The sequence below is a fragment of the Heteronotia binoei genome, chromosome 4, assembly GCF_032191835.1.
Source record: "Heteronotia binoei isolate CCM8104 ecotype False Entrance Well chromosome 4, APGP_CSIRO_Hbin_v1, whole genome shotgun sequence".
Lineage (NCBI taxonomy): Eukaryota > Metazoa > Chordata > Lepidosauria > Squamata > Gekkonidae > Heteronotia > Heteronotia binoei.
In genome coordinates, this window is record NC_083226.1 from 89,007,428 (window position 1) to 89,079,516 (window position 72,089).

Consider the following 72,089-nt stretch of genomic DNA (forward strand, 5'->3'; position numbering starts at 1 on the left):
ATTTCCCTTTTGCTGCTTCTCTTTTCTGTATCCCATACTCCATTTCATCTTTTTGTTCTCTCCATCTGGCTGCCTTTCAGGGATCCTACTGGTTTTATCCTTCTCTGGGGTGGACAGGCTGTGGGCCATCCCTATTACTATTGTTTCTGTTTCAACTAACACCAATAAAATCTTAATAAAAGAAAGCAAAATCCAACTGTAAGAAAGCAGAGAAAATAAATACTCCTGTTAAGTTAGCATGTAGGAACCCATTTCACTAACAGCATCTGACAATTTCAACATAAGTTTTGTTTTCAAAGTGACACACAGGTCTTTTAAAGATGTTATTTATTTGTTAATTTTTACATGGAAAAATTATGCGAGTTACACTAGAATTTAAAAACACATCCAACACATTAAACAGAAGTCCCTTTTCCTGGTTAAGAATCTAAGTGAAGTAAAACTAGCAAACTAATTTTGTTGCATCCTTCATCCTCTATGATGAGACTGGTATACAATGCTTCAGTAAAATTTGTGTAACTTCATTGCTAAAAATACAAAAATTTTCAGTACAAAAAGGTTTTGTTGAATATGTATGTACTTCCCACTCCAAAAAGCACCTAAAACGGTAAAGGGACGAGAATAGATAGCTAGACTAACAACCAAACCCCAACATAATAGGTTGATTCCTTGAATTAGGATATTAAAAAAGGACCAGCATAAAAGCACGAGAGCCATTTTGAAAAACAGTATATTATTCAGTGTCAATATTTCACATTCCAAAAGCTATATATATGGGTTCACTTATAAAAGCCTCCCTCTCTGTGACAAAGGAAATTAAGGCCAGACACAGCTTAAAATTCACCAAGGGGAATACAAAAATATGTTGTGCTTCCAAGAAGGTTCTCCTCCACAGGAAAGGATTAATGTAACTGAAGAATATAGATGACTGGAGTTCACATGATTGCACAGCTTCTGTTGGCTGCTCGTGGGTCTCCCTGTTTTAAATAGAGGAAAGGTAGTTTCATTACATTAATGTGTTCTTACTATAGGATTTGCGTTCATCTAAGCAAATTAAAAAATTTGATATGCTGAACAGTATTATACAAAGTGTCTGTGGAAGAATTTCCCCTATTACCTATTAACAGGACTTTCATTGTGGGAATAAGATGTGAAAATTCATATGCATACAGCAAATATTTGGAGCCTTTTATAAAACAGCAGATGTTCCCAACCTTATACTGGTCTACCCAGGTAACAGGTTTGTAAAAGAGTCCTCTAAAACTAAAATATTATGTAGACTAGGAGACACTGCACTAATGTACATACTACAGATGACAACATTAGTTAATTACAAGCCAGAATCTTACTGAAACTGTTGAGCGTGTCTTCATGGGCCCAGCAGAGCCATCTTAAAAGTGTAATAAGTTGCTCTGAGGCCCATCTACACAGGTTAAATTAGTTCAAGGCTGTAAAGTTAAGGCAAGGCAAAAATTCTGACTGTTCTTTAAGAATCAACAAGTAGACTAGCACTGTAACCACTTTCATTTTTTTCAAACAAACAAGTATGGTTGATTGCATAAGGTAAAGTAGGACTCAGAATTAATATTTAATTCCACAGCCTTTTCCACAAATATGTGTTCAGTCCTTGCAATGATTGCCTAGCACTCACAATGCCTCCACATAAGTTTAAGAGACAATACTACAGTTGAAATTGTGCATAAAATCTGAGCTTTTAAAAAAATGGCAGTTAAGTACACAATAGTTTCTGGTACCTTTAAAACTATCTATTCATTTATTTACCTTAGATGTATATGCCACCCATTCTGCAAGCAGACTCAGGGTGGCTACAGTCATGTTAAAATAACAATTTCAGTTACAATTTTAAAACCATAAAACTTAATAATAACAATTTAAAACTCAATATTTGCTGCTATACAAGAATTTTGACATAGGTAGATCAAATTATTTTTGATATCACTGTTCTTCTGATTATCTGTTAATGATTCTTCTGATGGTATTGCTCAGCAGCATAAAAGAGGCAGCCGTCTCCCATTTAGTTTTTACAGGCCTGTTGAAAAAGTTCAGTTTTACAGGCCCTGCAGAACTAAAAGAGCCAGTGTGGTATAGCAGTTAAAAGTGGCGGCTCTAATCTGGAGAACTGGGTTTGATTCCTCACTCCTCCACTTTAAGTCTGGTGGGAGACCTTGGGCCATTCACAGTTCTCCCAGAACTCTCTCAACCCCACCTACCTTCACAAGGTTCTTGTTGTGGGGAGAGGAAGGGAATGCAATTATAAGCTACTTTATATTACATCTGTCCCACTTTTCTGCTGAAAATCACTACAAGGAAAATGTATGTTACATGATGTATCATTCCTTGTTCATCAAGATACCTGCTGGTGAAACAGATCTTCCTCCTCTACAGCTTCAGCTGGTTCTTCTTCTACCTCCTCTCCCTCTTCAGCTTCAAGTAAAGTTGTTTTGAAGACGGTGCTTCTCTGAGCAACTTCCTGTAATGGACACAGCTGTTCTATCATCTGAATTTGGCAATGTTAACACAGTCAAGTGCATGTCAAAGCCATTTTTGTAGTCATGTGTTGACTATACTATACAACCCATTCACACTTCAAAAAATGTAGGCTAGCTAGAAAACCATATGCTCATGAAAACAACAGCAACTGGTTCATAATGAGTTAAGAATAGTCAAGAGAAGTTTTCCCATGTTACCTCTCCCTGAGAGTTTTTCAGTACAACTTTCACATCTTTGCCAGTGCCCCAAGAATTCTGGTTCTTCCAGATGAGGTTAGAAGGAGGACTGGCTGTTACTCCAGCATTAGCAGCCCAGACCTCGGAAAGAAAGAACAAATCCGTTATTATTAGACTGCATCTTCCATAGAAGACATAATGCAAGCACACCCTACACATACTAATTGCTAGGAAGCAAATAGTTTGTGTGAAAACAAAACATAAAAATGCCTGGTCCACAACCATATCTATTTGTAGCAGGTTTAATTTTTTAAACAACTACAAGAGGTTAACAGTGATTTATGGAGTAACTTGAATCACAACTGCTACACAGGTACTTCTCAAATGAGATAGAGCAGAGATCCACCCCACAGGATTCCTGTGATTCTGACCTAAATACAAACTGGGGAGAAAAGTCCTTCCAGAAAAAACTTTGTACCTATTGTTTAGGAATGTGCATTCAGCATAAACCGAGACAAAAATACCCTAAAAATATCTTACTGATATCTTTCAGGTATTCCAAATATAGATCAGAGGATCTGATTGGTTACCAGTCTAACTAAACCCAAATAAAAGCCAGTGGTATATTCAGCTATACCATCAGCTGTGGTGGCAGGAGCTGAGAGCTAAAAGTTGCCTCAGATGCCTGGTTCCTCTTGCAGCTCGGTTTAAACTAAGGTGCAAAAGGAGCCAGCCCCAAACAAGGTGGCTTGGAGCTCTCAATTCCCATGGCCCCAACTGATCCTCTTGGGGGCAGCTTCTGGTTTAAACAACAGTGTAGTATAAGCCCTCCCAGCCAGGTCTGCCTGCAGTGGGAAAAGACCTCCTACTGCATACAGATCCTGGGGACAGCTTCTCCAGCAATGTGGTTTAAGCCACACCACAGGAGAAATGCTCCCAAGTCAGATTTTCATGCCAGCAGGGAGACCTCCCTGCCACATGTCAATCCTGGGGACAGTTTCTCCTATAGCACGGTTCAAATCACACTGCAGGAGAAGCCAAGGGTCATGCTAGCTTTTAAAAAATAATAATAAAATCCAGTATTCTTCTCAGGTCTACTGGACCTGGGGGGGAAAGCAGCATTTTGGAAAAATTCTGGATCCATACTGGTATTGGGATCTGGAATTTTTCAGAAAAATAAGGGGAGGGGATGCTGTCCAATAGACCTGAACCAAAAATACAATGGGGGAGGGGGGTTTGCACACCTCAGCTATCATTCTTTGTTAGTTGGAGAGTAAACATGAGAAGCAAGAGGGGTCTAAGCAGCAGAGATTGTCTTAGAGAATTACATTTCTTTACTAACTCCTCCCAATGGGAAAACTGGAAATTCTGGAGACAAAAAAGAACTACCGTAAAATTCTACAAAATGTGTTGTATGTGGTAAGTGCTGCATATATCCTCACCCCAACCCCCATTCCTTTCTAGGGGAAAAGATCTGAAAGCACCCCCATGACCTCAAAGTTTCTGGAAATTTTACATCTCTGTTCCCATACTATGTCCGCTATCAGTGTTTGGGAGACCTGCAAGACAATACTTGTCAGCTCCCTCTCACCAGATGCCAGCCTCACCCTGAGGCCTCAGACATAGCAATGGCCATTGCACTGGCAACATCAAGGCTTGGAAAGCAAACCAGAAAGAAATAAATCTGAAAAGGAAACAGTGACCAGAAAGGGAGGAATAGACACCTGTAGGGTTCTCAGCAAGCACAAGACAGGCTCAACGCCTCTCTCTCTCTCTTTCCAGATAATCATGCTACATACGTAAGTGCCCTCTGGCTCCCATATTTGTTCTCAGAAAAGAACAGGTTTGGGAATATGCACTTAAGGTAAAATTTAGTTTTACCCACAAATGCTTAACACTCCAGTTAAAGTTCTTTTAAACAGCAACTGAAGCGCACACAGAGCTACTGTAGCAGAACTAGTGAAGCATCCACTGTATTAGCAATCCCTATATTTGCTCAGCCCACTAATAATATTGCATTAGCTAAGTATATTTTACTTACTGTAACAGTCTGGCCTGCCTTCAGCACATATCTTGAGGTATATTTATAAGTAGCAGAACTGTCTCCTATTTTTCTAACCATTTCCCAGCCTCCCAATGGTTGGTCCTAAACAAAAGCAAAAGACAAAGAAGCCTTACAGTTGCAGCCATAAACAAGTATGGAGCACCATTCTGAAACAAGGTTTTTCATTTATTACACATAAGTGACCACCTTCAAAAGAAGGTTACTACATTGTATTCATTTTCTTCTTCAGCCACCCAGAATAATCACCTATTCCATTTTCACACAGTTCAGAGAAGTGCCCATGACCATTCCCACCCTTTCATATCCTTACAACTACTCTGAAAGATGGGACATAACCCGGGTAGCAAGGTCATGATCATGACCACATACCTGATCAGAAGTGTTCTTCAAACGGATAAACTTTCCATCGACATCTATTTCATCAATGCACACATTTCCAGTAGCAGAAGCTGAATGAGAGATGCTAACACTACTACTGGCCTCTGATTCTTCAACATCAACTCTCTTCCGCTTTCCCCTGGTTGTACGCACACTGCGGCTCGATGATGCCCGAGAGACTGTCACACGAGAAGATGGGCTGGGAGTAAGCTTCAACCTGATGAACATGATATTCAGATACAAACAATACTTGAAATGTACTTCTATCCAGCTCCACAACTTACATTTTGTGAATGAACATTTCTCACTACCTAAAATCACAGATCATTGTGCTTATTAGTTTTCTCTAATGTGGCATCTATAATTCCCTTACATTTATCAGTTTTAAGACATTGCAACATTCCAAGAAAAATCCTCTTATACCTGTTTTATATACCAATACCATTTTCAAAAAACGAAGTTCACATTCGAGTGATTTACCTTATATATTATTCAAGCACACTCACAAGCTGTATTTTTTTTTTTTGAGAAATACCTCATGAGCCTCTCTATTTGGTGTATTGTACGGTGTTAACCTTTAAACAAACAGTTTAAAATTCTGGCTAGGAAATAAAACATATTACAAAACTTATGCATAAGGAAACTGCATAGACCAGAAATTCGAAATGAAGGCCACATGGCAATTTTATGCAACCCCTTCTCCACCGCTTGCAATGGCTTGAAGGCCAACTATTGTATTTTACTGCTCGCTCCACACATCAAATAGACTAAGGTTGTGACAAATGCCTAATAGCTAAGTACAGTCCCGTCAAGCAGATGAAAAACATAGGTTTGCAGGAAAATATTATAAGGTTTTTTTAAAAAAATGGGGGCTAGAAAACACACACAATTTTTAAAAACTGGCCTTTTTGCAGCATTGGTTGCCAAGTAAATTGTTTTACAGCAATGGAAATCTTTTATTCCTTCTTCTGAGGATGACTGGATCAACAATGCATTAGATCTTTGCATCAAGGAAGAAAGCTACATACAACTGATGAGAAAGCTCGAGAGATCTTCACTGGGAATGAGTATGAATTGAAATTTGTCATAAACTGGGCCCAGTTTGTGGTTCACGATCCTCAGTTCATGTCATTCCAGCCCCACAACCAGATACCTTTGGGAGGTTCATGTGGTCCATGTGGGGAGACATGCTGGTGGTGCTGGCAGCAGGGCCTGGAGAAGGCGTTTAAAGAAACTGGTCTTTTTAAATGCTTTCTCCAAGCTGCACTGCCACCACAGCACAACTCAGCGAGTGAACTCAGAAGGCATTTAAATGCCTAGAGTTCACTCATTGAGTTGCGCAATTTAAAGAGATCCCCTTTAAATGGCTTTTGCAAGCTGTGCCTCCACTGCCACGGCAGCAGGATTCACAAGAACTTGGAAATGCCTTCTGAGTTCACTCACTGAGTCACACCACTTAAAAAGAACCCTTTAAATGGCTTTTTCAAGTCACAGAGTCACGAACCACAAACCGGTTCATAAAATGGAAAGGTTCATGGAGGTTTGTGAAATCCCATGAGCCTTCACAAACTTCCATTTTCCTGGTTCATGCCAATCCCACATTTTCACCTCCACCTGGTGTATCTGAGCAGCGATGCCTCACCTCCCCACTCCTTGTTTAGCCAGATCAGTACTGCTACCTTTCATCTCTCCCATTCCTCCCTTCCTTTCCTGCTTTTTAAAAAAAATTCTACTCTCAACTGCCTATGTGAGCAGCTTTTTCTTTTACTTTCTTGCTGATATGCTATGAAGTGGAAGAATGCAGGGATTTGTTTGTTGGTAAATGTACTATTTTATGTAAAAAGCAAGAAAACTTTTAATAGGAAAATTGCTCTAGTAACCAAAATGGTACCGGACAACAAAAGTGGTGGGAGATAAGGGGGGAAACAGAGAGGGAGTCTGTGCAGAGCTAGAAAAGCCAAATAGGGAAAATAGGGGAAGACATGGGATTTATCCTCCCTTATTTGACCTTTCTCTTATACTTTCCTATTTGGAAAAAGATCTTGACTATACACACACACACAAGCTCAGATTCTTCCAATGGCTGCTGGAATATTTGCAAGGCACATTTTATAATGCATACTCAGCATCACTTAATGAAGACTAGTTACGCCAAACTGCAAAGATATCCTTAGCATGCACTCTTACTTTGTAAATTCAGCACATAAGTGAGACACAGCAACTAAACACAGAACAATTTATCCTTAATAGTTTATTTATATATTCAAGTATTTATGTATTTAAATATTTATTTATTGGCGAACTGGACTTCATTTTATATGCTATATAAAATGTTCTACAAGGTGATATATACTATAGTATTTTATGCATAGTAGATTTTTGTTATGTGTGGAATCAATCTATTTGACACTACTTCATTTTACAAGGTTCTGTACAACTTGGAATTTTCAATAAGCTTATCATATGTTAAAAAAGAATATCACACAAACAGCAGACAACAGAAGAGAGATGTCAGCCCATTAGGGAGGTGCCATGGCTCAATGGAAAGTCCTCTGCCTTGCATGTACAAGATCTCAGGTTCAATCCCTGGAAACTGTCATTAAAATGATCAGGACATGTGAAAAACTTCTGCCTGAGACCCTAGAAAGCCGCAGCTTCATGCATGTTCATGTGATATCCTATTAAGGTCACTGTCTTTACTGTGACTATGTAAGGTATCATCTGTGCTTTTCAGGAAGGGTCCGTGATAGTTTCCAGTGCTGTTCTTAGAGTCCTTAAACTAGCCTGGCTTGTTCCCCACCCAGCTCATCTAGTGATATCAGAAGCAGCAAAAAACACACTTAAGAAAAGGGAGGAGATGGCAGTTGGAGTGTGGAATGGGAGACATAAACAAGGAAGCAAAACATACTATTGAAGGTACCATCAATACCTAGTAGGTATGTCAAACCCATGAGTAAGCCAGGGCTAAATGGCTTCAAGAAACTAGCTCAGATCTCTCAGGCAGTGAGGTGGGGAGACAGACCCTTGTACTTCCCACTTTAAGGTGATGAGACCTTTTGGACAAAGAGAAGTAGGGAGAACAATTACTTTGCTAAGCCAAGGAGTACCATGGATTTTTAGTGGTTAATTTCCTTGTGTAGACTAAATGCTATATGGAGGGTCATTCTCCTTGTCTCACCCAATGGATTAGATCACTTTACAAAAAGCTGGGCAGATGGCCTAACTACATGATCTTCAATATCATTTCCAACATTCCTCACTTCAAAGCCTCAACAACTAACCTTACCTTTCTTCTTCACCTTCCAAAAGCTTCCTGTATGCATTGATTTCCATATCCAGAGCCAATTTTACATCGAGCAGTTGTTCATAGTCACTCAACTGCTGTTGCATCTGATCTCTTATTTCAGCCATTTCTCTCTCTTTGTCAGACAGCATTCTGCGGAAGTTATCCCTTTCTTTAGCCAGAGTATCCTCCAGTTCTTGAACCCTCTCTAGCCACCCTCTAGACTAAAATTACAAGAGAAAAAAGTCTCAGAAATTAGTTCTGAAAAATAACACAAGATTACATTTAAAATGCATTTTAAAGACAGCAAAGCAGTTCCCTACAGATATAAAGAAGTTTGAGACACTGAAGTGGAAGAAACACATTTCCTATGTTGAGCAAGAATAAATCAAGCAAGTCGTTGAACAACTGCAGAACAGGCTCAACAGAAAGGGTTTTTTTTTTTTTTGTAATTTCAGATATTCTCTTGCACTATACTGCATTAAGACGAATCTAAACATAGCTGTTTATGAGTAATACTGTGTCCTCAGCAATACAAGCATACAGATTACAGTGCTCTACTGTTACGCAAATGAAGTAAATGTACATAATTCTGTTAGTTATGTGGAAGGGCTAGTGATTCTGTGAAAACTTGAAACCCTACCCTGGACCACCGCAAATCATATCCAATCACATCTTTCTGACATATCACTAGTGCCTGCTTATTTTAAAGTATATATTCAAAGCATTAAGGGCTAGAAAATAATTTTCAAAACAGATTAAAAGCTGGAATTGATTCACAAAATGTCAGGTTTTTTTCCACAGGTCAACTGTCATGGTCTGGACTGTATATCAAAGAGGGGGGGGAACCACATTTAGTGATGAAAAATCAAGAATATATGCATTTTAAAAAAAAAATAATTATATGGCATGTCTGTATAGTCTAGTGTAGGTGGGACACAGCTCATTAATAGTTTCATCTTCACTTTCCCTCGTTTGCAGACAGAATTGTTATAACTCTCAACAATAAAAGGCAAAGTTTGACAGTATGTATGTATGTATGTATGTGCGTGTGTGTGTGTATATACATATAAATAAATTAAAAGTACACAAAAAGAAAAACTTTTATACATTTTGTGTAATGAGCAACTCAGAATCACAGCTGTCTTACCTCTTTCTGCAGATTAGCCAGCTGGGAAGAGAGGCTATCAATACGCATGCGACTTTCCATGAGTTCTTCTTTAATAGCATTGGCTGCAGAACAACTTGTTTCAGAGGCTAGTCTCGCATTTTCAAGCTACAGGTTGTAGACACACAAACCAAAAAACTGAAGTTTACTTTCCCAACAAATATATAAGAATGCACGTCTACTTCAGAGCTCTGCACTGCCATTGAGTAATGCACAAAATTCATGTAATACAGCAGGGCTGGCCAACGGTAGCTCTCCAGATGTTTTTTGTCTACAACTCCCATCAGCCCCAGCCAGCATGGCCAATGGCTGGGGCTGATGGGAGTTGTAGGCAAAAAACATCTGGAGAGCTACCGTTGGCCACCCTTGTAATACAGGAAGTGTGTCATACAGGCTTTTACAGTAAATTGAAAGCTAAAAAACAAGTGATTAACTTAAAGAAAACACTTCAGTCTCAGAAAATATATTTAATTTTTTTCAAATCCAACAAATTTATGAGGTACACTAGAAGCTTCTTTATAACTTTATCTATAAATCAAGCCAATATGGTAACTTCATAAGCAAATAAAACCATCAAACATCACCTTGAGCACTAGCTGGAAATTAATCAAAACCTGCACCCTAATACATTTGTATGAAATTATCAGTGACCTTAGTAAGAATGTATATCTACAGTGTACACCAATTTAACACAATCAAGTGCAGACCCACAAGGCAGCACAAACTGAGTTCTTAAGTTATTACTTTTTAAAAAAGACTTGGCCCTCAATACCCAGGGAAAATACAGTAAGCAGGAAATTGCTTTGACTATTGAATGACTGGTTCTTGGCAAGACAGATATTCACAATGTTAAGAATTTCAAGACCCACATAACAATGACATATTATTTTTGGAACAGCCTACCAAACATGAAACGGACTGCTACTATAACCTCTTCTGTAAAAGAGGCTCAGCAGAATTGCTGCAATGAGCCTTTGATGGAAGCAGCTCTGATCAGCGAATAGTGGTGACATGTCACATAAGCTGCAGTTTTAACTTGATGCGTGTTAATCTGTATTTTAACTATATTTACATTCCACCTTTCCACAATACCCAAGGTAGTGTATAACATATTTATACCTATCATCCATCCATCATCCATCCTCCCTCCATCATCATATGACTATCTAGTATTCACATGAAGAGCTTTTATGGCCCAAGAAACCCATGCTACTTGGCAGCATGCTACATCCAGAACTACAAGATATCTCCTTCAATCTGTCACTCAGATGTAACATGCCCAACATTTCCTGAATTTTCAAGTACATTTTTTTCATTAGTTACTCTGTTCTTATTACCACTATGCAATCTTTTTCTTTGGGCTATGTTTTGATGGTCAAAGTTAAACAATTTATTAATTTAAAATATGCATTTTCTGACTAAGAATAGCAGAATATGTGAAATTCTGAGCAGCTACAGAATTTTATAGGTGGATCAAAAACTCAAGGTCTAGTCCAGGGGTGGCCAAACTGTGGCTCGGTAGTCACATGTGGCTCTTTCATACAATGTGTGGCTCTTGAAGCCTCCACCACCCAGTCAGCAGGCTTTGAGAAGGCATTTCTCTCTTTAATCACTTCTCCAAGCCAAACCAGCCAGTGGCTTGGGAAATGCATTTAAAGTTGCTTTCTTCCCACTTTTCTCTCCCCCCCCCATCTTATAGCACCTAAATTGTTTATATGCGTTTTATTCTTTTATAATTGTATTTACATTGTTTTTATCATGACTGTTAGCTGCCCAGAGTCCGCTCGTGGAGTGGGTGGCATATAAATTTAAAGTAAATAAAATAAAATAAATAAATAAAATTTGCCTTCCTTCCTGCTCTCAGACATCTTGCATTCATGTCTTGTGGCTCTCAAACATCTGATGTTTATTCTATGTAGCTCTTACATTAAGCAAGTTTGGCCACTCCTTGTCTAGTCACATTACAATGAAAGTTTTCCAGCCAAGGCTTTTTTTGTAGCAGGAACTCATTTGCATATTAGGCCACACACCCCAGATGTAGCCAATTCTCCAGGAGCTTACAGGGCTCTTAATACAGGGCCTACTGTAAGTTCCAGGAAGATTGGCCACATCATTAACTAGAATATAGCGTCAGTGATAATGTTATGGTTTGTTTTAATTAATGCACTACCTGGTTTTTAAGGTTAAATTAATGCTCAATTTAATGTTCTTAATGTAATTGTTTTTTAATGTACCATTGGTCATTGTGTTGTTTATTACTGTTCTATTTATTAATGTACCATTGGTTATTGTGTTGTTAGCCGCCCTGAGCCTGCTTCGGCGGGGGAGGGCAGGATACAAATAAAATTTTACTTACTTACACATCAGGGGTGTATGGCCTAATGTGCAAAGGAGTTCCGGCTACAAAAAAAGCCCTGTTTCCAACATAGCTACTAGAATTTTAAGATACTTGAGAGCAAGTATAAATACCTTGGCATGATAAGTCTCTTCAAGTTCATCTTTGTACAGTTTCACTTGTGCATCATGCAGCTCTCTCATTTCCTGAAGGGCTTGGGCCAGTTTGTATTCATATTCTATCTGACGGCCAGAATCCACCTCTACCAGACGGGTCTCATGCTTTCTTCTAGTCTCATTGATTTCCTACAAATAATGCATATTGTAGTAAAACGATTTCACTAAAAAATATAAGACAGTGCTAACAAAGCTTGTCAGATTTTTGCTATTTTTTAGTCAGGGCATGATCCACTGACTTTCTAACTGGATTCTGAGATTACTTTATGTTCTGCCAAATAGGAGAAAACGTCTCTTAAATATATTTACTGCAGCAGTTCAGAATTAGAAAGCATCCCTTCTTTAAAACAATGAGACAAACATTTAGTAACCAATTTAAGCTATATCACCCAGGTGGTTGTTACCTCACCACAAGTTTGTTCTGAGACATTACTTTGGAACCCCAACAGTTACCTCTTCATACATATTTTTCCGAAACTCCAGGTCTTCAATCAAACTCTGACAGCGATTTTCAAGATCCACCTTCAGCAATGTTTCATCTACAAGTTGTTTTTTAGCAGCTGCTAAAGCAGCTTCAAGCTTTAAAGAAATAGTATGACAAAGTATAAATGTGGTATACTATCACAAGCAGAAACTAAGTATTCATACAGCACTTCAAACATTTGAAACTCTCATTTCTTCCAGACTGTGCATATAAAGGGACAAATATGATGCTATTCCTTTCCCATCCAGTCAATATCTTATGATTTATTATGTAATACTACTCCATGCCCATAAAAACTGCTCATGCCTTACCTGAGCAATCTGATCTTTCAGATCCTCAAGATCCCCTTCTAGACTTTTCTTATCACCAAGTGCTGTGGCAAGTGCTGCTTCTTTAGCATTTAGAGCTGCTTCAAACTCCCGAAGCTTAGCCAGGGCTCCATTCAAATCAGATTCCTTTTTTGCATAACTAAGAAACCAGAGAAGTTCAATTAAGTGCCTGATCACAAATAAACACTTAATACTGCAATAGGAAGCCATAAGTAGGTTCTACTGTGAGTTGCTTTTTTTGGAAGAAAAAAATTCAGCCCTGGATATGTCTATCACAGGACTATAACTTGAGCAATTTACAGATATAATGCATTCACAGATACTGCTATATATTTTAGTAAGCAAAGAATACAAAGAATGCTGCAACTACTGTGCTGGTTTACGTGTGGAATTCTACATCATAAAACAAGCTTCTGAAGTGATAAAAGACTATGTATTGTATTCAGCTCCTTACAAATAGAAACCTGTTTCCAACCACCACCACCCCCGCACCCCTGCCCAAGCCACAGCAAGAGACCAGAAGATCATAAGGGACAAAATAGAATGGAACAAAGAGTGGCAAAAATCTCCCCCACCCCATAGTTGTGCAAACTGAGTTCCAGCTTCCACTGATTTCCTAAAGGGCTCTCAAGCTTCAGGACAAGTTTTTGTGTAACACAAGGGACTGAACGAAAAGGAAGCCATTCCCTTCACGAGCTTCATTCACAGAAGTCTGAATCCAACCCACTAATGACTATTCCATTTCAGCACATGAACCATCAATGATATTATTACAATACAGACACTTTCTGTCCAAACAGGATCCAACTGCTAATTAAGATCAGAGAGAAGCTAAGATTAAGTATAGCCTTGATTTTAAAAGAAAAACCCAAACAGTGAATTGCTGATTAAGGATTTTTGGTGAAGATGGATCCTAAACAGCACAGCATTCCATGTGCTCAACTACTTTTATTAGCCTAAGTCACTCCAAAGTACTGATACTAGTACCTAAGCATTAACCATATACTACCAACAAATTGTAAAGAATTTTTTCCCTCCCATCTCAAATGACTAGCTACAAAGAAAGGAGTAAGGATGACTCAAAGAGTGGGGTGTAGAATGTTTCAAGCAAAGCTGTGTCAAAGCCGTAAGTAAGAATTTTATATCTAGGCTATCCAAATTCTGTACCACCCCACATTATTTGACTTGTAGAAATACAGTGGGTTGAATTAATATGTGTAATCTAGTCTGGTTTTGCTAGCCATGGATCAGATCTAGGAATAAAAGTCAAGTAAGTTATACATCCAACCTCTAAAAATCTCAGTCCATCACTCCCTCTGGCCCCTTATATTTCCACTGATATATTCCATGCATTTCAGTTACACTGCAACTTTCTAAGGCATTTGATAGCTTTTTTTAAATAAATGCCAAATTTCCCTTCTAATGACATTCTGTTCCTTCCACATGAACCTGCCATGTACTGGCCGTGCTGAGTTAGATTAATATAGCCACAAACACTGAACAAGCTGGAGCTCTGTAAGATCTGGTAATTCTGTATCTGGTACTTTAATTAATGTACACATATTACTGTTTAATACTGGACCTACTGGCCCCTTCACCTGAGACAGTAAACACTAACTCTTCCTGATGGGATCACCAAGGTAGACTTTACTATAATCCAAATGAACACTGATATTGTCTTCTTGTCATATAAGTGACTAGGGGTTTTCCATCCAGACTTACTACTTTTGCAAGTACATAAGCCAACGTTTCCCATTTGCAGGGTCGCAACCCAGTACCAGGCCCCGCAAGCCTCAATGCTGGGTCGCCCGGGGCAGCCTGACAGCCCCTTCCCCTCTCTATTTATCTTCGGTGCTGCATGTAGCGCCGCGCTCCAGCCCCTGCCCCCCATGCCGCCGCCTGTAGCATTCAGAGACTGCACGCTGGCCTAAAGTCCTGCCCCGTCCCTCTCTGATGTTCGGAAACATCAGAGAAGGACGGGGAAAGCTCCTGGCCAGCATGCAATCTCAGTATCGCTCCCCAATCGTCCACTGGGCAGAAGACAATTAGAGAGCAATACTGAGACTGCACACTGGCCAGAAGCCCTCCCCCGTCCCTCTCTGATGTTCAGAAACATCAGAGAAGGACGGGGAAAGCTCCTGGCCAGTGCGCTGTCTCAGTATCACTCACTGATCATCCTCTGGGTGGAGGACAAGTAGGGAGCAATACTGAGACTGCACACTGGCCAGAAGCCCTCCCCCGTCCCTCTCTGATGTTCGGAAACATCAGAGAAGAACAGAGAAAAGCTCCTGGCCAGCACGCAATCTCTGTATTGCTCCCTGAGTGTCCTCCACCTGGACCACAGGGGGAAAGCCAGGCCACAGTGTGTGTGTGTGTGGGGGGGGGAGTTTGGGAGACCCTGACATAAGCAATAAGTTTGTGTTCACATCTGACAAGTGGCAACCAGTCCTTTCTGTGAGTTGTACCCTGTTTCTACTGCCACACTGCCAGCTGGTGATGCAATTGCTCGTGATTTTGTTTCCCAAGACCAGATCCTGCTTGAGAAAGGAAAGCAGGACCATGAACAAAAAATTCACTCATCACTAGAAAAAACAAGCCCTGAGATCGTATGATCAGTTCAAGTCTTATTCCGGGACATAGAGTAGAAAGAGCAAAATAACCAATGCTGATGTTAAAAATCAAAAACTTGGAACTAAATCTTCGGAGAAGCAAATGCACGGAAATAGAAACTGTACAAAAAGGAAGAACTATGAAACTCCAGGAAGCTTCAGTGAGGTTAGCAGTTTATCAAAGCAAGAGAACAATTAACTGAATTGAGGAACGGAATAATGTATTTTCTTCCTTTAAAGCTGCTCCTAAAAATTGTTATTTGATAAACTTCTAGGTTATTATCCTATGTCAAGGAAGCAAGAGCTGAGACTGCTTTCAGATCATATGCAGATAAAACAGACAAAAACTATAATGTACACGCTTACAGTAATTCAATAGCTATAGGTAAAAACTGACATTTCTTTAAAAGATTCAAATGTTTTCTAAAAGCTGGATCCAGCACAAAATTTTCACATGCACTAGAATTCTTGTGCAAGAGAAACAAAAGAAAAAATGATTTACAGTAGCTGTCTGCACAACACTAAGTTTATTGTATCCCTGTTTGTATTTCCACAGGATGTGTACCACCAGGATGTTTTACAACCATTTTCTGGATGCTATAACACACAAGAAGAAATGCACTACATGTTATACAAGTAGAACTGTGTGTGAATTTCATTGTGTTTCAGTTTGGTTATCACAGGATCCAAGCCAAAGGTTTTTTAATATATAGAACTATTAAAGAAATATACAGAGATTTAGGGTTTGCTATGATAGTGCCATTCACACCACATTTTTGTACACTTAAAAAACATATGTTTAGAAACAAGGAACCCATGAAAGTGAAAGGAGTCCCATGCTCTCCTCCTCTGCTTATTTGTCCATCTGCCCAATGGCTCCTGTTCACCACCCCCTTTGCAGGGACCTCCCCAGACTCTGTCTATCTGGCCACCATTTGCTTACTGCCTTGCCTGTTCCACTTCTCTGATAACTCTTCCTACCCACTGTTCTCTATGGAGAAGCAATAGGGAGGAAAGGTGGTGGCTCCCACTAATCCCCTTCCCCTACCCACATTCAGCACTGCCATTGCCCTTCCTCTCCTCTGTCTCCCATTGGCAGACAACAGTTTAAAAAAAAACTTCATATTTTTCTACAAACCTGGACAGTTCCCCAAGTTTATAGGCATATCTTCTCTCCATGGCTTTACATCACTGCAACCAATGATGGGACCATGATAAAATTAGTTCTCAATTAATAATTAGTTATCAATTAATAATTAGTTATCAATCATAAATCAGGAAAAAACAGGTTGCCTACCTATAACTGATGATCTTCGAGTGGTCATCTGTGCATTCACACCCTCCGGATTACAGGCGCCTGCACTGGCTCTAACCGGTACTGAAAAGCTCTAAAAAAGATCTTATGTCCCGGCTACTGTGCATGCCCACGGCCCCAACCAGGCATACTCAGTAGGTGGGACAGTTTCCTTCTGACCGCTGAAGCAACCCCAAACAATCTCTGAAGAACTGCCAGCAGAGAGGAGGAAGGGTGGGTGGTGTGAATCCACAGATGACCACTCGAAGATCATCAGTTACAGGTAGGCAACCTATTTATCTTCTTCATGGTCTCTGTGCATCACACCCTTGGGAGAATAGAAAGCTAATGCTTACCTGGAGGAGGGAGCTGACACTAGATGACTGCAGCTTGAAGCACCGCGCTCCCCACACACATGCGGTCCGCCATACCCACATCCAAGGCATAATGCTTCACAAAGGTATCCGGAGTTGCCCAAGAAGCCACTCTGCAGATGTTGGTAAAAGGCACCCCTTTGAGGAAAGCAGTGGACATAGTTATAGCACGTTTAGAATGGGCCCTAGGAGGACCTGGCAAAGGTCGTTTGGCTTGAAGATACAGCAACTTAATAGTCTCTACAATCCATTTAGACAGTCTCTGGGAGGAGACTCACTTTCCTTTAGACGAACCAGAGTAGCATACAAATAGGCTGGGCATCAAACGAAACTCCTTTGTTCTATGTAGATAGAACAACGAGGCATGCTTAACATCAAACGTATGCAAGGCCCTTTGTTCTGGACTCTGCAGAGAAGGAAAAAAGGCTGGTAACAGAGTTTCTGAATGTAAGTGGAACTCTGACACCACCTTGGGCAAAAAACGAATGTCTGGAGCAATGACAACCCCTTGATCATGAAACCTCACGTATGGAGGGTCTGATCTAAAGGCTGAGAACTCCCCAACTCTTTTAGCAGACGTGACTGCCACCAAGAATGCAACTTTCCAGGAAAGGAGGTGAAGGGAACAGGAAGCCATTGGTTCGAAAGGGTGATGCATGAGGCCTCTGAGAACTACAGAAAGATCCCAAGCAGGGACAACATGACGGCCCGGAAGATGCAAATGAAAAAGTCCTTTCAGAAAACGCTTAGTTTCAGGGTGGGAGAACACAGTATAGCCTTCAACTTGAGCGTGATATGCAGAGATTGATGCCAGGTAAACCTTGATGGAGGAGTATGACAGACCAGAGTCCAGCAAATGTAACAGAAACGAGAAAACGGTATGAAGACTAGGCTGGTCCAGAGAAAGCCGAGAAGAAACAACAAACACAATGAAAAGTTTCCATTTTAGGCTGTAAGACTTCCTAGTGGAGGGCTTTCTGCTATTTAACAAAACAAAGTCAATTGTCAGAAACTGAATCTAAACTATGAACCAAGCCGACAGTTTCAGGTGCGGGACGTCGTGGTGATACGTCTGTCCTTGTTGATGAAGAGGAGATCCAGCTCCTTTGGGAGATGGTAAACCCATCGTCTGGAAAGGTGAAGGAGAACTGGAAACCAAAGCTGTCGGGGCCACCAAGGAGCTATTAAAATACACCTGGACTGTTCCCTCTTTATCTTGACCAGCACCCTGGACAACAGAGGGATGGGTGGGAACATGTAGAGGAAGCTGTGAGATCAATCAAGAAGGAGACCATCGCCCTCCGATAGAGGGTCCAGACCCCCCACCCCCCGAGCACAGAAGCGATGACATTTGCAGTTGTGGCGTGTGGCAAAAACGTCCACCTCTGGGTGTCCCCGTTTCTGGAATACAGTCTGGAGATAAACTGGGTTCAGTTCCCATTTGTGTAACTGCGCTCCCCCTTCTTAGACAGTCTGCCTGGACATTCAAGATTCCTGGGATGTGAACCGCAAGCAAGGATATCCCCTGATCCAGACACCAGAGCCAAATGTCTATGGCAAGGCAACACAGTTTCTTCGACACTGTGCCTCCCTGACGATTGAGGTATGCCATAGCAGTGGTATTGTCTGTCAGTATCGAGATGGATTTTCCTTTAATAGAGGGAGGAAGGACTGAAGAGCAAACCAAACTGCCGTCAGTTCTAAGTAATTGATGTGATTGGCCTGTTGTAGCGAGTCCCAAGTGGCTCCCACAGTCAGGCCTCTGAAATGGGCTCCCCAACCCAGGAGGAACGCATCGGTCGTCAACGTCTCCGTAGGAGGGGAGGGGCAAAAAGGAGTGCCTTCTAGAAGGTTGGAAAGATTCCCCCACCACGTGAGGGAGTTTCTGACTGACTGGGGCAGTATGAGTACCCATGTGGGCGGGTGACGAGACGGTTTGAACACTCCGAGAAACCATAACTGAAGCGGTCTCATTCGAAGCTTTGCTAGAGATATAACTGCTGTTGTGGCTGCCATCAGCCCCAGCAACCTCTGAATGGAATGGGCGGAGACTCTTTCCGAGGCCCCAATGCTGCAAGCCATAGCTGATAACGTTCGTGCTCTCGCCTCTGGGAGGAATGCTCTGCAGACAGTGGAGTCAATGAGAGCTCCGATGAAAAGAGCTCTTTGGCAGGGAACCAGGTTGGATTTCAGGAGGTTCACACAGAGGTCCAAAGTCTGTAGCGTTATTTGGATGTGATGCAACAGCAGGGAGCTGGAATTGGCCACCAACAGCCAATCGTCTATATAGGGGAAGATGGTAACCCCCAAGAGACGGAGATGAGCTGCCACTACCACCATGACTTTTGTAAAAACTCTGGGGGCCGTGGACAAGCCAAACAAAAGGGCGGTATATTGATAATGGTCTGCACCCACTGCAAAACGGAGGAATTGATGGTGCCCCTGACATATGGACAGATGGAAATACGCGTCTTTGAGGTCGATGGTAGCCATCCAAGAATTCTCCTCCAACAGCAGAAGGATTTGGAACAAGGTAGTTATCCTGAACTTCTTGTAGACGATACAAGTGTTCAAACCCCGGAGGTCCATAATAGGCCGAAGGCCCCCATCCTTCTTTGGAACAATGAAATAACAGGGAGTAGAACCCTTGTCCGTGAAGGAGTTGAGGGATAGGTTCGATGGCTCCTTTCTTCAGAAGAGATTGGACTTTGGTCTTTAGAGCCTCTGAGAGCAGTGTGACGATGACAAGTGGAATGGGTGGTGACTCTTGGAACTTGATCGCGTACCCTTGAGCGATAATTGTAAGGACCCAGGAGTCCATTGAAATTTCTGTTTTGTTGGGAACGACTTTCCCTGTTGTGACTGTGATCTGTTCCGCCATGGTTGACCAGGGGAGGAATGGCTCTGATATCTGCGGAACCACAGGCGGGAGTAAAGCTTCTGCCAAAAAGAGCGTGTGGAGGAAGAGGCACTTAAAACGCGGGAAGCTTTTATGCTCTTGTCAAGGTCCTGCAACGTGGTATCCGTTGTAGAATGAAACAGGCCTGAGCCGTCGAACGGAAGGTCCTCAATGGCAGACCTAGTGTCATGATTAAAAGTGGTGGATCTAAGCCATGCATGTCTATGGAGGGCGACAGCCGACGACGAAGTTTTGCCAAAGGTGTCAGCTGTATGTCTTGAGGAGTTGAGCTGCTGCTTTGCTACCACAGCATGCCTTCCTTCAGTATCTTCTGCAGGGAACGGCGATGTTCCTCCGGAAGATGTGGAAGGATTGTAGATATTTGATCCCATAAAGCAAATTGATAGCGACCTAGGCAAGCAAGATAGTTGGTAGACTTGATTCCTAAGGACGCAGTGGTGTAGAATTTCCTTCCGAATGCGTCTATCTTCTTTCCCTCTTTGTCAGGGGGAGAGGATGCACAGTGCTTGCCCTTTGAGGATGATGTGACCACCAGGGAGTTAGGCTTAGGATGCTGAAATAAGAATTCTGCACCTTTTGCCTGAATTTTGTACATAAGGTCTAGCCGCTTAGTGGAAGCTGTGAGGGAGGCTGGTTTCTCCCAGGGACCTTTGACAGTCTGCAGGACATTGGTGAGGGGAAGAGCAATGGCGGCAGACATGTCACGCTGCACTATATCAAAAACCAGGTCATCAACCTAGGGTTGAGGTTGTTGGATTGACAAGCCTAAGGAGGTTGCCATACGCTTGACTAACTCTCCATAAGATTTTAGATCTTCCAATGCGGAGATCGGGGCGTCGTCAGTCACCGGTGTCGATGGCATGGGCTCCGAATAATGTTGATCCGAATCTGTGCCGATCGAGCCCACCGATTCCTCGGCATCGGAAGATTCAGGTTAAGATGGGCTGCGTTGAGTAAGAGGTGGTGTTGCTGGGCATTTCGATACCGATTTAGATTTAGACGGTCTAGGGTCCTCCCGGCGTCGTTCTGAGTAGTAAGCCGAACACCGATCCCAGTCCAGCACATCCCGAGGGTAGTGCCAGGGGTAAGGCGGATAAGCCTGAAAGGGGTAGCCTTGCCTGTGTTCCCAGGGTGGAGGAGTGCCATGGTACCATTGGTACCTGTCGTCGTCACCTCTGGACCGATCTCTTCGATCCGGAGAGCTCGGTTTCTCTTGACGAACGGGCGAGAGCCTTTGGGGATGAGCAGGGGAATCATACTTGCTCCCGCGCGCCAATCCCGACAAGCGCTGTGTCAGATCGATCTGCTCCACCTCGGAGTCGGAGACACGAGCCGATGGCGACAGAGATCTATGAGGCGTCGGCTCCCTTCGATGTGGAGAAGCCATTATCTTGAGCGGGGCCAACTTCGGCAGCGAAAGATCGGGAAGCGCTGTAGATAGCATCAGTCGAACCCTTTCGAGGAAGGCCTCTGAAGGAGTCGGGGAGGTGTGTTCCCGCACCGCCGATAGCTTCTGTTTCTTTGAAGACTTGTGCTCCTTCTCTCGCTTGCTTTTAGATGAAGTGGACAAAGCCTTCGAGTGCAATTTTGACTTCGGAGTCGAAGTCAGATTGGCTTTTTGTGTAGGCGGTGTCTTGGCCGTCGTCAGGGTGGTCATCGATGCCAATTGTTCCGAAGACCCTGGTGCCGAACCATGTTCCATCAGCTGAGGAGCTAGAGCCGATTGAAGCAATGCCACCCGGAGCCTCGTGGCTCTGTTTTCCTGGTTTGCTTACTGAATTTTAAGCAGTGACCACAGGAATCAGTGCAGTGTCCCTCTCTCAAACACAGCAGGCAAAGGGAGTGATCGTCAGTCGGGGCGACCTTGCTGCTGCACTTGGAATACCTTGAAAACCCCCCACATAGACATAAGTCCCACTGACCAGAGGTTGAATGCCGGGAAGGGGAGGGGAGGAAGGCTGAAGCCCGAACTCATGAAAAACAGAAGACTTTTTTTTTTTTGGATAGACGACAATGAAGAGAAGACGATAAGAGGAACTTTAGAATAACATGAGGAACCAAGAAGGAGCTAATAATTTTAACAGCAACCTGAGAGCTGAAGGTAGGTCCAAACAGCGCGGCGGTCAGAAAAATACTGGCAGGATCTTGCTGTCCCGCCTACTGAGTATGCACGGTTGGGCCCGTGGGCATGCTCAGTAGTCGGGACATAAGATCATTTTAGAGCTTTTCAGCACCGGTTGGAGCCAGCGCAGGCACCTGTAATCCCAAGGATGTGATGCACAGACACTACGAAGAACAGTTCTAAGACTATATTAGATTATATACATTGGTGTAGATTTCCAAAAAGTTTACAATTTGCAAAACAGTTACATAGTCTAACAAGTCTGTGGCATAACATTTCTGGTATATGCACATTGAAATGAGAACAACCCTTGGCACTTACCGTGAGGGGGCTTTCTCCTAAGAGGATAGGAGGACATCTTGGGTGTTTCCCACCGTTCAATCAGGGAGGCAGGAATCTAAAATCTTCCTCTTCCTGTGGCTGTGGGAACCACCCTCTTGCTCAGTTTGGGTGACTCCGAGAAGCAGTACGGACAACTTAACCTATATATAAACAGTAAACTGCAACTTTAAGGCAAAAATATTGCTATGACACAACTGGTATAAAGAGAAAAGGCAGGCCACAGTACCTGACCTAATAAAACATTGGAAATTTGATGTTAGAGAAAAGAGAGGAGAAAATAACACTCCACAGATAGGGCGATAGAAGGGAGGGCAAGATGTCCTCCTATCCTCTTAGGAGAAGGACCCCTCACGATAAGTGCCAAGGGTCGTTCTCCCTAAGAATCTTGGGTGCTCCCAGAGCAGTGTGTTAGTCAGGGGGGGATCGCCCTAATCCGACAGCACATGCTGCAATATTCGTCTGCCAAAGGCTACGTCCGCAGAGGCATAAGCATTCAACTTGTAATGTCTAATGAACGTGGAAATAGAAGACCACGTGGCTGCTTTACAAACTTCCTTAACCGAGGCGTTCTTTTCAAAGGCTGCGTTGTTTGCCACACTTGTCGAATGAGCAGTAATTCCAGTGGGTACTTTGAGATGCATTGCTTTGTAGGCCTCTGCTATGCACTGTTTAATGGCATAACTTACTGCTGCTTTGGACATTTTCTGGCCCAGTCTGGGCGATGCTATATTGATGAACATAGAATCTGACTTGCGAATTTGTTCAGTTCTGATCAGGTAAATCTTGATTGCTTTGCGTACATCAAGCGTATGCCATACTCGCTCCTTGTGATGCTTGGGATTTGGGCAAAAGGATGGTAAGTTGATTTTCTGGTTTTTATGAAATTTAGAAGAAACCTTTGGCTGAAAAGTAGGGTCTGTGTTGAGGACTACCTTATCCTTGTGAAATACACATAGCTCTCGCTTAACAGATAGAGCCCCGAGCTCGGAAATCCTTCTGGCCGATGTTACTGCCACCAGAAAGATAACCTTCATACGCAGCATCTTCAAAGGAACCGACATTAGAGGCTCGAATGGTGGGTTAGTTAAAGCTGAGAGTACTGGATTTAGTCGCCATGTAGGAAAACGGTGAATTTGAGGAGAAGTTAGTGAGGCTCCTCTAAGAAAACGGTGAATGTGAGGATGAGATGATAACTTGAACCCCTCCACCTGCTGAAGCACGGATGATAGGGCTGCCAATTGACGTCGAAGTGTGGCTGGTTTAAGACCCGAATGTATCCTGGAGAAACTGAAGGATCTTCGGAATAGTAGGCTGTAAAGGGTCCATGTCCTTTCTCCGACACCATCTGTGGAAGGCTTTCCATGAGGCGTTGTATATCCACGTAGTGGAATCTTTTCTGGAGGCTAAAATAGTACTTGCTACCTCTGTTGTGTAACTCAAATCTAGCAACGATCTCCTCTCAACCTCCACGCGGTCAATCGCAGCCAGTCGGGATGTGGATGCCACACCGGCCCCTGTAATAGTGCATTTGGCCACATTGGCAAATGGAGTGGTTCCGTTATTGACATCTGGATTGATGAAAACCAAGGACGTCGAGGCCACCAGGGAGCAACCAGTAAGACCCCGGCTCTCAGTAGATTGACTCTTCTGAGTAGTTTTTGAATGACAGGAATCGGAGGAAAGGTGTAAAGAAGACATTGAGGCCACGGGGATGTTAGAGCGTCTGCGGACTCTACCTGTCTGTGGAAGAATCTCATGAAGAACCTTGGAAGTTGGTGATTTTGACTCGATGCAAACAGGTCCAGAATCGGTAGACCGAAGTGATCCACTATTTTTTGAAACAACAATTTGTTGAGTGACCACTCCCCGAATTGAATGTTCTCTCTGCTGAGCCAGTCTGCCTTGATGTTGCAGATCCCCTGAATGTGTTCCGCCCTGACTGACTTCACATGTTCTTCCGCCCAGCTGAACAACTTCACGGCCTCCTTGTGGAGAGATGAGGACCTGGATCCCCCTTGATTGTTTAAATAGGCCTTAGCCGCTATGTAGTCCGTCCGGACTAAAACATGCTGACCGATGACCTGATCCCGGAAGTGAAGTAACACTAACCGGATGGCCCGGAGCTCCAATAGGTTGATCGGGAGTTTTGTTTCCTTGGGAGACCACTGGCCTTGCGTGGGTTTCTCATCGAGAGTCGCCCCCCAACCTGAAAGACTGGCATCTGAGAAGATCTGCATCTCCTTCTTCATGCAGTAAATCTTCCCCTGGCGTAGGTTGGCATCTATTGTCCACCAATATAGGTTCTCCTTCACCTCCAAAGGTACTGTAAGAGACAAGGCACGCTTCTCCATAATCTGAAGCTGGTAAGGGCGTAAAAACATCTGCAATGACCTGGTGTGAAAACGCCCCCACTGGACCGTCTCGAGATTCGAGACCAACAGACCCATGAGTCTTGCCAAGGTCTGAAGGGACGACGATCTTTCCTTGATCACCTGTTGTACCGAAGTCTTGGTCCTCGGCACCTTGTCCTCTGGAAGGAAGAGAGAGTTCCGGTTTGTGTCGATGACCATGCCCGGGTGTTCCAACCTCTGTGTTGGGCGTAAGTGGCTCTTGGAGAGGTTGACTATAAAGCCGTGCTGTTGAAGATAACTGGTGTGTTGGACATCTTGTAAGGCGCTCCTCCCGATGATGACCTTATCAACAGGTCATCGAGATACGGATGTACATGTATCCCCTGTTGTCTGAGAAGAGCTATTATGTTCACCAGTACTTTGGTGAACACCCTGGGTGCTGTTGCCAGGCCGAAGGGCAGAGCCCTGAATTGGAAGTGCGACCCGTTCACGCAGAAACGAAGGAACTTGTGGTGTGCCAGCAAAATCGGGATGTGCAGGTATGCTTCTGTCAAGTCCAAGGATGTCATGTAGTCCTGATGATGAAGAGCTTCCGTTATGGATTTGATGGACTCCATACGAAAGTGGCGGAGTTTGATGGCCCTGTTCAGAAATTTTAAATCCAGAATTGCTCTCCAGTCCCCGTTTTTCTTGGTAACCGTGAAAAAAATCGAATAGACACCTTGACATCTCTGATTCCGTGGTACTGGCTCTATTGCCGCACACTCCAATAGATGACGAATTGCTTTGAAGGTGATGTCTCTCCTGGTTGGGTTGGAACAAAGAGGGGATATAAGGAAGCGATCTGGGGGAGTTCTCTTGAACTCTATGGCATATCCCTGGGAGACAATTTCTAAAGTCCAAAAATCGGCTTGTGAGGTTGCCCAAGCCTGATGAAAATGTAGAAGGCGACCCCCAACGGGAATGGAAGTCCAGTCAGGCTTTATTGGACTTGGGGCCCTGTCCGGCGGCTTATCCGATCTGTCGGGCTGGTGCCTCTGGAATCTCTGGTTATTAAAATTCTTGCGAAAGTTTTGTCTGGGCTGCCCCCAGGATGATTTTTGAAAGTCCTGTTTCAGCTTGGAGTTATTGATTGAAGCCCGAAAGGAGCTGGATCCGAAGCCCTTCCTATCCGAACGTCTGAGATACTTAGGCATAGCCTTCTTGTCACGTGTCTCCACCAGGATCTTGTCTAGAGCGTCTCCAAACAACTTCTCACCCTGAAATGGATAGGAAGACACTATTGACATAGAATGAATGTCCACTGGCCAGGCACAAAGCCACAGCCCCCTTCTCGCTACTGCCGATGACGCCATTGCTCTGGCGGAGAAGGTAAACATATCCAAGGAAGCATCTGCAGAAAACTCAGCCGCCCTAAGGAGCCTGTGGGTGCCCTCAAGAATCCTCCTGTCTGCATTGGGGAGTAGTTGAGTTAGGCGTCGAACCCAAACGATTGCCGTACGAGAAACAATAGAGTTTGTGGCTGCTGCCTTAATTGCTAAGGCCATGGCCTCATGGTTCCTTTTCAGAGCTAGGTCGGTCTTTCTGTCCCAGCTGTCTCGAACCGAGCCATGTCCATCTTCAGACAGGCGTCCATGTGACTGTAGAGCCAACACTGGCGCATCAACCAACCGTACCTGTAGCATGTCATTGGCAAAGGAAGATAATGCATAAAACTTCTTAATAAAACCTGGCACCTGACGATTAGTACTTGGCTTCGCCCACTCCGCCTTCAACTGGCATTCGAAAAACTCAGGGAAAGGAAAGACCTTATCCGTGGATCGGTACCGAGGGAAGAACTCCGTGTTCCCCTTAGGTTTGTTCTTAGGATTAGTTAGAGGGCAGCTGGCTTCCTGCTCTTCAGGTGATTCATAAAGGTCTAAAGCTGCCAGTACTTTGGCTAAGACGGGTTGGTACTCCTCTGCTTAAAAAAATCTTAAGGGAGGTTCTGGGCCTGTACAGCTTTCTATCTCCTCATCCGAAATAAACTCACCCTCCTCCCGATCCTCCCTCTCAGAGTCCTCTGACTGATCCACTTCAGGTGATCTCTCCCTCCCTGAACATTCACTTGCTAGGGTCTTCTTCTGCGCCTTGGTGAGCCAGGCACGACTCTTGGGTCTCTTTGGAGAGGGAGACCTGGAAGATGAGTGAGAGCATGGAGCATAAGATCTCTTATGAGCTGCTGCTCTAACTGCACTGTCTACAGTCTGTTTAATGCACTCTAAAAATTCATAAGCAAAAGAAGAAGATCCCATTGTGGGTACGTTACCCTGCCCCCAAGGGGCTGAGAAGACTGTGCAGTCTCTTGGAGGCCGTGACCGGAGTCTCTTGGCTGGAGGGTGACCTCTGGGAGTCCTTGCTGCTCAGCAAAGGACTGCCGCTGCCCGGGCCCGCTTCGCACCATTTTTCGCACTTCAAAATGGCCGTTGGGGGAAGAAAGTGCAGCGCGCGCTTCTTCTGTGGCCGAAGACGACCAGCACCGCTTTCTGCAACTCGCCGGCGGCCCGCCCCTACAGGGCACGTTGCCGGTAGCAGCCGCAAGCCCAAGGGTCATGCCGGCTCCGGAGGATCCCCGCTCTTCGGCCCCGCGCCAGGCATCCAACGCGGGGTCGTCCATAAAGTAGTCCCTGGGACGGCACTGCATCCCGCCTTCTCTTCACGCCACGGCTGTCCCTTAAAGGGGCCTGGGCCGTTTCGGCGCTCCTTCCCTCCGACGCTGAGGTAAAGGAAACAATTTTAAAGAGGAGGAGGGGAGGCAGAAAAAACGGGGAGGAAGAAAGGTGTTAGTTACAAAGAAAATTCACAGAAAAAGAAGAAGAGGAAGGTAATGATTTTTTTTTATAGTAAGAGTAATAATATGAGGAAAAAGGGATAGGAGCCTATCCTAAAGCTTGCTCTCCCTGTCGAGGCAGGAAATGAACTGAGCAAGAGGGTGGTTCCTACAGCCACAGGAAGAGAAAGATTTTAGATTTCTGCCTCCCTGATTGGATGGTGGGAAACACCCAAGATGTCCTCCGCCTCTTAGGGAGAACAAAAGATTCTCAAAGTTTCTGATATTTATGAATATTAAAATATGTATTTCACCTTTCCTTTAAAAGATGGCTCTTCAACGCTAACGTGTCCAGGTGAGAACCACAGTACACAAACACATTTTGTCTCCAAATCTGCCCCTGCCTTTCTGATCTTATAAGGCAGCTAACAAATTAAAACATGCAAAGTAAAATCACATATTTAAAACTACTTGAACAAACAAAAAATACATAATACCAGAGCTAAAATGCATACAAATACAAAAAAGTAAAACATAGGGCAAGAAGAAGGAATCACTGAAGGAACATCAAACACAATTAAAAGAAAGTCTTCAACTGTGGGCATCTAAGATGACAAAAGAAAGTGGCAGATAGGTCTCCCCAGGGAGAGTGTTTTGGTGCCACAACTGAGTAGACCCTCCCCCAAGTTGCTACACACCTAGTCACAGAAGCTGGGGACACACTTGAAGTAGGGTCAACAGTTGTTGGATTTGTTCATTAGTTGGTCCTTCAGGTATGTTGGCCCAAACTCACATAGGACTTTAAGAGTCAACACCAGCACCTTGAATTCTGTCCAGAAATAATTTTTGAGCCAGTGTAAATGGGCCAAGATTGGAGTAATATGGTATCTACAACTCACTCCAATCAATATCCTAGCAGCAGCATTCTGCACCAACTGAAAATTCCAAACACTTCTCAGGGACATGTAGAGAACATTGCAGTAGTTTAGCTTAGATGTAACCAGGACATGCACCAGAGTGGCCAGATATTTTCTTCAAAGGAAAGGCTGCAGCTTGCTGATCAATCAAAACTTGCACAATGCCTTGCCACAGTTGCCACCTGCTTCACTAGAAATATGTTTGGATCCAAGAGCACTCCCAGACTACAGACCAGTTCCTTCAAGGAGAATACAACCCCATTCATGAGGGCCAATACTTCAAAACCTGGGTCAAGCCTTCCACTCACCAGTAGCACCTCCATCTTGTCAGGATTAAACTTCAGTTATTAGCCCATATCTACAACAAAACCATCTCCAGGAACTGGTTCAGGGTTTCTACAGCTTCCCTGGGATTTGCTAAAGAGCAAGACAGAACTGAGTGTCATCTCCATATTGGTGACAACCTAGCCCAAATCTCCAGATGACCTTACCCAGTGGTTTCATGTAGATGTTGAAGAGTACACAGAACAAGATGGAAGCATGATGGACCTCATAGGACAAAGGCCAAGGACTGAGCAGAAGTCCCCCAACCACTTTCTGAGACCAATCCTTCAGACTTCAGAAATGAGACACTCAAGAAAAGGCCATGGGAAGCATGAAGCTAACAGGCAGCTCATACCAGGAAAAAAGAGATGTAGGTTTTTAAAAAGATTTCTGATACCCTAAATAAAAGTGATTTAACATGTTTATTTTAAAAAAATATATAAACCAACTTAAAAACCATGTTAATTTTATGTCCCAACAAACACTGAAATATTTTATTAGGGACAGAGAAGGACAAATGAAGTGTTAAATGTTATAGTCAAATGAATTCTAGGCTTTATATGGAAATCATTTTGTTGGAAAACTTAAAAAAATTAACAGTATATACTTATGATTTAAACAGAATAAAAAATCCAAGGCACTGAAAACTATTTCCATGCTAATTTTAGCACACACAAGTACTGTTTGTGATATGCAATACAGCAGTAAGTATTTGAATCTACTCAATTACTATGCAGTAGTATTGACCCTCCTCCTAGTGCTGTGAATGTTAACAAATTAAATTGAATTTTATAATTTTAGCTGTACTTTTAATTGTTTAAATGTTTGCTGCCTTGTGGATTCTAACAAGGTGGAAAGGTGGCATTAAAAATGTTCTAAACAAATATTCAAACAGAATTTAACTCTTAAAACAGGGGTCTGTAGAACACCTCAATGTATGTCACTCTCCCAGGCATTAGTAGCTAGTTTCATATCAGATTGGGGATTATAGTATATTGTCCACCATGCGAAAAGAGATCCAAATAATGTTAGCTTTGTTTTTATTTGACTGTACAGCCAAGCAGCAGATACTTCACAAAATTCTTAAGAATAATCACCTGAACAACCTGAACTACAATTCTGAAATCATCAAGATTTCTTACTGACCACTGGAAATCACAATAATGTGTTAATTTTCTGGAACAATTAGACTCAGAAATGGAAAATATCCATGAAAAGTTAAGCACTGAAAAATCATCTGCCCCACATCTATGTAAGAGAGAGGCTTCAAATATGTGGGTCCCAGAAGGATTTGGCTGGAATGACTCATTTAGAGACAGTTATGTTTATTCCTCCAACTTTCTGCTGGAAAACAGAATTTCTTTAAGGAAACTGGAGTACATAAATAAACACAAACAAGAGGCTTAGTTGTAAGTTTTGGGACAGGCTCATTTTAAAGTAACCTTAAACAACAGCTTAAGGCAAGGAGAGGGCCTTAACACCAGTGGGGTGTTTAAATGGGGGGGAGGCAGATCGCCTGCCTTTGCCCTCTGCCTGCCAGGCGGGGGGAAGGCAAAAGCAGTTCCCAGGTTCCCCCCCTTTAAACAGAATGGCACAAATGGGAAAGAATGGAGCCTGACTATATCTGTAATCCTAATAAGAATCCATTCCATGACACTATTTTAACATGCAGGCAATATATAGGCAACTTATTTTTTGTTTTGAAACATAATAACCACACTCAAGAGATGAGACTGAAATGTAATGCTCCTATTAACTGTCCTTGTCAGTTTGGTGTAGTGGTTAAGTGTGCGGACTCTTATCTGGGAGAACCGGGTTTGATTCCCCACTCCTCCACTTGTACCTGCTGGAATGCCCTTGGGTCAGCCATAGCTCTGGCAGAGGCTGTCCTTGAAAGGGCAGCTGCTGTGAGAGTCCTCTCAGCCCCACCCACCTCACAAGGTGTCTGTTGTGGGGGAGGAAGATAAAGGAGATTATGAGCCGCTCTGAGACTCTGAAATTCGGAGTGGAAGGCGGGATATAAATCCAACATCATCTTCTTCTTGTTGCAAGTGTGTCTGTACAACGATGTTAATGGTAGGTATATTTTACAAAATTGTTCAGAAGAGTTTAGAAGTTTTATAATGTGCTTAGAAATTTCTTCATTTTATGTAGGTATAATGCAGTTTGAAGATTAAGGACTACCCAGACCCCTTTCTGAAGAAGGGAACAAAAAAAGGATGCTTGCACAGATGGAAGAAAGAGATGGACACAAAGGATTGGGTAACTAAGGACCACTTTATTTAGTAACAATATTTTAATGGAAAGGGCTTTAACATAACATGGGCATGGGCAGGGCCAGAGGTGAAACATCCCTGCTGCATAATGGGGGAGCCACCCTAGGCAGAGCCACCTGCAGATGGCTCATACCCCACCAGCACAGCAAACAGGCAATGCCCTGGAGTTTCAATCTCAGCCACACGGCTGCAGGGGAGAATTGATCCAGGCAAACCCAAGACAGTCTGTATCCTCATTCAACCAGACCGCACAGCCCAGAAACAATTCAGCAAGACCCCCATGCTCCTAAAAAGGGGTGCTTATGGTGCTCACCAAGCCACATAACATAAACAGAATCCTGCCAACCACAAAGTGACCAACCTATTTAACAGCCACATCCCCAGCCAATTCCACAATCCCTTCAGCAGGCAGTACGGGATAGGCAAAAAACACCTCTTCCAATGGCCAATTTTGAAAATGTTAAAAAATTCCTATCCAGTTCCCGTAAAACAACGGCAACCAGCATCAGCTCACACCGCTAAAAGGGCGGGAGGGTGGGCCAAGCACAAGGAGCAGACTGCAAAGACCGGAGTACAGATGGCCGTTAAAATGCCAGCTTCACCCCCGAAGTTCCCAGGGTGCCCTGCCACCCTTCCTCCTTGCATGGGAGCAAAGGTGCCCCCCCCCCGCCGATTGCATGGCCGATCAGCCTATCGAGTGGGAGCTGTGTACTTCCAAAGACAGCAAGGTTCCATCAGAGGTGGTGGCCAGGAGTCTGACTGGGCTTGAATAAGTTTTCCATTACTGTAAAAGTACCTTATTCCACAGCTTGGCACATGAACTTTATTCTACAATTAGTCTTTATAAGAAGCATATTGACAGACAAAAGAGACGTGTGTTTTGGAAAACTTACAATCTTTTCAAGTTTATTGGAATGCATCACTTTAAACAAAGGAGGAGACTTTTTGCCTCTACCATTGAAATGTGGTTTTGAATGAATTCTTTCTATTACACTGATATTTTGGAATACTGAATGTTGTGCACTGTATTAATTTAGTGATTTTTCTTAGAGCAGAGGTGTCAAACTCATTTGTTATGAGGGCCGAATCTGTCCTAAATGAGACGTTGTCAAGCTGGGCCATGTCAGGCTGGGCCATCTGTGCACCTATTTAGGATTAGGTAGCAGAGATATAATTCTATAAAGGACATAGACAAACAAACAAAAAAAATTTTTTTAAAGCAAAATAAAATATGCTTAAAACATTAGCACTTCTGGGTCTCAAAGGTGCTTTCTTTGTATCTCTCCCAGGGATTGAGGGAAGTGGGCAAAGGAAGCTCTGGCTCTTTTCTTCCTTCCCCAAGGGACCAGGAGGGAGAGGAGCCTCAGCCAATAGAAGGAAGAGAGGCTTGGCTCAGTAGCTCTGCTGTGCGATTGGGAGAGCCTGGAAAAACAAGTTCTGCCTTCCCTCATTCCTCCTCAAGGGAGGAGCCTCAGCCAATGCAAAAAACAGAGGCTTTCTGCAGTCGAGCAAACCTCACAAAGCAAGCTGTGACGCAGAATGAAGCAAGAGAGAGGGAGAAGGAAGCAGATGACAGCCAGTTGCTCAGGAGCCTGATAGGAGCCCTCCGTGGGCCTGATTCAGTCTCCAAGCTGTTTGACACCCCGGCATAGAGTATGAATACGATCTGTTTTGTATAAATGTGAGGTATATTTATTATTTTATTCACAGTTTTGATTAACATATGACAGTAGCAGGCATTTGTAATGACACAGGAAATCTATGTCTCAATTCAGTCCTGGAAGATGCATTGTCTTCAGCTTTGTTATCAGTTGCAATTCAGCGGTCTCTCTAATCTTCCTTTGTAAAAGAACTGCTACTCTTAGATTAACAACTGAATGTCCTGGAAGGTTAAATGTTCTTCCATTTTTTAAAAAAAACATATTGTGGTTTCTAATGTCAGGCTTATGGCCATTTATTCTTTGCATCCTCCTGGATCGAATCCTCTTAGACTCAATTGAGACCTAGGTTTCCTGTCTCATTACCAATGCTGGTACCTCCATGCCTGCTAGGCCCCTGCATATCACTACTAATCCAATCAAGCCTGCTATTGCCATTCACCAGCAATTGCTATTTGGCATCTGAAGTCACCTTTATAAACTCTGTACCTCTGGCACCTTATATTACATTTTATAGCACACATAGGCTGGCCCCAACAATGTGACATTTATGTCAGATCCATCCCTCATAACAAATGAGTTCGACACCTCTGGCTTAGAGTGTCAGACTAAGATCTGGGAGACCCTGCTTCAAATCTGCCATGGAACTTGGAATACTAACACACACTCAGACTAGCCTACTTGACAGCTCTTGTGAAGATAAAATAGAGGAAAGGAATACGAGCTGCTTTGGGGAGAAAGGTGGGGCACAAACAAACTAAATAAATAATAAAAGAAAGGGCTACATCCAGCAAATGAGAATGCAAGAACATAAGCTTACAAACCTACAGGCTGAAAACAGGCATGCTGTATGAGCATTTCCCCAAGCACAAGGAACGTATGAATTGGCCATCCTGTTTTGCAACTAAGAAAGCAACTGTTCCTTTAAGCCATGTTAAGCTCTTGTTGAGGTCCTCCACCATATTTCAGCATGACAATGTGGAACTTGGACAGCTGTTTCAACTTTTCTTGCCTTCTAAAGATCTATGAACAGGTGCCTTGTACACCAGTTGAACCATAATTAACATTTGGTAAATCAATCAAGGCATGGTCTCAATTAACAAACCACAAGGAAGGTGCGTTTGCAACGCTATTTCACCAACATATTTTTTTTAATTGGAGGTAACAATTAAGATTCTTGTAAAGGAAATCATTATTTTGAATGTTCCTGGCACTGGATGATTGTGTAACATACATATTGCAAACTTTTGTTAATTTATTCCAAGTGTGAAACTTGAGAACTATTGGATTCAACTTTTAATTTACACAGCTTTTCTTCCAGGCATTCTCTGATTGTAATAAATGCAATCTACTATTCCAAAATACATTGAATTGATACATCACAACTTTCAGAAACACATTTAAACTGTACAGTTACTATATGGAATATAGTTTCTTTATAAGTAAATTAGACTATATTTAACTCCATGTTTCATATGGAACACTTCTCAGAGTCAATTTTTAAATCACTTCATAGCAAAGAGTAACAACACTGAAGAATACAGTTGGCTCACTGTATTGATGCATAGCACAAACTTGCCAAAGAGATGCAGTCCTTTAGCCACTTGTTTAGTGTAGCCTTGGAAACCCTTTCTGCCCTTGACTGTTTGATAAAAGACCACAAAATATTGTCAGACTTATGATATAAAAGTGAAAGTCCAGTGAGTAATAATTCTTCTTCCCCTAAATGAGAAGGTTTGGGGCAGAAGGATGACAAGCATATCTACTATGAGATATGAAATGCTGTTGAAATGATGAAGGTGGGATCTGTGTGCAGGACCACCATGTCCTTGTGGAAAGAGCACTATCTCCAAGACCCACTTCTCTAATGTAACAAAAGATATCTTCAGGGTGAGGAGCTTCAGGGAAACTCCTCTCAAAGGCTCAGATAGAGGAACAGTCAGCCTTGGAGTCTTCAAGAAGGAAATCTGTGCACTGTAGGAGGCTTAGATGTGACTCCTCTCAGAAATAATGTTTTTATTTCAAACTATCCCAATACAGTTGAATAAGACCTTCTTTCAGTCATTGAATAAAATAACCAGTGATTTTGTGTGGCAAGGAAAGAAAGCAAGAATAAAACGTAAGCTTCTGCAGGACTCCAGGACTCCAGAGATAGAGTCAATATCTAATTGAGAACTCTATTCTAAAGTGAATATACTTGTGTGGTTGAAAGAGTGGGCTAAATTAGACAATAAGAGAATATTAACGATTAAAGGTCATGATCTAAGAATCGGTTGGCATGCATTTATATGGTATGGAATAGATGGCCACAAATACTTTAAGAATCATTTAATAAGAAAATAGTTAATTGTTATGTGGGAAAAAATTAAGAAGATCTTTGTATGATAAGACTCCAAACTGGGTCACCCCATTAGAGGCATTCACGTAGTCCCATCTGTCAATACATGAGATACCGTTAACATATGAAGCCCTGTTGGACAAAGATGGGAATATCAAAACAAGTACTCAATTAGCAGACCAGAACATTATTCTAGATTGGTGGAGAATGGCCCAACTAAAGTCTAGACATAATAAAGATAAAGAGAAGGGCTTTCATCTGAAAGAAACTGTGTTTGATAAACTCTTTCTAAAGACTGATGTAAAACAGATCAGTAAACTATACAGTTTTCTCCTCCATTTAGAAATGTAGGATGAGGTAGTTAAACACGTGATGATCAAATGGGCCAGAAATATAGAGCATGCAATACACCTGGATCAGTGGTCACAGATTTGGCAAACAAATATAACAGGGGTGGCCAATGGTAGCTCTCCAGATGTTTTTTGCCTACAACTCCCATCAGCCCAGCCAGCATGGCCAATGGTTGGGGATGATGGGAGTTGTAGGCAAAAAACATCTGGAGAGCTACTGTTTGACACCCCTGAAATATAAAGATTATTAAGTCAACATCTTTTAAAGAAAATATTTATAAAATGATGTATAGATGGTATATGACTCCAGCGAAATTAGCTAAGATGTTTCCAGGCCTATCTAATAAATGTTGGAAATGCGAGAATAATGTGGGAACGTTTTTCCATGTATGGTGGTCTTGTAAAAGAGTCAAGGAATTTTGGACAAAAGTCCATGAAACACTCCAAAAAATGTTAAAAACTGTTATTTCTTTCAAGCCAGAATTATTTCTTCTAAATTTGTTGCCAGATAAAATGGGGAAAGTTGAGAAGCACCTGATAGTCCACGTCAATATGGCTGCGAGGATTTTGTTAGCGCAGTATTGGAAAAGAAATGAAATGCCAACAATGGATGAGTTAATTGTAAAAATAAATAGATACTGCTGAAATGGATAAGCTTTCTAATATGTTAAGAACTAAACCTAAGAAGTATGTTGATGAAATTGGAATTTATTTTATGAGTGGTTAACAAAGGGTTGAGTTGATAAAATTGAGAGAGATAATGAAGGTCGCTGAAATAGGAGAATATATATACGCCAAGTGAGAGGTAGCAATTTATTTTCTGATATCGAGGTTTATATTTACTTAAGATTGTGAGGTTGTATGTAAAAAGGTTTACAGGGAGTTTTATAGTATCCCCTATCTCCATTTTGTTGAAATTTGTATTTTCTGTTTGTCTGTATTCGCTATTGTTGGTTACTTGTCAGTTAATAATAAACTATAAATATTGGAGAAAAAATACACAAAAAAATAATTTTAAAAACCATAAGGTACAAGAAAAGTTTGAGTGCTTTTACTATTTTCCAAAGGGGGGGGAGAATCAAGAAACTTGGGAGAACTCTAAGAACCCCTCCCCTTTTTTTAAATGAACGAGATGAAAGAAAGTGTTACTCAAAAATGTGTAGTACAAACATTTTAATTAAGGACAATCTGCAGCATTAGAGAATGATTTCTATGTATACTGTAGACATACATAATATTTTCAAGTTTTGCTTGTTTAGCGTAAATACTTTTGGCAACAATAAGTATGTTTAAGATAATAAATTATTAAAGATCTCAGTGATTTCAATAATACAAAGTTTTGCTTAATATCCAAAAGAAAAAAAGAAAAAAAATTCTTCACAGCTGGATGCCTGAAAAAATGGTACACCACAAACTGATAGCAGTACAGTGCTCAAGTACTTGCTCTTTGACCTTGGAAACCCATCTGTAGGAAAGACAATGTCTGAGGAAGAATCAAGATATCTGGTTGCAGATGTTTCCTCTTGCACCATCTGAGGAGGGCCTTCCAAGAATGGTTGTAAATTTTGGAAGTTTAAGTTTTTCAGGTCACCTTGTCTGTACAAGCTGCTTGGAGAAATCCTGTGTGATCAGTGGTTGCTGCTCAATTATCATCCTGTTAGATGAGGCCAGGCTAGATCCAGATGACAGATCGGCATGTTGGGTGACACCAGAAATCCCCATGGAGGCTGAGCTGATTATTTCAGTAGGCTGAAAAACCACAATCTCCTGAGCCAATACACGGCCAGGCAAATCAACTCTGTCTTCTGTTTCATTTTGTTCAAAACTTTTGGAATTAAAGGTATTGGAAGGAAGGTATACAGAAAGCCTGATGGCCATGGTATCCACTTGCTGTTTGTTGACAATGATGCCTCAATAAGAATCTGGGTGTCCTGGCATTGATTGTGGAAGCAAAGAGATCAACACAAATTTGGCCAAAATGTTGAACCAAGGACTGGAACGTTTCAGGGTTGAGAGGTTACTTACCCTGTCCAACCTGGTACAGCTGAGTCAATCTGCTTGAACATTTGTTAAGCTGTTGATGAGTTCTGCTCTAAGAGAGGCTAAATATTGCTCTGTCCAGGACATGAAGATGGTTGTTTCATGCTGTAGCCTCCTGACTTTAGTGGCTCCCTGACCATTCACATGTGCCTTGGCAACTGTGTTGTCTGTTCATATCCAAATGTTCAATTGAGACAGATGGTCTTGGAAATGAAGAAGTACCAGCCAAATCATACACAGTTCCAAAAGACTGATAGCTCTTGTAATTTGTAGGTCTGTGACCACTTGTAAAGGTTTGCCCATGAGCAAGTGTTCCTTGGTTGTCACCAAAGGAGGTCCTTTCTGAGATGATGAGTGATGGTGACTATGATGTGTTGGAGAGCTATGAGCCTCTGATATCGCAACAGGATCCAGTGAAATATCCAAGGATGTATCTGGTCCCAAGGGGCTATCTTGATTGCTGCAATAATGTAGCCTAGCAGACGTGCTACATTCCATTGATTTTTCAGAACTAACTTGCTTCACAGCCTGGAGAATCTTCTCCACTGTGTCTAGGGGGAAAAACCTTTCCCCTGATCAAATCTATCACTGTCCACAAATGCACAATGCCTTTGGCTGGGGTCAGTTGGCTCCGCTGGAAGTTGACTTGAAAGTAATGGCTGGAAAGACACTGTATAGTGTCCTGAATGTCCCTGAGTGTCCAATTATGAGAGCCAGATTACAAGGAAGAGGTCAAGGTTTGGACAGATATGGATTCCTTTTGAGATGCAGGCCTGCAGCAAGTGAGATGATTAGCTTTGTGAAAATTCAGGACATGGCTTTGAACTGGAAGTGTTTTCCACTGAAGGTGAACCTCATGAATTGTCTGTCTTGAGAAGTTATACGCACATGAAGATATGCCTTGATCAAATTTTTATTTTATTTATTTATGTTATTTATAGTCCACCTTTCTCACTGGGACTTAAGGCAGAAATTTATGGAGACCATGAAGTCCTCCAGTTGCAAGGCTTTCACAGTGATCTTCAGGATTTCCTTCATGAACTTTCTGCAGCTCACAAACCTGCTCAGGAATTTGGCATTGAAGATCTCCAGTAGATGTCTGATGGTGTCCTGTGTGTACTCTCTGTTGACTGGGCAGTGCAGTGCAGAGTTGGTGAACACAGAAATCTGTCATCAGGTGGAGTAGTAATGAATTCTATTGAATAGTCATGGATTATGTTTCCTTTATCCACTGAAGGTGTTCAGCCACAGAGGGAGGGGTGTGGTGGGTAAGTGGGCTCACTCCGTCTTTTCTGCAAGAGTACAGAGGCTCTTTTTTTCTTTGCTGATTGGATTCAAATTGTTCTACCCAGTCTTGAAAAGCATGATGGGACACTGAAGGGCTCTCCCCACTCCTGGCTTCCTGCATGGCAGGGAGCTACTGTCTCCCTACAACTTACCACTCAAACAACTACTGCGATGAGCAGGTTGATGGGCTGATAAAGGCTGTCTCAGCTGGCCAGTAAAGGGCACAGTATTGATGCCAAAATATGAGCCAGCTTCTTCATTGTCTGAGCTGGACACCTCATGGTCATTTACTCTCTCCATAAACTCTGCCACAAAGTGATAGCTAGGCAAGTGGGTTTGCAGTGTTCTCCCTCTGCATTGCTTGGGAATAACAATCCGCAACTCTCCCAAGGAGGTAAAAGTCAGCTGCTGATCCAGGTAAAGACAAAACCACAACTGAAGCAGCAGGTAGGAGCAGCAAGCAGCCATTGGGAAGACAAGACCAGATGAACAAACAAAGGGGTTTTTAAGGAAGGGAAAGGCTCATAGAATGGCACAAGTGGGAAAGAAAGAAAACAAGCAACCAAAGAGCTCCTAAAAGAAAACTGTCAGGAATGCTATAAATTCACTGCTCACTTAGGCAGAAGCAACAAAAATACTGAGGATTGGGCTCCATTCCCTGCTTCCAAGGATTGTGGGAAGAGAAGCCCAAGCATATCAGAGTGTCCTCCTCCCCCCCTTCAAGAAGGAAAAAATATTTAAACTTAAACTGAAAGATATCTAAAGAAACTGCAATTCAGTGGACAGTGAGCTACCAAGAGCTGAGTCTGGGATTCTTACTGAAAAAGTCCTAATGTAGGTTTTTCTCACCAATCACGGGACTCTCACAGTAACGGGACTCTCACAATAAGGCCTCACTGGCCAATCTCAAACCAGCATTGTTACCTGGAATACTGGAGGTACACACGAACACTGCACAACTGCCTCCAAACTCCCAGTCAAGGAATCTTTGACTTGTGCTGTAGGTGGCTAAGGGAAGGCAGAGGAAGGCCAGTCTAGCTGTAACTGTCATAGCCTCAGTCATAGGCTTGGTGGAACATTTCAGTTTTACAGGCCCTGCAGAACTGCATCAGATCCCACAGGGCCTGGATCTCACTTGGAAGGGCATTTCACCAGACTGAGGCCAAAAAGGCCCTGGCTCACGCTGTGGCTAGACAGATGTTTTTCGGACCCGGGATCACCAGGAGTGACAAACATGGCTTTGCTTATGGTTAGGTTTCCCAAAAAGTGTGCACTGTAAAGCAGATTCAAAGATGACCATAAAAGCTTGATTACTGTTGTAAAATCTCAAACATCTCAAGGGCTGAAAAGTCAGGGAGAGGGTCTAAAAAGCATGTCTCCTGACCAGGGCTGCTTTTAGGGGCAATATATGTATGGGTGGAGATAGCCATCAAGTATCTTGGACCAAAAGGCGTTTAATGATTTAACACCAACACTATAGCTGCCAGCATATTGCCAGACCCCAATACAACATAACTGACACAAGATGAAAACAATGTACTCACCAAAGCCAGTCCTATCTTGGCTGCCAAGCCAAATGCTTAACTAGTTCTTTTGATCATAAAGCTTGTTACAGAAGTCCAGTATAGCACATGAAACTATGGCCAGGCCTGCCTTTTCTAGCAAATGCCACAGCTGAAGTGGGACACACACACTTGGGCACCCAGGGTCAATAAGATACCTAACAGCAGCTCCAAACTGTAAGCTTACTACTTCAGGAGAGTACAATCTCCAACAGAAGTAGAGCTGAACAAATATTTCCAGATCACCTCTCCATTCCATCCACATCTCCTCTCTTTTCTTTTATATTAAGTCTCTGTTTAGTTTAGAATGATCTGTCCCTCACAGCCTCTAAACACATAGCTTCCCAGGAAACTGGAGGGAATACTGAGATAAAACTGACTATCTGTATACTGATGACAACTCACTCCAGAGTCCCAGATTCTCTTTCTCACAGGTTTCTTGTAGATATTAAAAAACAGAGTCAAGTCAGAACCTTGTGTGTCCCCCCACCAATGCCCAAGGGGTCAAGCAAGTCTCCCATTACCACCTTTTGAAACAAATGCCTGGAACTACCATAGCACAGCACCAATTAGACCACTCTCTACCAAAATACCATGGTTGATGGCACTGAGTGTCACTAAGAAGCCCAGGGAAACTAATAGAGTTGTACTTCTGTTGGAAGACTGGCACAGATAATCTATCAAGGGAACAAAAGTACCTGGGTGAACATAAGAACGAAAGGTGTCTGGGTTCAGCCATAAACCCTCCCTATGGCATCAACTGGGAGGAGAAATTGGTGGGGACAGGGGCTGACTCGAGCCAAGTTGGCAAGACCCAACTAGGCTTATAGCAAGACAAAGCCCAGCATGCCTAAGTCCACAAAACCATGCCCCCATTTCCCATGCAACTATCGTGGATTGCCCTGTGGGGCCCCGCAGCATCAGCCCCGATGTCAGGAATGAAGCTGGTTGGTGGGGGCTTCAAGTTGAGGTTGCAGGTGGTGAGGGAGGGAACAGGCCAAGTCAGACCCCATGACTGGGCAAGCTACACAGGGGAAGGGAGGCAGGCAAGCCAGCCTTTACTCACTTGAGCCTTTGGCAGAGAAGAGGAGCTGCAGCCAAGATATCCAACACTAGACCCCACCCCAGCTGCCACTGAATGTGGAGACCGCAGAGGGAGGCAGGGAAGCAACTAGTTTCATAAGCATGTACTACACTGTCAACAGTACACAGTTGCAACGGTGGTAGAAATATTTTTTGCCATCACCCCCCCCCCCCCCGAGAAGGCTCTTATCTATGCTTGGTCAGATTTAGGTTGTGGCAAGAACAAATTCTGGCTGCACAGCAAGAGCAGCTGAGCTAATCTGACCCCTGTGCTGATCAACAAAGAAACAATAGTCTTCTACCTAATTCCCTTAGTCCTGTAGAAAACTCAGACAAACAGTTGCAAGAATATCCATAGGGCCCTAAAAAGGAGAGGTACAAACTTTTACACTGGATTTGAACAGCTGCCACTGTTTGGGTTGGATGTCCACAAGATTGCCTCCTGACAATCTTGTGTGGAAATTTGCCTTCCTACTAGAATCAGCTACACAGCCTAAGGGTACTTTATATTTCTCAGGAAGTGTTGGCAAAATGCTAGGCATCTCAGTTAAACCATGAACCATTTCTTTTTTTTTTTTTGGGGGGGGGGGGGAGGCTTGCACAATGCACTAAACAAGTGAAGGTAATGATAGATTCTTATGCCTTAGAAAGACAGACTTCGTGTGAGGGTTTAGAAGACTAATTCAACAGCTTTACTTGGTTGAGACCACATCTTTGAATGTTTTTCAGAACTCCACACAGAAAGCTGCCATGGCAGGAAGTAGGTGAGGCTAGATTTCACCCCCCATCCACAACACAACCTTTAAATTGCTTCCCTAACAAACAATATTAATTGCATTCTACTTAAAAGTGTTGTCCTCCAAGCAACTCCTACAGGAAAACAGATAAAAGCAGTAACTCAAATGCCACCAAAAGAGTGAACTAGCATTTCTACAACTGAGAGCCATGGTAGAAACCAGAATATTCAGGGCCAAATACTACAGCATAAACCAGTAGTGCCTCTTTCTGCATGACAGACACCACAGCCAATGCTGCTTCTCCCCAATACATACAAATGAAATCATACATTTATATTTATATATCTTACTAAAAATGCAAGAATATTGTTTGTTCAAATGTCACTTTATAACTCTATTAATAGGTACAACAGTGAGCACTTACAAGATATATGTTTAATATTCATAACAGTCAAAAAGGCACATACCTGGATCTATAAGATCATTATCTTCTCCACTATGCAGAACAAAACCCTAAAGCTGCAGCAGTAAGACAGGTTATTCTTTTCAAACACAGATTTTATGTTCTAAACACCCAACCTAAAGGGTATTATTTGTGGTTATGACTAATGTTTCATAGCAGTTTTCCCAACACTTAAAGTTTACCCATCAGAAATCATACAATCTCGTAAGTTGCTGAATAGGCACATTAAAATGAGTAAGTGGATGCACAAAGCAAGACCACTTATACAAGAACTCAGAAAAAGAAACACCACAAGTCTAATTGTAAAGGGCATTTTTTTCACAATTTTGCCTTAAATCTCGCACAACCAGTGGCACAGATCCAGCCAATGAAGTAATTGCACCTGCCTTACCAAATGTTATTGAAGGAATATGAAACAACTGCCAGCAATTTCACTATTAAGACAAAGAGAAATACAAATGGTTAAAAACATACTGCAGTGGTAAGTTTTTTCTTTGAGTCTGTATATACACAATGCATACACACATCCCCATAACCATGAAACCATTTGTGCTTGATTGTACCTACCAGAACCAGAACTACAAAGATGTTAGACTTCTGTCTGAAGACTCAAATATCCCCTGACAATACAGAAGTTGGTCATCCTCACCTTAAAATACAGGTAAGGTGTAACAGGAATACGCAGAAATAACACTGCATCTACAGTGATCTTGCATGCTTTTCATTATGGAAAAGTCACTACATCTGAACCCAGATGAACTGTGCTAGATACATGCCACAAAAAAGAGGTTTTAGAAACCAAGGCTGACATCTGGAGACCATCCTATGAGGCAAGGCTGTAGGAGTTTGGTATGTTTAGCCTAGAGAGGAAACTACTGAGAGGTGAAATGATAGCCATCTTCAAAAACTTGAAGGGGTGTCATATAGAGGATGGTGCAGAATTGTTTTCTGTGGCCCCAGAAGGCCAGATCAGAACCAATCAGTTGAAATTAAATCAAAAGTTTTTCACTAAACATTAAGAACTTCCTGACAGAGTGGTACCTCAGTGGAACAGGCTTCTTTGGGAGGTGGTGGGCTCTCTTCCTTTGCGGGGTTTTAAACAGAGGCTAGATGGCCATCTGACAGCAATGCTGATTCTATGAACTTAGGCAGATCACAAGAGAAAGGGCAGGAAGGGTTGCATTAGTGCTTAGTTCTCATGGCCCCTTACATGCCCGGGGAAATACTGATCACCACTTTGGGGTCAGAAAGCAATTTTCTCCAGGCCAGTTTGGCCACAGATCATGGGGGGGGGGGGATTGCCATCTTCTGGGCATGGAGCAGGAGTCACTGGGGGAGTGGGAGGAAGGTATTTGTGAATTCCCTTTACTATGCAGGGGGTTGGAATAGATGACCCAGGAAGTCCCTTCCAACTCTTATAATTCTATGACTGAAAAATGTACAGCACCATTACAAAATATATGCATAATGTGTCCTCAGCAGTGCAAAGGTCTGGTTGCTTGACACAGTAATAGGAGACAGTCTCAGAAGAACAAGAATTATGGTAGATAGGTCATCTTTATTTCCAGGAAAGGATTTAGAAGCCTTATTATTAAAAAAAAAACCCTGGATGGAAGAGGAAAAAGAAAAGTTTCTCTTGTCATGTGGTCACAATTTAATTTTTGCAAGTGCTAATAGCTGTTTCACTACTATATTGACAGTGACAAAAAAACCTCTGAGAAAATGACAGGGAGAAAAAAACATAAAATGAAGGCCACATTTTTAAGCTTCTCCAAGACTATTTAAAGATGTCAAGGTCAAAGCAGAAGTAAACTGGCTGCACCAGAACTGTACAGCAGTTTTCATGGCAACAACATAGGTATTCATCTGTTCAAGTTTTGTATCAATGGACAAAACACAATGCTATTAAATGTAAGCTCCCACATTCCAAGGGAGGACAGCTAGCACAAGTTATACAACCAGTGCCTCCTAGTAGTATGAATGCAATGGTATCCTGGGTGAAATCTCTCACAGAAGCAATGGGTGCAGGGGGCCATTTGCATCTTGTCCCCAAGTGAAAGAACCTCCACTAATACTGATGTTAGAAAACCTTACATTCAGCAGCACTCTACCTGACCTACACTGATCTCTCCAGGTAAGCAGCTCTGCAACATATCTCCACCCCAAGTCATGTGTCAACTGTGCACTTTCAGTTCTTGCGCACCTCTGTGTGCCCAGTATTTATTTATTTATTATATTTATATCCCACACTCCCCTATCAAGCTCAAGGCAGCAAACAACAGTTAACAATTCAATAACAGATTTACATTAGTACAATAAAACATTATTAAAATATTAAAAACAATTTTAAATACGATTTAAGATGGCACTCTGTCTGGTTCAAAATAATCTGTGTTAATGCTGTGGGATGGTGGATACTACACGCCCCCATAGATGTTAAGAGCACCTCCAGTTAGTTATTAAAAGTCTGCCTGAACAGGTGTGTCTTACAGGACCTGCGGAATTGTGGTAAATCCTGCAGGGCCCTGGTCTCTTCAGGAAGGGCATTCCAGAGGGCAGGTGCAGCCACGGAAAAGGCTCTTGACTCGTAGTCAGATGGGCATCCTTTAGCCTGGGGATCTTTAACAGATTATGAACCTGATTGTAGTGCACTCTGGGGCTCGTGTGGGGAAAGGCAGTCCTGGAGGTAGGCAGGTCCCAAGCCATATAGGGCTTTAGAGTTCATGACCAGCACTTTGAACCAGGCTCAGAACACCACAGGCAACCAGCGCAGCATCTCCAGTGTAGGTTGGATGTGCACCCATAAAGGCAGCTCCAGTACCAACCTGGCTGCAGCATTCTGCACCAGTTGCAGCTTAAGGGTCAGAGTCAAGGGCAGCCCCATTCAGAGGGCGTTACAGTAGTCTATTCTTGGGGTGACTGTTGCGCGGATTACTGTGGCCAAGTCACTGTGCTCCAGTAATGCAGCCAACTGCCTTATCTGCCTAAGGTGATATAATGCAGATCTGGCAGTGGCTACCACCTGGGCCTCTATAGATAGTGAAGGCTCCAGGAGTACCACTAAACTCTTGACCCTCGAAGCTGGCGCTAAAGACACCCCATCTAAGGTCGGTAAGGGGATCTCTCTTCCCGGGCCGCCCTGACTTAGGCACAGAACCTCCGTTTTTGCTGGATTCAATTTCAGTTGACTCTGAGCCATTTCACAATGGCTTGTAATGCCCGGTCCAGATTTTCTGGGACGCCCATCAGGAGATAGAGCTGGGCGTTATCCGCATATTGGTGACATCCCTGTCCGTAACTCCGAACAATCTGGGTAAGGGGGCACATGTAGATGTTAAATAATGTCAGGGAGAGAACCACCCCCTGAGGCACTCCACACACTAGTGGGTGTCTCTGAGACTCCCCCACTGCCACCCTCTGTCCCCAACATTGGAGAAAAGAGGTAAGCCATTGGAGGGCGACCCCTGGATCCCCGTGTCGGCAAGGTGGTGTGATAGCAGCTGGTAGTCAACTGTATCAAAGGCAGACAACAGATCTAATAACAACAGCACTGCCGATCTGCCTTGATCCAGATGTCTTAGGAGATCATCCAAGAGGGCGACCAGTACTGTCTCCGTCCCATGGCCCGGGTGAAAGCAAGACTGAAATGGGTCTAACATGGAAGTGTCATTCAAAAACCCCTGTAGTTGTGCTGCCACTGCCCTCTCAATAATATGCCACCACAATAATACTTGGCAGATTATTTTTTGATCAGAATAGGAAAAACTGATCTGACTAATCTTTCAATAACTAGTTTAACAGCAAAAATGCCAATGATTGTCAAAGTGGTTTAAACAATACATCTCAAGATTGTAAATCAACAAAAACAAATACATGAAAGCACTTCTTTTATTTTAGAAATGTTCATAAATAATTTTGGTATAACTACTTAAACAAATAGATTAACATTTTAAATGCAGCAGGCCTTATAGAGAGTGCTGCTTGTCAGTACTATAAAGCATATTAATACACAGCATGTGCTTGAAGGCCGGAAGCCTGACGTGAGAAAAAGATGGGGGGGGGCTGTCATAGAAAAGAGCAGGGACCTTCTCATTCATTCAAACACACTAGCCACAACCGCACATGGCAGCAGCTGGAATCACACTAGCATACACACTACAAGAGAAAATGAATGGGGGGAAAAGGGAGGAGATAACAACATGCTCTCACAGAGTGTCTTCTTTTCTTTCCTTACCAGAGTGAACATAGGGGAGTGAGGTTGTTACCTTGTCAGAAAAGTTAGAACGTTCAAAACTACAGTCGGCACAAGACTAATCTACACATCTACTCAAATCAGTGCCCTAACAGCAAGCACACCATTTATTTATTTATTTTATTTCATTCGATTTATATCCTGCCCTACCCCACCGAAGTGAGCTCAGGGTGGCTCACAACACAAAATTCTAACAATAAATCAAAAATTAAAATACATTAATAATTTACACAATAAAATAAACACAATTCGTCAGTGTGTTATCCTACAGTCTTCCTTAAAATTCAAATATTCAGATGCAGGTCAGTTGTATGCCAACCGGAAGAGGCTTACAGGCCCTGTGGAACTGCCCAAGGTTCCGCAGGGCCCTCACCTCACCTCATAATGAAAATATGGAAGCAGAGTCAAGTAAGTAGCAGACAAAGAAATTGGGAAGGATGTCATTTACATTACAGTCTCTATCTTATCCTAGACATTGCTATACATTGGACTCTAGTAATACCTAGGGCATGAAATCTGTGGATAGAAAGTTTCAACATCTCCTAAGAACTCAACCATATAAAAGAGGGTCAGGAGAGATCCCTTGTCAGGGATCAGATGAGCCAATCAGGGGTGCCAACGGTAGCTCTCCTGGTGTTTTTTGGCCACAACTTCCATCAGTCCCAGCCAGCATGGCCAATGGCTGGGGCTGATGGGAGGTGTAGGCAAAAAAAAAAAAAATCTGGAGAGCTACCGTTGGCCACCCATGAGCTAATGCATTTCTCCTTGGAAGAGCTAAGTTTAGAGCTACCTATAAAAATCAGACTTCCTATCCACGCTATTAAGAGGAACCATCACAAGCCAGGGCAAAATGCGCATTTTGATAAGTAGAGCGGGCGATTTTAAGCAATGAAATGGTGCATCGGTTACAACAAAGAAACTTAGCCACCCAGCCAAATTCAGCAGTCGGACTCCTAAATTAAGCAGCGTAGCAGACAGGAGCCTTGCAGAGACGAAGGGAAGCCGCATGCTTGTACCGACAAGCATGCGCTACCTCGGCCTTGCGGCCACCTTCCCTATAAGGGGTACAACCGAGGCGGCGGAGCGCCTACTTACTTGCCCAGAAGCTGGTCATGCTCGGCGCGGATCTTGCCCAGCTCGATTTGTAGCTTTGCCCTCTCGCGGGCCGTATCGTCCAAGGTGCGTCGGGCATCGGCCAGCTCGGCCTCGTAGAGCGCCTTGAGGCCAGTGACCTCTCGGCCGCGCACCTCCTCGCGCTCGGTGACCTGGAGATGGAGCGCGCTGTTTTCGATCTCCAGGCTCCGCACCTTGTCGATGTAGACAGCCAAGCGGTCATTGAGCTGCCGCAGTTCCTCCTTCTCTTGCAGACGGGTGATGCGCGTCGGGCTCAGAGGGGTGGAAGCGGCGCTGCCCCGGGTCCGCTGTCCTACGGGCGTGGAGGCCGCCACCGCAGCCGCCATGGCGCGAACAATGCGCGGGGAAACAGGAGGCAACGAGAAGGGACTGCAGGGCGGGAAACGGAGGGCTGGCTGGCTAGCTGTGGCCGGGGAGGGGCCCAGGCAGGGGGGCAGGAAAAGGAGGTAGACTTCGACGCTGCACCAAGGACTCGCGAATCAAATTTAAAACGTGCTCTACTTCAGTCGCGGGAGCAACTCCAAATCCCGGAGCTGCAAATGCCAAATGAAGCGAAACCAGAATATGAATGAATGAACTCCAAAGTCCGGAAAAAGGAGTCAGGAACGGGGGGAAGGAGGCAGGAAAACAAATTAAAGAACCCCTGCAGGTGCAAAGTAAAAGCAAAAAAAAAAAAAAAATCAAGGGAGAGAAGAGGCAAAAAAGAAAAGCGCCGGATGCTATCCACAGTTCAAAGCAGCGAGCCCGCGCGCGCGTAGTTCTCTTCCTGACGCTTCTCCCCAGGCAAAATAAAACAAAACAGGCGGGCTCAGCACAGAGCCAATATGGCCGTCGCGCGCTCAGAACGAGGCCTCCCTGTTCCTCCCCCCCACACGCTTACACAGATGGCTTTCCACGTGACCCGACTTCAGCCAATAGGCTTGTGAAGCGCGTGGTGCTTCCCTCTTTATGGCCGTCTAGACACTAAATTCAAAACCGGCCAACAGCAACTGTCGGCGAAGTAGTCGCGCGTGCCCGCTTGTTCGCTAGCCTTACCCCTCCTGGATAACTGCCGGTCAACCCCGGTGCGCGTTCACAATGAAGCTGCCTCTCTTTGCCTCTTACATTCTGCAAGGCAGCGGGAAGGGGCTGTTTCTAGACCATGTCTGCGCTGAGCCTCCCCACCTATCCGGTATTAAATTGCTTTTTGCCGTTATTAAGTGGGTTCGTGCAGTTTACCTTTTCTGCCTGCCTGCTTGCCTTTCTGAACACTTTGCTTGTGGGTGGTCTTGAAGCACAGAAAAATTGGGTTTGTTCCAGGCACGAAGAGAGCGCAACATTAGCCATTGCTGTTTCCAACATCGTTTGTCAAATATGTCAGATTAAGAACCGTGTCTTGAATGCCTACGATGCTCAGGCAGAATAGCAAGAGAAACCGGCCAAGTCACACTTTCATCCCGCCATCTAATGCGAAGTAGGGAGTGAAAGAAGATCAAAGCCTTTTGTTTGCACTAACTGGCGAACTAGGCAAAAGCCACGATTCAATCTGCAGCCCAGCCCTTTGCCTTGGGACTGGAAATACCTTCCATTATGTTCAGAGAGACTCCTAAATTAAATGTTTGACATTGCCCCTTTACTCCCATAAATATGAGTGGATTTAAAACTCTGCCAAAGTCGGGGCGAGAGGAAAGGCATGGCGTAGCCAGATCTGGTCAGATCTTGGAACCCAAGCAGAGGAAGAGCAAATCACCTCTGCTTCTCGATTGCCTTGAAAGCACCTTGCTGGAGTTGCCATAAATTGGAGGCTACACACGTACAAACGAACCCAAATCTGTGCTACACTCTAGCTGGAGGATATTACCAAAAGGCAAACCTTTCAGATGGAGGAAAGGAGTTACTGCAAGCCAAAAGGCTTCCTGCTTAGGGTCGCAGACTGTGTTTGGTTGATCAGAATTCCATCCTGCAGGTTTACAGTGTAAGAACTAATAAAATACAAAACTTGAATTACGGTATATGAGTTGCATAAAGTATGTTGTATACTAAAAGTTTAATAAAACCATGTGTGAATGGAACTCCTTGCCTTGATATTTCTTTTCAGACCTGTGTTTTATGGTCAGGGCCCTAACAAACTCTTATACCTATTTGAATGAAGTTAACGTCCAGTAGCTTACTTTGTTCTGTTTCTTCAGTCCAACATGGCTATCCACCTGAAATTACACCAAACGTGCAAGGATAATATAAAATGAGTCATATGATACCTTTAAAACTAGCAAGTGTTTATTTTAACATAATTTCCATGGAGTATGCAGCTCGCTTTCTCAGATGCATAATTTGCTAGATCCTCCTGTCAAGCAACAGCAGACTTTTCCTTGTCCCTTCTCTCTGAGGGTGGAGTTACATAATTACAATTTTTAAAAGCAGAATGCCACCACTGAAGTTGTGACTGAAAGATAGAAGCAGCCAGTGAGAATGAGACTATGTAACTATTTCCTATTGTTGAGGTATTTTCCTGATGCAAATCGCCCCTCCCTAACTGCTTTACCCCATTTGAGAAAATTTACAGGTGCTTGAGAGGGCCTGAGGATTAATTCAAAGGAAAAGAAGTGAAGATCATAGGCATGGAGCCCATTGCTTCATTAGTATACTGGAGAACAAGCAATTAAGCCACAGAATTAATTTACAATATAATATGTCTGAAAGCTCTGTCTACTGAAGCTCAACAGGTTCAAAGACTAATAGGAGCCCAACAGAGTTGTGAATCACTGCTCTTTCTAGTTTATATAAGACAAATGTCAACAAGGTCAGATTACTTGCTTTGGAGGGGGGGGGGGAGGATCTAGAAAACCTAGAAATTAGTAGCAAAAGAAACCTAACCTGTCATTTAATCATCTTGCATGTACTGAACATGTACAAAATCTGGAGAAATATATTTCCAAATAGTGATAGGCATTAAAGATAGCCATTGGGTTAATGTCCACTAAGAAAAATATGGGCCCCACATTGGTGAAAAAGCTGTCTCTTTTTCTTCACCAGCTCCCATTTGACTTGCAAGTGGAGGCCTCTCCTCTGGTACAAGAGTTTTTTGCGCTTCAAAGCAACAAATGTTTACTGTAAAACTCACGATATCCTGCTTTTCCCTCTCCATCACATCTACAGTGGCACTGCACAGATATGCATGGCTTAGATCCACAGTCCTCCAACCTGCAGTCAAAACAAAGATTGAGAACCTTCCATTTGATGGAAGGTCCTCAAGCTTTGCCTTTTTCATACCTCCACAGAAGACACCTGAAGTCTGTCAACGACAGTCACAAAATGGCCAAGCAACCTCAAAAGCGGTCCAGATCTAAGCCTTGGCATCCTATATACTATCGTCACCCATAATCACCTCCACCTCCTACTGACATTTGGAAATGGCATTAACCTTCTCCTGAGCAAACTTACCATCAGAGATCTAAGTCCTCTTCTGCCAAAAGGCCTGCACAGCAGGCTAAGTCTTTATTTTGAAGTTACTGTGAGCCACAATCATGCTCAGACATCCCTAGTCACTCCATCGACAGGAACCAGGTTGCTCCCCTTTGCCACCACCTAGGAACTCATCACCACTGATACCTGGACCTCACCGTCATTCGCATGTGATATGTAATAGAATTAGAACACTGGCCTCAGGTACCAGTTTATGTTGTTACTCCTCCATTATCTGCACTTCTAAAAAGTCCAAGAACTCCTGGCCAGGGCCGGCTTGCCCACTAGGCAAACTAGGCAGATGCCTAGGGCACCGGGGGGCACCATATTGGACTCCCCCCTCCTGGTGCCCAAGATAACCACCTGATTTGCCTCTTCCCCCCCAGTCCCCTTCCTTCCACTGCACTTCCCCCCTCCCCCCCAAGCTCACCGCAATGAGGCTGGGCCCTGCCGGCTTCAAGGCGGCTGCACAGTTTTTGAAACCAGCACTGGAGGAAGCTTTGCTCCCCCTCACTTCTGGTTCTGGAAAGGAGGAAAGAGAAGCCTCCTCCCATGCTGGCTTCAAAAAATGTGTGGTTGCCTCGAAGCCAGTAGAGTCCAGTCTCATCATGGCAAGCTTCGGGAAGGGGGCATGGCGGAGGGAGGGAGCACCGGGCAGGGAGCCTGCCTGGGGCATCATGCGCCCTAGGGACGGGACTGCTACTGGCCAAAGGTGCCATCAAACCTGTACCCACCAGCCAGCAGGGTCAAGGTTTTTATTCCCAGTACTTAATTGCCCCCAAAGCAGGCAAACGTTTGAGGCCCATTCTTGACCTCAATCAGTTCATCACCAAAACAAAGTTTTGCATGGTCACTCTTCAGACCATTATGTAGTTGATTCTCCTAAACTCCTGGACAGCATCAGTCAACTTGAAGGATGGCTACTTCCATATCACTATGCAAGCTCAGCATTGGAAGTTCCTCTGTTTTGCAACTAGGACACTACACTACCAGTACCAGGCTCTTCCCTTTGGCATCTCCATGACTCTATGTGTATTCACAAACTGCATAGCAGTAGTGACATCATATCTTCATATGAAGGGTATTCAGGTGTTCCCTAACCTCAATGACTGCCTTTTTGTGGATCACTCTTGGCCCAACTAATGGAAGACCTTATGACTGCACTTTGTTTATTAGATTCTCTCAGTCTTTTTGTGAATCTTCAAAAATCCTGTCTCACTCCCACTCGGACTATAAAGTTAATCAGTGCACATCTCAACACCATCCAGCACAAGGCCTTTCACCTGCTCAACAGGTCTCTGGGCATCCAGAACCTTTCACATCCAGAACAGTTCGTTTCAACTCCCACTCAGACTGCTCTACAGGTTCAAAGACTCTTGGGTCTGATGGCTTCCATCACTATGGTGGTTACCTCTGTGTTCCTCTGAATGCAACTTCTCCAGTTTTGGTTCCTTTAAGTATTCAAGCTGGGAGTCAGGGCCAGCTTGTCTGCTAGGCAAACTAGGCAGTTACCTAGTGTGCCAAGAGGTGGGGGCAGCAAATTGGGCTCCCCCACCAGTGCCCCAAGCAAGCACTTAGTTTGCCTCCCTCCCCCACCCCCCCGGCCACTGGTGCTAGCCCCCTCTGCCCCAGTATCAGGAATGCCTTTCACATTTTTGCATATTGGCAATCTGATCTGATTGACATTTCAGTCTCTCTTGTTCACACACCACACTACAACTATTAGCAGATCGGATTGTAGCTAAAATGACCTTGCAAGAAAGTGAAAGCAAGAGGGCTATAAACAGTTTTTAAAACCCCTCTGTAAATAGCCCTAGTGTAAACAATGCCTCCATGTTTGATAACCTGGAACCACTAATTCTCAATCATGATTATTTGTCCAGTTTTCAATTGGTATGAGGAAAGGAAAGTCATGGTGGGGACATTGTACCTACTGATTACAAAACAGATCATATTATGAAAGTAACTTAGATCCTCACATTGTAGGCATTTATAGAGAGATTTTCTAAAGCATTTATAGCTTGCTCGTTATACAAAAACACTGAGGCTATTTCATCAAATATTGGTATGTTGTTGCAGCTGCAGCATTAGCTTGATGGAACTACATGGAACAGATGTATATAGTGACTTCACACAACCTTTCAACGCATCCATTGTCTGGTAGCACTGATCTGAGAACATTCTGTGTCATCTCTCCTGTTCACGAGATTCTGTCAAACATTGCTGGCATAGCTTAAGGTGTAGATAAAGAGAAATAGCCATGCTGTGCTGTTTATGTGTGAATGAGACCAGAGCTCGCCTTTAGGTAATGCAGAATCCTGGGGACAGATGGCATAAAAGAACTGTATGGTTATTATTGTTATTTCTTAGGGTAGTTTCAGGTTTATTTATTATGCCACATGGTGCAACTAGATAAAATAACTTCTTCTGTCTCTTAATATTATATTGGTAGTAGCAGCCAAGGAAAGGATAAAGTCAGTCAAAACTAAGGTGTTAGGAAGGAATAATTAAGTTTTCCTGCCACACTCTTTGCCAATGCAAATCTACCACCACCACCACCACTCCTGTATACTCAAAATACAAGAATGCTTTCCATGTTTTCACAATCAGGGCACATAGTAGCTTTAAGTGATGGGGAATTACAGTGGGCAAATGATGCAGGGTGAAAGTTGGCCTGCCCCTCTCCAGTTGCTGCAGCTGTCAGACAATGGAACTTCAGATCAACCAGACTTCTTTTTGATACAAAGTATAGGTTTTATTAGAGAACTCATGACATCTGAACGAAGAGAAATTGGAACTGATACATTGTGGCACATGAGCACATCACTTAAAGAATTCTACATCAAAGCTTGGTATGCAAAAACCCGCACATCTAAACATGGCTAAGTCTAGGTGCTAACTTTCACACAGGTACTTCCTCTTATCTCTTTGTTTAGCCCTGAGGACCTTATCTTCAAAGGAAAGTATAATTGTATTCTAGTGTCTGACAGCAGCCACCACTATACTTTCTGCCATCCATTCCAATGGCTGTAATTAACAAATTTACAAAGATGAGAAATGTACATGCCTCCCATGTAAAAGAATAGATTCCTGGACAGTATTTGAAACCTCAGATTCCTGAATATAGGATTAAGTCCTCAGATAAAAAAAGATGGAGACACTACTGAGTTGTCAAACAAGATGGATACACTACTGAGTTGTCAAATGTAAGAATAATTCCTTTAAGCTGTGGAAAGTTAGTTCAAGTGAGGTTAATAAAGAGAACACAGGCTGTGGCAAATAAAATGCAAGTCTGTGATCAGGCAGGCAAAAAGGGACTATGAGAGCATACTGCAAAAAACATAAAGACCAACAATAAAAATCTTCAAACCAGCCAGAGAGGATGTGGAGCCTTTGGATGACCAAGGGGTAAAAGGATTACCAAAGGATGATGGGGAAATGGCTGAGAAGCTGAATGCATTTTTTGCCTCCGTCTTACTGTGGAAGATGAGAAGTGTTTGCCCACTCCAGAACAGTTGATTTCAAGAAGGGTATTGAAAGACCTGAGTCAGTTTGAGGTGATGAAAGAGGAGGTCCTATGACTGATAGACAATGTAAAAACTGATAAATCACCAGGCCCAGATGGCATACATCCAAGAGTTCTGAAAGAACTCAAAGGCGAAATTGTGGTTCTCCTGACAAAAATATGTAATTTTTCATTAAAATCAGTCTCCGTTCCCAAGAACTGGAAGATAGCTAATATCACTCCCATCTTTAAAAAGGGTTCCAGAGGAGATCCAGGAAATTACAGGCCAGTCAGTCTGACTTCAATACTGGGAAAGTTTGAGGAGACTGTTATTAAAGAGAGAGTTAACAGGCACATAGATGAACAAAAATTATTGAGGAAGACTCAGCATGAGTTCTGTAAGGAAGGATCTTGTCTCACTAACCTGTTAGAGTTTTTTGAAGGGGTGAACAAACATGTGGACAAAGGGGACTCAATAGATGTTGTTTACCTTGACTTCCAGAAATCTTTTGATAAAGTTCCTCATCAAAGGCTCCTAAGTAAACTCAGCAGTCATGAGATAAGAGGACAAGTCCTCTTATGGATCAAAAACTGGCTAATTAATAAGAAACAGAGAGTGAGTATAAATGGGCAATTTTCTCAGTGGAGGGGGGTAAGTAGTGGGGTGCCACAGGGCTCAGTACTAGGTCCAATATTTTTTAACTTGTTCATTAATGATTTGGAGTTGGGAGTAAGCAGTGAAGTGGCTAAGTTTGTGGATGACACTAAATTGTTCAGGGTGATAACCAGAAAGGATTGTGAGACACTCCAAAGGGGTCATGTTGAGTGGGCATCAACATGGCAAATGGGGTTGAATGTGGCCCAGGGCAAAGTAATGCACATTGGGGCCAAAAATCCTAACTATAAATATAAGTTGATGGAGTGTAAACTGGAGAAGACTGACCAAGAGAGAGATGTTGAGGTCATGGTAGATAACTCACTGAACATTTTGAGACAGTGTGCAATTGCAATAAAAAAAAGCCAGCACCATGCTTGGAATTATTAGGAAGGGAATTGAAAACAAATCTGCCAGAATCATAATGTCCCTGTATAAATCGATGGTGCGGCCTGGGTTTTTTGGCCACTGTGTGACACAGAGTGTTGTACTGGATGGGCCATTGGCCTGATCCAACATGGCTTCTCTTATGTTCTTATTTGGATATCATCCCTTTGGAGAAAGAAATATTGGACAGAATGGCTCATGTCTTAGTGTAAACAGAATCCAGGCAGGAGCACTGTCTAACATAGTCTAAAAGGACTGTCTAATATAGTCTAAAATAGGGGTGTCAAACTAATTTGCTATGAGGACCGGATCTGGCATAAATGTGACCTTGTTGGACTAGGCCATGTGTGTCATAAAATGTAATGCTGGGTAGCAGAGATATAAACTTTACAAAGGAAACAGACAAACACAAAGATTTTTTATAAACTTAAAATATGCTTAACAGATTAGCAGTCTTGCAGTATTTTGTTTATTTAACAGCTTCTGATAACTGACACCTCTTGCTCTGAATTACTGCATCAAAAGGACCAGACTGGAGGCCATTTTATTAGCAGCTTTTGATGCTGTGGACAATGGCATCTTGATGAGATGTTTGGAGGCAGAAGTAGGGATTAATAAATGTGTTTTGGATGGGTTTAAATAATTCCTTATGAGCAGGACTTGGAGACCAGTTGTCATCACTTGGAACATGTGAGGTTCCACTTGTCTTGTGAGGTTCCGCATCCCAAATGCTATTCAATCTCTATGGAAAGCCCTCAGGAAAAATCATTCATGGTTTTGGTGTAAGCTGATTTGCTAGTAATGCCCAGCTTTTTATTTCTCTATCCAAAAGTCCTGATAATGCTGTAGAGATCCTGAACCAATGCATTCTTCCATCCTCATTTAGCTCAAGATGTACCTCTACTTTAGCTCAGGTGACCTGGCCATGTGGATCCATGCTATGGTTACCTTAAGGCAAAACTATTGTAACACACATGCCCCTAAAGCCAACTGGGAAATGCCAATTGGTACGCAATGCTAAAGCTCAGTTACTACTGGATGCCAGGCAAAATATGCATGTCAGATCCATACTGCAGCCATTCCACTGGTTATCAACCAGTTATCATAGTCAATTCAAGATACTAGTTGTCTATCACCTACAGAGCACTTAATGGCCTTGGATCCACATACCTGCAGGACTACATCTCCTGGGGCCAAGAATCCCAGCTACAAATACAAGTTGATGAGGTGTGAACTGGCAGAGACTGACCAAGAGAGAGATCTTGGGATCGTGCTAGATAACTCACTGAAAATGTCAAGACAGTGTGCGTTTGCAGTAAAAAGTAAAAGGCCAACGCCATGCTGGGAATTATTAGGAAGGGAATTGAAAACAAATCAGCCAGTATCATAATGCCCCTGTATAAATCGATGGTGCAGTCTCATTTGGAGTACTGTGTGCAGTTCTGGTCGCTGCACCTCAAAAAGGATATTATAGCATTGGAAAAAGTCCAGAAAAGGGCAACTAGAATGATTAAAGGGCTGGAGCACTTTCCCTATGAAGAAAGGTTGAAACGCTTGGGACTCTTTAGCTTGGAGAAACGTCGACTGCGGGGTGACATGATAGAGGTTTACAAGATAATGCATGGGATGGAGAAAGTAGAGAAAGAAGTACTTTTCTCCCTTTCTCACAATACAAGAACTCGTGGGCATTCGATGAAATTGCTGAGCAGACTGGTTAAAACGTATAAAAGGAAGTACTTCTTCACCCAAAGGGTGATTAACATGTGGAATTCACTGCCACAGGAGGTGGTGGCGGCCACAAGTATAGCCACCTTCAAGAGGGGTTTAGATAAAAATATGGAGCACAGGTCCATCAGTGGCTATTAGCCGTAGTGTGTGTGTATATATAAATTTTTTTGCCACTGTGTGACACAGAGTGTTGGACTGGATGGGCCGTTGGCCTGATCCAACATGGCTTCTCTTATGTTCTTATGCTATGCTCCACTGGGACAGATTTGCTTACCTGAGTGCCACCCTGAAAAAGAGTAAGACTGGTAGCTTCCCATTCATGCTCATTCTCTTTGGTGACTCTCACCTTTTAGAATGGCCTGCTTGAGGAAATCAGGAAAGCACCCACACTTTTATTATTGTGCCCAATGTGCAAAATAGAAATGTTCAGGAGGGCATTTTTATGAAAGGATTAGAACTAATAGAAAAGGGGTGTCAAGCTCATTTGTTACAAAGGCTGGAGAGAGACCAGGGGGGCATGGTGTCGGACGTGTAAAACTTGGCTCTCTTCCCAACCATCCCGTTTTCCTCAAATCAACAAAAATCTCCGCCTGAAAATCGCTCAGTGGAATGGGCAAATCGCATGCTCATCACTCCAGGTCAGTTACAGTCAACTCAAATGCTCTAGAAAAATATTTTAAATTGTGTTCTTCTCCAGTGAAAGCTGCTCCCGCGTCTCACTTAAAAATCAAAATGGCGAACGCGCCTCTCCTCAGGCTGATATCCTCAAGACACAATCTCAGCTATAAAAAATGAACTTATGAATACTTTCAATACAGTGCTAATCAGTGACTGATAAACTTGAGTCTATGCAGCTCACCCTAAAAGATGTGGCCAACACAGCCAATTCCGCCTTAAATACAGGGCTTGCCAACCAAGACAATGTCAGACAGTTACAGGTCTTTTAAAAATGGACCACAGAAAAAAAATCTTATTTCTGGACAATAAAACCCGGGATAGTAATATTAAACTACGTGGTTTTGAGGACCACAAGGAGGGAGCCACAGATCTATCTGCTTTCATAGCCTCATGGCTTGCATCAGTGATTCAGCTTGAAGACGGCAAAGCCCCCCATATCAGTAAAGTAATTTTAGCCACTTTATGTTGAAATTGGAACTGATGTATGATAATATGTAAACTATGACCGACAGAAATATAGCACCTATTTCTACTTACTTTATATTTGTATATCTTTTAATCTCCTATTCTCTTATTTTTATATTTTTAAACTTTATTAATTCATGTAATTGTATTATTTAAACTATTGCTGTCTATTTTAACCAAATCATGCTTGTCATGTCTGTGAGCCGCCCTGAGCCCGCCTTCTGGCGGGGGAGGGCGGGATATAAAAATAAAATTTGCTTTGCTTTGCTTTGCTAAAGCCTACCAACTGAGCCCACCCATCTAGCCAAAACAAGAGGCCCCCGGGATATAATAATAGAAGTGGCAGACATCCGAGTAAAGAAGAAAATTATGTCCTTGGCCCGTGTTAATGGTGGACTGCCTTATAAAGAGAAAAAGATTTCAGTCTTTCCAGATCTTTCAGCAGAAGCACCACATATACAACGTACCCTCAAGCCGGTAGCCCAAAAACTCGCTGCCACGAATATCAGATACCGTTGGTCACTCGTGGGCAAGCTACTTGTCCATCATCAGGGAAAAGCCTGGACCATCGAGGACCTGGATGCTGGCTCTTATATGCTGCAATCTTTACTCTTAGAGATGCCTATGGACCTGGATTGAAAATCGCAAAAACACGAGCTGGCTTTTACATCTCCACCTAAAGGCACTAAGCAATCCATTCGCCCACTGGAACTCACTTTGAACTCACATCAACAGCAAACTGAAATGTAAAAGTATACTTATGTCATATAATAATTATTTTGTTATTATTATTCTATGTTCTTTACATCGTTAAATGGGATGGAAGGGCCTGAAAGGGAGTTAAGTTTTTCTTGCCCTTACAGAGATGGGATGGCAGGAGAAAAGGGCTAACTTGGCTCTACCCCAGAAGGGAGGTTGGGGTTTATGCAGTCATCCTTGCAATTTTGAAACTGAACTGTCTTCTTTACCGGGAGGGGGGGAGGGACCTTTCTTCTTTTCCTTATGTTACTAATTGTTCAAACGGTACACTCTGAAGAAAGAGTGGGTAGGTTAGGGAGGGGGTTTATTGCACTATTCATATTAGTTCTGGTTTTTTGTTTATCTAACTTTGAATATTTACATGTTTGTTGCAAATTTCAAGCAGAAGTAATAACCAACAGGAGTGCAGTGCTCTGTAGTGAGATGAAACGTTCTGGTACTCGGGTTCTTTTCCTAAGCTTTTAAAATTAGAAATGGATAATTTCTAGTATTCAGAAAGATGTTACTAAGTACATGTTTTTGCAGTTTGGTGTAGTGGTTAAGTGCGCGGACTCTTATCTGGGAGAACCGGGTTTGATTCCCCACTCCTCCACTTGTACCTGCTGGAATGGTCTTGGGTCAGCCGTAGCTCTGGCAGGGGTTGTCCTTGAAAGGGCAGCTGCTGTGAGAGCCCTCTCCAGCCCCACCCACCTCACAGGGTGTCTGTTGTGGGGGAGGAAGGTAAAGGAGATTGTGAGCCGCTCTGAGACTCTTCGGAGTGGAGGGCGGGATATAAATCCAATATCTTCTTCATCATCTTCATCTAAATAACAATATTCTCTTATCAGTAGTTAGAGTCCTGGAGGCAGCCTTTGCAAGTTTTAGTCTTTTAGTTACCTTGTTTTTTTTAATGAACGTTTTTTATAGTTTTGGAAACTCTCTAACTCTGCCCCTATCTGCTATCAGGGAAGAGTTAATGGTTACCCATAACTTTGTTGAGCCACACTATAAACATGTATCAATCTGTGTAAGGCCAGGTTCTCAAAAAATTTTCTCACAGCACAAACAAGAGTATTCATATATTCTCACCTTATCTGTTTTCTTACTCACTAATGGCTAGAGGTCTTAGGATTCTTACCTTGAACTGCCGAGGTATAAACAACAAAATTAAAGCAGGACATATTTTATCCTTTCTAAAGAAGCAGTCTTGAAGGAAGGACAATGGCCTGGCCAACCTTGTCCTGCCTCCATCTTAAGACTCAGAAGGCAGCATTAAGCTTTCATGTATCTTGACCTATGCAAGAATGCTGAGGGTCTCGGAATGTGCTGCCCTTTCACCTCCTTCCTGGAATCCACATTTGGGGTTACAAGCTTATGTAAACATTGGTCATTTCATTCTGCACATTGCTAGTCAATGATTGTGTAAGAAAGAATGTATAAAATAAAGCAACACAACCACTGTCAAAAAGACGCAAGCAGCATGGACAGACTGGTGCGATGAACCTCAAACCTGAGTCATGTGACCATTACTACACAGTCTTAATGTGGTCTTTTTACAAGAAACACATCTCCATAATAATATCAATCTGTTACTCCAATCAAATTGGTTCCAGGTAACATACGACGTTCCCAGCTCCTCTAGAGCTAGAGGCGTTGCAATTTTAATCTCCAAAAATATCCGCTTCCAATGCCAAGAAGTCAAAAAAGATGATTGCGGCAGATATATTATTGTCAAAGGCGTCCTGAATGGCGCCTTGACTACCCTAGTTTCGATTTATGCACCAAATTCCGGACAGTTGGAATTTTTACGAGAGGTGACAGCACAATTAAAACTGTTTTATGAAGGGTCAATATTAATGGGCATAGATCTAATTTAGCTAATGGATAAAAAATTAGATTAAAAAACTGTTAACACAAATCCCAAACCAACTTCTAAAACTAACTTTAAATCTTCCCCGTTACAGCAAATTATGGAGGAGATAGATTTGGTAGATGCCTGGGGATACCAACATGGTACTGAGCGAGACTTCACATATTATTCCACTTGCTTCTGCACCTACATGAGGATAGATTACATTTTCATTTAAAAATCTCTTTGCAATAACCTAGATGAAACAATTATAGATACAATTAGATGGTCTGATCACGCCCCAGTTATAGGAATGCTATGTGACTCAAACTGATAGAAGTTTTACTTGGAAATGTAATAATGCTTTATTAAAAAACATAACATTTACAAAACAGATTGAAAATAAATTATAGGAGTACTTCCGAAATAATTTAACAGAGGACGTCCCTCTCCCTATCGTCTGGGATGCTTGTAAAGCTGTAATTCGAGGCAAAATCATCTCATTTTCGGCCACCTACAAAAAACAACAGGAACAACTTGTAGCAACTGAGTTTCAGAACATTAAATTATTAGAAGAAAAGCACAAGCAAACTGGTAGTAAAAAAATATATTAGCAGCTTTTAGAAGATCTAAAACAATTGGAGACCTTGGAAGCACATAAAATAAAAAGAAATTTGCTATACCTGAGGCAATCATACTGCTATAAAGGTCCAAAGTTCTTCCGTCTACTAGCATGGAAAGCCAAACACCGAATCTCACAACTAGGTGTGATGGGTTTAAAAGACAAGACTCATGCTAATCAATCCTTAACCAAATCTATATTGCACATATTCCATCAATTCTACTCTAATTTATATAAAACACATTGAATCTATTAATCACTTCCTAAAATCAATTAAATCCTTAAATTCATTATCTAAAGACCACCACAATTATTTAGAAAGACCAATTAATGAACTAGAACTTTTAACAAAAGTTAAATCTTTTAAAACAAATAATTCTCCCAGTATAGCTGGATTCACCTCTGATTTCCTTTCCCCCCATTTATTTAATCTATTCAATCAAATTTTAGACACCGGAGTGATACCCCCTTCATGGACTACAGCAAAAACCATAGTACTTCATAAAAAAGACAAAGATCCGCTGGATCTGAAATCATACCATCCCATATCCTTATTAAACACAGACTACAAAATCACTAGTATTTTAACTTATAGATTAAATCAATTCATTGCTGATTACATCGGCTCTGACCAGGCAGGGTTTATTCTAGGCCAGGATCTTACAGATAAGGTAAGAAAAACTCTTGATATTATTCAATATTGTCAGCATAATTCAATTCAAAACACATATATCCTTTCTTTGGACATCGAAAAGGCTTTCGACTCAGTCAAACCTAACTGTTTTAAAGCCTGCTGTTTTAAAAACCCTAAATTTTGGGGACAAATTTGGTCATATGGTTAAAGCAGTCTATTCTAACCCTACTGCCATTTTGCATATAAATAATGCTAATTCTTCCATTATTACTTTGTCCCAAGGTACGAGAGAGGGGTGCCCATTATCTCCCCCTATTATTTGATATGGCTCTTGAGCCACTTGTGGCCAAAATCGTGAAGAACCTTCAATCCAGGGCATCAACATTGCTCAAAATAATCTAAAATTAAGCCTCTTTGCAGACGATATGGCAATATATCTCTCAAATCTCCAAATCTCTCTTCCTTGCATTAACTCTCTTCTTCTAACCTTTGGAACTTTATCTGTACTCAAAATCAATTTCGACAAATCTCTTTTATATCTGATAAACATTATGTATTCTTTGACTCTCATCAAATCAAACATAATTTTAAATTCAAATGGGTAACTATTGGCAATACCTGGGCATCCAAATGCCTCTGAATCTTAAAAATCTTATCAAAGCTAATCATATGGAAATTTTACAGACTATAAAATCACTCTTTTCTTCTTGGGACTTCAAATTTCTAACATTGTTAGAAAGAATTCAGATAGTTAAATCTATAATCCTTCCTAAATTCATCTTTTGTTTTCGAACCCTCCCAATTTCTGTCCTCCTCTCAATGCTGAAACTTTGGCAGTCTTATTTAAATTGTTTTATTTGGCAATTCAGAAGACCTAGAGTCAATTTCAATACAATTCGTCTTCCTCTCACTGTAGGGGACCTGGCGGTACCAGATTTAACCCTCTACCATGATGCGATCATTTTAATGGACTTAGTGAAACAGTATCGTACCACATACCAGACAGATTGGAAATGGCTAGAAGCGTCATACCTAGACCCCAGTTCTTTCCAGGAAGTGCTTTGGAAGACCATGTACAAATTTTCTGCTAATTTATATTCCAGTTTATTCACAGCCTCAACTCTCCAGGTGTGGCATTGACGTTTCAAAGCTCTAGCTCCTTCAACCCCTTATTATCTACATTCACTGGCCAAAGCTGGTTTCAACCAGCAATTTCTTCCACTTCATTTATCAAATGGAGACAAGCCAATATAACCCGCTTTATTGATATCACTACCAAAGGAGACTTGTATGATAAAGCCACCCTCAACACTAAGTACGGTACTAAGCTCACTTGGTTCGAATTTTTGCAGCTCAGACATCTAATTAACTCCAAAAGTTGTAGCTCAAAGATGAGATTAATACTTACAGACTTTGAAAGAATCCTATATCATGACTCAACCCCCATTAAAGGGCTGATTGCCAAGATATATAACCTTTTGCTCTCTTCATCCCCATCGCAATTGCTACACTATCAAAAAGCACGGCATGCTGATCTCCAACATGCCCTAACAGACAATCAATGGCACTTGATCTGGAGTTCTCAAATCTATAAGTCTAGAGCTGTTAACATCCAATTGCTACAAAGTGACATCACGATGGTATCTAACCTCCATTCAACTATCTCATATAACCTCTTCCGTATCACTTAAGTGTCACAAGAATTGTGGAGGATTGGGTTCCTTCTTCCATCTTTGGTGGACTTGTCCATCCGTTTACTCCTTCTGGGTTCAAATTTTCACTGAAATAATTAATATGACTGGAGTTTCCATATCTCCCACCCCAGAACTAGCGTTACTGAATTTATGGGAAACCATGAACATACCTAAACATTGTCACGAGCTGGGGCCAGGCCAGGCGAAGTCCAGGGGCAGTCCAAGGTCTGTAGCTGGTGAGCAAAGAGGGTTCAAAGCGCCAAAACCAAATCACAGTCCAGGTATCGCAGGTCAGAGGTTCAGAAGCCAAAGTCAGGGGGTCCAGAACTCAACGCCAACATCAAGGGGTCCAGAAACTGAAGTGGATGCTAGAACATCAGGTAAGTGACTAGTTGCTTCCACAAAGCCTTCTCCCAAAGCCCACAGCTATATAGCCCTCTGCTGTCTGTTGCCCATTTGGACTAATTGCTGACTCAGCGGGCGGCTAGGATCCTGCTGAGACTCAAGCATCCTCACTCCTAGAGGGGCCAGGATCCTTTTAGAACTCAGGGCTCAGGGAGCATCTTGCTCATGAGCGTGCCGCCCTCCTCCGATCCCTGAGGTCCTGACGAAGGCGGTCACGCACACAAGCCACACGAGAGGGCGAAACAGGGGGGCTTGGATCTTCTCCAGTAGGAGGCAGGGGCACTGGTGCCGGTGGCAGGGGCACTGGTGCAGGTGGCAGGGGCACAGTTTCTTCTGCAGGCTCAGCTTCTTCTGCAGGGTCCCCAGCACCCATGACAAACATACTCATGAACTAATTTCTCTTATGCTTGTAGCAGCTCGACACGCCATCGCAACAACATGGAAACAGTCGACCCAACCTTCAAAAAGTTCATGGCTGATGAAGTTATGGGATTATTTTATTTTAGATAAAATTACATTTGATCTTGAGTATTCCCAATTTGATACTAGAAAACACACTTTTGTCAAAAAATAGCTTCCCTTTATAAATAAAGTACCTATTGATGACTCAATTATAGATAAAGCACAACATTATCTTTTTCTTTCTAGTTTGATTTTAATCTAATAATGCACCTTTTCCAGAGTTAATATGGTGGCTAAACCAGAATAATTGATTGGTTATGTAATTTGCTTTTATATTCATTTGCTAATTTTTCTCTTGATATGAACTCTCATTTATTGTAAATTGTATTAATTTTACCAATGTTTGCCTGCTGGAACAACATGTATTTACTTGTTTACATTTATGGAAAACTAAAAACTGTAAATTATCAAGTTACCAATTTTTTTTTCCTAGTTTAATCTAAAGATGCACCTTTGCCAGAGTTACTATGGTGGCTAAACCAGAATAATTGATTGGTTATGTACTTTGCTTTTATATTCATTTGCTAATCTTTCTCTTGATATGAATTCTCATTTACTGTAAATTGTATCAATTTTATCAATGTTTGCCTACTGGAACAACATGTATTTACTTGTTTACATTTAAGGAAAACTAAAAACTGTAAATTATCAAGTTACCAAATAAACTTGAACTTTTCACTCAACAACAACAACAACAAAGGCTGGATCTGACATAAATGGGACTTTGTGGAGCCAAGCCATGCATATCATGAAATGTAATGCCAGGTAGTGGAGATATAAACTTTATAAAAGATGCATAGAAACACAATTAAGAAGAAGATATTGGATTTATATCCCGCCTTTCACTCTGAATCTCAGACTCAGAGTGGTCACCATCTCCTTTACCTGCAAGAGTTGTCCTTGAAAGGACAACTTCCCTTTCAAGGACAACTCCTCCAAGGCCATTCCAGCAGCTGCAAGTAGAGGAGTGGGGAATCAAACCCGGTTCTCTCAGATAAGAGTTGTGCACTTAACCACTACACCAAATTGGCTCTCTAAAGATATTAAAGATATTATTTGTTACTTAAAATACAAACATGCATAAAACTCTTCTGATGTTTTGTTTAAAATGAAAGAGTGGGGGAATAGTGGCATTTGGCAATGCTTTTTTTTTTAAAGCAGAATGATCACAGCAGAAACTAAAAATATGACCGAAAAATATGAAATGCTCCAGGCTTAGGAAAACATGAAGTGGCTGGGTATTGCAAGCTTTCCTCCCTGCCCCCAGGTCTGGTCAGATTGGCAATGATTCTTCAGTGTAATATCCCCCTTTGGCTGTGGGTTCCCAGGTAAGAGTACTCACTGGGCATCAGTTCTGAGATCCATTTAGTAAAGCTATGCTGTGAGGAAAAGACCCCTCTTTCCCCAATATTATAGTCACAAGCATGGTTGCCAGGGCGCCTGGAGAAGTGAGCTTGCACCTGTCTGGCCAGAGAGTGCGAGCAAAGCCATCCAGGAACTAAAAGGGACTCATGTGTACAAACAGCCTAAGTGTGCAGGCATTCTAAACAGATACAGAGTACTTGCCAACATGCACGGACGTTTCCCCATCACTGCGCGGGGCCTGCCATGGTGGGGAAGAAGCCGCGCCGCCACGAAGCTGTCCAGGCGACCGGTGTTGAAGCGTTAAGCATGGAATCCACTGTGTTTCGCTAACACCACTCGCAGCCATCTTCCCGCCAGGCTGGACTTCATTCCTTCATAGTGGGAATCTCACGTACACACCCTGAGTCACTCCTAGCCCGCAAGCAACCCATTCATCCCAAGAATGGATTAACAGCTCAACTGTTGATCCTAATTGCTTAGCAATACCCTGAACATTAACTCTTGCCCAGAAGATGATGAGAAAAGAGGAAGGACATCACCCGTCACATCCAAGTCTTTTGTATACACCGGGGATACCTAGGTCAATATTTGATTCCCTATTGTCACATTCCCAGATAATCCCATCTCATCCCAAGTACCCAGCCATTTCCATACTGATACCCTTGGAGCCGCCTCAGGCCCTGTCGCAACCTGGAAGTTTCCAGGATGCCCAGGATGAAGGTGAAGTTCATTGGTCAAAGCAAACACCCAATCAGGTGTCACCAAAGAACTCACCATTGGTTCTGCTGATGTCCAGCCTTCGTGGTCATCACAGAACCTCCCATCTCTCCTCCCCGTCACCTCCCATCCCCTCGGGACTTAGGTGACTCTTTATAACCTGTGGACTAGCTACCCACAGGTGTGCTTCTATTCAGCAACCCACTCCCCGCTGTATAGATCCATCCCCGATTCCTGATCAGTTTCGGGTCCTCCCCCATTCCCTCAACCGTCGCCATCGGAGCCTTCCTTGGAGTCTGCGAGAGGTAATTATCGCCCTGTCTGTCTACCCTTATATGTTCCCCTATCAATCTATCTGTATTTCTTAGACCTGTGTGAATGTGTGACTGTTTTGTATTTTTATTTTGTATGAAAGAACTATTATTCTAAATAAATTACAATTGATTTTATTAAATTAGAGTCCTTTTATTGAGCATTCACTCTCTGGATGGTTAAGCCTGGTATACATTTGGTAAAAAGATTCCTATTAAGCCAGGTGTCCACCTAACTAATTCCCCAACCTCGTTTTGAGGGCATTTGGCTTAACAATGCTGGCCCAAAGCATCAACCCATTCTTTGCAAGATCACACAACTCCAGCAAGGAACAGCGTCTAACTGGCCATATAAATGCTGAAAAGTGAAACTGATCTCCACTCTATTACAACACATTGCAGCATAGACAAAGCTTCAAGGAACACACAGAATGGATTTTCCCTTAAGGTCTCTGTGCCAAGATAGACTACTCACAGAGACCTTTTCAGCTTTGCAAGCCCAGAATTGCTTCCTGCTTTAGCCTGCAAAGGAAGCTGGGAACTTCAGCAGCCTTGAAGCTTCAAAGGGTGAAGACAGGATGGGGGGGGGGGAGAAAAGAGCCCCATGGGTCTGATTAAAGCACTGGGTGGGCTGGTTCTGGCCCATGGGCCAGACATTTGACACTCCAGGAATAGAACAATCCAGGTGGGTGTTGTTATAATGGAAAAGGAGTGTAGTCCATTTCAATGAGTCCACTGGAATTATTCTTCTCAGTATCATCTTATATTTACTGTTGATCTATTCACTGAATTCACGGTGAGAACATACCTTGACCAGTAGCATAAAGATGAATTGCCCTTTGAATAAGGCAGCTAAACCCAATTCCGGCAAGAACAAAACAAATGTCCAAAGGGAGGGGTACTTCTATACCTATGTAGGGTCTAAATTCTGGGACATCTGCTAAAGGTTGTTATACAGCTTGGATCCCTATTTTTGAGAGAAGAATGGTATCTGAAAGTTCTGATGGGCTCACTGAACTATTTGCACAGTTCTAAAACTGCATGCATCGTGCCAGGTTTGTTGTGCCTTTTTTTTTTTTGGTAGAAAAAGCCCAGCAGTGCCTATAGACAGGCCCAGTGCTAGTGGTGCCTGTGCCCCTAGGCTGAACCCCAATCTTTCGCCCCCCATTAATATTGCACAGAGTGCACATGCCCTGATGACATCATAATGACATCACTGCCACACCCCCGAATTTTGCCAAGGCCTCTTGAACCTTGGCAGAGTCCAGAAGGCAGCGGGCACACTCAGAGCCAGCTCTGAGCATGTTCACTGCCACACCCCCCACCTTGCAATGGCAGCGGGTGCAGGGAGACAGATAGCAGTGGGCGTGGGGAGGTGAATGGCAGCAGGTGCATGGAGGCAAACAGCAGCAGGTGTGGGGAGGCAGACGGTAATGTGCGTGGGGAGAGGGGGCACCTCATGGTGCCCTAGGCCAAGTGGCGCCCTAAGCGGCTGCCTACTTGGCCTACTCCCACGCGCTGGCCCTTCCTATAGATATTTGTATGGATGCTCCCGTTTCATCCCGGATGCAGCCTGTTGAACTTTGATTTCGTTTCTTCTAAGCTTTCTCAAAGAGGCACCAGAACAATGTCCATATGTATCCAAATCCAATATATCATTTAAAAACACACAACATTCAAAAAAGCACAATTATTCTCCAAAAAATTATGCTTGCTGGAATGCTGTGTGTTTATGAAAAACAAAACACAAGAGATTTAACAGGTGATATCCATATAACAAAAGCTTGTTATTCTTTTAATCTGTTAAAAATATCTTTATTCTGTATGCTATTTTACTGCCTACATTTATTTATTTGACTTATATCCCATCCTCCCCGTGAAGCAGGCTCAGGCTTCTATATGTAAGTGTTGTTTCTGTTTCAGTTCCGTTGTGTCTAAGAAAGTGTGTATGCACATGAAAGCTTGCACCCTGAATAAAACATTGTTGGCCTTAAAGGTGCCATTAGATTCTAACTTAGTCCTAGGGACATTCACTTTGTACCAATTTCTATGTCATGGGTGCTGGGGACCCTTCAGAGGAAGTTGAGTCTGATGCGGAAACTGTGCCCCTGCCACCTGCACCAGTGCCCCTGCCTCCTGCTGGAGAAGATCCCAGCCTCCCTGCCTCGCCCTCTCGGGTGGCTCGTGTGCGTGACCGCCTCCGGCAGGACCTCAGGGATCGGAGGAGGGCGGCACGCTCACAAGCAAGACGCTCCCTGAGCCCTGAGTTCTGAGAGGATTCTGGCCCTTCTAAGAGCAAGGATGCTTGAGTGGTAACAGGATCCTGGCTGCCTCCCTGAGCCAGCAATTAGCCCAAACAGGCAACAGCCAGCAGAGGGCTATATAGCTGTGGGCTTTGGGAGGAGGCTTTGTGGAAGCAACTAGTCATCTCCCTGACGTTCTAGTATCCACTCCGGCTTGACTTTGGTTCCTGACTCCCTGACTTTGGCTTTTGACTTCTGGACTCCCTGACCTCGGCTTCTGGACCTCGGACCTGCGATACTTGCACAGCGATTTGGATTTGGCACCTCGGACACTCCTGCTTGCTGGCTACAGACCTCGGCCTGCCTCTGGACTTTGCCTGACCCGGCCCCAGCCGTGACAGATTGCTTCCACCCAACAAACACCCACTCCACAGGATGGAGGCTGAAGCAAGTGAAACCACTGAACTACTGGCTGCGCTCCAAGCCCAGGTACAGCAGCTAACACAGGCAGTAGTGCACTTGCAGCAACAACCTGCGGCCAGTGCTCCAGCCAAGTGCCCAGTTCCCCCACCTGACAGATTTGGGGGTACCGTGGAAGAATTTCCTGCTTTCCTGGCACAGTGTCAGCTGTACTTTGAACTAAGAGCACGGGACTTCCCCAATGACAAGACGAAGGTGTGTTTTATCATTAGTCTGTTAAAGGGGCAGGTGGCCAAGTGGGCCACACCCCTACTGGTTGGGTCCTCTCCCCTACTGACTGATTACCAGGGGTTTGAGGCCCACCTGTCTGCTGCCTTCTCCAACCCAGTCCAAGCAGCCACAGCCAACCGGAAAATCAGGGCCCTGAAACGAGGCCAGTCCTCGGTGGCTCAGTATGCCACCGAATTCAAGCTCCTGGCCCAAGACTTGGCGTGGAATGAGGCTGCTCAGATGGACCAGTTTACCGAGGGGTTGGCAGAGGAAGTCCTGGACGAACTGCCCAGGGTGGAGCGGCCCCCCACGCTGCAGGAACTTATAACCCTCTGCCTCCACATCGATGGCCGCCTGGAAAGTCACCGCCAAGCCAAGACCCGAGGGCGCCAGCTCCCTGCGCCATGCCACTTGGCTCCTCTCCCATCCCCAGCTAGTACCAGAGACGAGGGTGAGCCTATGCAGCTTGGAGCTGCTCGACCCCGCCTGACTCCAGAAGAGAGGCCGATAACGCCTTCTCCACCCTGAAGACCCGTTTTGCCACCGGCCCACTCCTGAGATACCCTGACCCCCAGCTTCCCTTTACGGTGGAAGCTGATGCCTCCAACGTGGCCCTGGGAGCAGTGCTGTCCCAGCGCGAGGAGCCGTCTCAGCCACTCCAGCCCTGCGCCTATTACTTGCGCCAGCTCACGGCTGCGGAAAGGAACTATACCATCTGGGAGAGGGAGTTGCTCGCGATCAAGGCGGCTTTTGAGGTTTGGAGGCATTACCTCGAAGGGGCTCGCCACCCTGTTCAAGTGCTCACTGACCACCGGAACTTAGTGCACCTCCAGACCACCCGCCGTCTCAACCAGCGCCAGATCTGGTGGTCCCTATTCTTCTCTCGCTTTGACTTCCGGATCTCCTACATCCCCCATACCCAGAACCGAAAAGCAGATGCACTCTCCCGGAAACCGGAATACGCCCCTGCTTCAACTGAGGCCGCGCCCGCTGCTCCCATCCTGCTGCCCTCAGTATTTGCAGCCACCTCCACTTCACCCACACTCGTGGAGGACATTCGTGCTAGCCAGGCCAACGATCCCTGGGTCCAGCAACACCTCCAGGCACTCCAAGACGACTCGGCAGGTGAGTTCACAACTCGAGGCGGTCTCTTGCTACACCGCGAACGCCTCTATGTGCCGCCCGGGCCCTTGCGGGCAGAAGTGCTACGCCTGACCCACGACTCGTTACCCGCCGGGCACTTTGGACAGCATAAGACCACCCACTTGCTGACGCGAGAATTCTGGTGGCCACGAGTTCGCTCCGATGTTGCCCGTTATGTCAGCTCCTGTGACGTCTGTCGGCGGGCCAAGG

General features: G+C 43.3%; 1 protein-coding gene across 1 annotated transcript; it reads right to left on the reverse strand.

Moving 5' to 3' along the window:
- Window positions 1–312: 312 nt before the first annotated feature.
- On the reverse strand, window positions 313–49,032 carry LMNB1 (lamin B1). Its single transcript, XM_060235513.1, has 11 exons — window positions 48,109–49,032; window positions 12,888–13,044; window positions 12,546–12,671; window positions 12,051–12,221; window positions 9,564–9,689; window positions 8,417–8,637; window positions 5,122–5,347; window positions 4,729–4,833; window positions 2,709–2,828; window positions 2,375–2,491; window positions 313–977 (listed from the first exon to the last, which is right to left on the reverse strand). Exons 1-11 carry the CDS (start codon window positions 48,471–48,473, stop codon window positions 936–938), a joined length of 1,776 nt encoding a protein of 591 aa, XP_060091496.1. The 5' UTR covers window positions 48,474–49,032; the 3' UTR covers window positions 313–935.
- Window positions 49,033–72,089: the final 23,057 nt, after the last annotated feature.

Excerpts from the sequence above, each read along its gene's own strand:
- LMNB1 (XM_060235513.1), bottom strand. The coding sequence starts at position 48,473 with ATGGCGGCTGCGGTGGCGGCCTCCACGCCCGTAGGACAGCGGACCCGG. Across the intron at positions 8,638-9,563 it reads TGGCTAATCTGCAGAAAGAG|TCTAGAGGGTGGCTAGAGAG; the intron begins GTAAGACAGCTG and ends TTGTAATTTTAG. Across the intron at positions 978-2,374 it reads AAGATCTGTTTCACCAGCAG|GGAGACCCACGAGCAGCCAA; the intron begins GTATCTTGATGA and ends TATTTAAAACAG.